This window comes from Nelumbo nucifera, chromosome 2 (assembly GCF_055504915.1).
Source record: "Nelumbo nucifera cultivar China Antique chromosome 2, China Antique-T2T, whole genome shotgun sequence".
NCBI lineage: Eukaryota > Viridiplantae > Streptophyta > Magnoliopsida > Proteales > Nelumbonaceae > Nelumbo > Nelumbo nucifera.
In genome coordinates, this window is record NC_142650.1 from 56,407,199 (window position 1) to 56,462,673 (window position 55,475).

Consider the following 55,475-nt stretch of genomic DNA (forward strand, 5'->3'; position numbering starts at 1 on the left):
TTCTTTGACAAAAAGTATCATTATAAATAAGAGCTTGCTTGGTACCGTTCCTGTTTTAGGTTGAAACACTTTCCCATAAGTAATTTATTTAGCTATAGGGGCATTCTCCACTGTGAATTGCTTTTCTTATTGTGATTTCTGAAAACAAATCAAAACCATTTGGTTTGAACACAAATTGGTTCTTCTTAAGGATTTGTCACAAAACCACGCTTTGTAAGGGTTTAAAAGTGTTTTAGCTTCACGTTGTTATATTTTTAAAAGTAACTGTTACCAAATGCTCAAAACATTTATTGGTTCATCTTTGTTTCTGATGATCTAAAGATCAAAAACTAAAAGGATTAAAGAGATATTTAAGAGAAAAGGAGGGATTTAATAGGGGAGTGGAGATGTAACATGTCAAAACAACTATCTTTGAAAATAAATAACGACATGTATTTAGACTATACAGTGTTTAGATTGTACTCCATGCTTCATGTCAAAACAGCTCGTTCTCTGTTTCCAATGTACTTAAAACACTGCAATTCAAGCTGAAACGATTCAGACTGAACCACCAAAGTATCAAATACCATCTAAGTGCACCTAGGTCTCAAGAATTAAATGAACATTTGTTTTACAGATCATATACCCTTCGGAGATGCCATATTCCCATGAACTACCCAACGGCAATGAAGGGATGCTAGTACGATGACAAATATGCAATTTTTGAAGTGTAGGTCCATTGGATTGGCATATTAGGCTGAGTTTGGAAGGAGTACAAATGCAAATATGTAGAGTGTAAAACCTTATATTTTGTATGTATTTATGTAGTAGATATTTGCATTTGTACTCTTTTCAAACTGAGCCTTATGAATTTATGATTGGTGGGGTCCATGTTTAATTATTTTTATATATAATTATTTAATGCATATTGTAGCAACCCTATAACACATGAGAGAGAGAGATTTTGGGGCATGCCTCGGGTCCCCCTAGCTCCGTCGCTGTAAATTCACCCCCCCCCCCCCCCACACACACATACACCAACAGGAAGAAATTTAATAGTCTATGTGGAGATTAGGGTTGTATTCGAGCTGAGCTGAACCAATTATTTGATTATTTAAATTCAATTTATCAAAAAAAAAAACATGAGGCTCAAGTTTGAACTCAAATTTAATTTCACTCAAAAGTTGATATATTCGAACTTGGTTTGGCTTGAGCTCAATTATGAGCCAAACTTTTTATAAAAATGTTTATTATTATATATATATAAATAAAATTGTTTATATATAATATAATATAGGTTCGATTAGATATGTGAACCTCATGAATGGAGCTTTATCAAGCTTGAGCTCGGTTCATAACTCAATTTGGATTAAACCAAATCAGCTTTTCATGAGTTCATCTTGAATAACTTGAGAAAAGTTCAATTCGCATCCATGATCCACCGCTGGAGACTTTGTAGTTCAAAGTTTAGGAGAATAATTAATAGTCATAAAGTGAGAAGGTGATTACCATATACGAGAAAGATAATTTAAAAAGAAAGAAAGAAAGACAAGTAATGAAGGTGCCAATTGGCTTAATTTGTATAATAAAATCTGTGGCCGGTAACCTACCCCAATTGTCCATTACCATTTACCAATGTGTCATGTGTGGTGTGGTAGGTGTGGGTAGTAGGTCCAAACACTTGTATAACACAACACTAGGGATCTATTGCTTGCACCGCTGTGTATCATGGGCTATACAATCAACCACAAGCCAACATGCCAATATTCTCTACACCGGAAAGGGTTTCAGCAAATGATCTAGGCTCACTGTATAGTCCCACCACCTAAGGAATAGTGAATGTTTATCTTGGATTCTATATAGATCATTAAAGTTGAATCCAAATACCATATTTTATATATAGTCAAGGTTCAAAATATCGATACACCCGATACACTGGTAGGGGCGTATCGGGCGAATTGATACAGCATTTTGTACTTGTTTTTTTTTATATTTTTTTGCAACCAGTTCAGGGGTGCCGGTTTAGGATTCCTCCACCCCTTGAACCGGTCAGACCCCCAATACATCCACTATAGGGGTTTATTAGAAGGGTCCCGGAATGATACGTATCGGTCAATACAGGCTGATACGTGTCGATATTTTGAACCTTGTATATAGTTAATATTTAATTGAAGTGTAATAATTAAAGAAATGAAAGACACAAGCAACGATTAGATCAGGGCTCTAAAAATTGTTAGTAAACTTTAAAATCTTTTAGGCCCTATTTGGGGAAAATCAGTCTATGAAATTCAGGTAAATGCTACTGGTAATAAAACCAACATCTAGTGCTTTTATGATACTATATGCCTATATGGTGTTAGAGGGGACGGATCTATGACTATTACCCGCAAACATTTCCAATAGGCCTCCCAACAGTACACAAAAGCTGTTCCCATGCAGTTATAGTGGCTTGTTGGGAGCAGATCCAATTTCCAATTGGAGTTAGTGGTGCTTCTTAACAAATTTTATGTCTCCTGTATTTGACAATCAGGCCTCAAGCTTGATGGGTTCAATAAATAGTTAGTGGTTGAAGGCTTTAAGGACGTTCAGATTTCCTCCTCACAGAATTGGTCCTCATGAAATCGGATTTGTTCCTTACAGAGCGTGCCTCACACCAACCATACAGCGCTTTCAGTCGTGTATTGAAAACATTTCCTGCAAGGAGCATTGAAGATGTTCTCAATGCACAGCTGCGATATCATGTTAGGTTGGTGTGAGGCACGCTCTGTGATAAGCAAATCCAGATTCGGTCCTCACACCCACCACACAGTCCTTGCGGCTGTACATTGGGAGCATCTCATAAATGACTCAAATGAAGCGCAAACAATTGAAACTGTATGAAAAAGAACAGCAATATCTCAAATATGGCACCAAATGACCAAAACAAGCTATACAATAACACATTAGATTCTTTTTGAAGCAGGAACCTTTGGCCTTTGGGGATTGAGATTACATGGTTGAATACTTGAATTGGCAAAAAGAAAGCAGCGTATCTTCTTCCCTGTCTCGTATACATTTTGGCGACTGGCAAAGCAAGATTCATGCAGCCGACCCCATATAGTTGGAACAAGGCTCAGATGATAGTGACAGTAATTCTCATTATCACCCACCCCCACCCCCTCTCAGCCTCTCTCAAGGTTGAACTCGGCTTCAATTCTGGAGATGGTCCCAGTACCTTTACATCAATCCTCTCCTTCTAACATTATTCCTGTCCAAGATAAACAAATCTCAGAAAAATGTAATAAGAAGTCAGATTATTTCTAAACAAAATATCAATCATAAACTACCATTTATCCATCCCTAAAAAAAAAAAAAAAAAAAAAAAAAAACCTAAAACAGTGTACAAAAGGCATCACATATATCCTCTCTATGCAATAGCAAACAAGGCATTGTTTCTAGCAGTCTAACCAGAGTTTATGTCATGGATCTTGAAGAAATTAATATCAATAAAGAGAAGTTTAAAATATTAAAAACTACCATGATGTGATTGATAATTGATGACTTTGGCTTAGTTTGGAAAGACATAAAAATATGTACAACACAAATAAAGGTTTTGCAATGTACATATTTGTATTTGTACTCTTTCCAAACTGAGCCTTCATCAAAAAAGAAAAAGAAAAAAAAACGATTGCAATTAAAAGCAACAATCAATTCAATCTTCACTGACAGACTGCACGAGAACAATGTACCAGGATCTCACAGAGAGAGAGAGAGAGACAGAGAGAGAGAGTTCTACTTAAACAAGAGTAGGCTACTTCATATTGAGAATTGAGAAACAAAGACAACAGGTTGCAAGACAGTGATATGCACTAGTCATTGCAAAGCAAGTTATCCGCAACTACAACACTAAAAACTAAACTGTAACGGCACATTCTCTTTCCAACATACAATGAATAAATAATTTCATAGTACAAAGTACAATCCAAAGACCCTGTCTCAGGAAGTCAGGAAGGAATGCTGCACTGGAGATGATTATCGCCGGGTTACCTTAGTATGACAGATCTCCAGATGGAGGTTATTGATTGGTCGGTCCCATGTGCCTTGGGCTGACAAGCAAGTCTGAGAGCTGCCACTTTGTGCAAAAAAAAAGCCAAAAGTTTAGGTCTGTATACAGTTAACTCCTCCCAAGACCTTGTAGAGCTGGGACCATCATTGATTATGGTCCTTGTGCAATCTGACAAGAAAGTCTGAGAACTTCCACTTTGTGCAAAAAGCTTTCAAGGATTAGATCTGTATCCAGTCCACCCCACCCAAGACTTTGGAGAGGTGGGACCATCATTGATGGTGGCCCTTATGCAACTCTAAGTCCAGATTAGCGACCTGTTCAGCAGGGTTCTGAGATCAGCCATCTCATTAGAAGATGAACTAGCAAGGCGAGGAAGGTTCCTTAATTGGGGAATGGAGTCAATGGACTTGCTGGGGTAATCACTCTATTCAGCAAATTGTTATTTTGGTCAGCCAGTCCATATGGGGCCCTCAAGTGAAGTCAATAAAACCTCAATTCCAACCCTTTGGTGTAAGCTACATGAATCTTTTTTTTTTTTTTTGAAAAAAGGTGAAGTATGATTGTATTAATAAAAGGTCCTGTGTACAATGAGAAGCTTTACAAAATGAAGGACCTCAAAAGAAGGCCATCGTCGAAAAATATAATCAGAAATACTATCTCTAAAAACAGTATGTATAGATATCCAACTTCTCAAAACCTCTACTGCCTAGTTAATAACCTCAGCTTCAGTAGCAGATTTTTTCTCAAAAATCCTATTGTTCCTTTCTGACCACACAGCCCATAGAATTGCCAGAGGAATGGAACCAACTATGATGGAATGTATAACTAGTCCTTATAACTGTAGGAAGCCTGCACAGCTTTTTGATTGATTCTTTTTTTTTTTTGATGCCTATCTTGTCCATCAACCATCATCCTTAAGTAATACTTTTACTATCTTTTTTTTTTGATAAATGAGTAAAATTTTATTAAACCAGAAAATAAGAGTTACATGCAACCCATAGAAAGGCACGAGATGCGACCTTTCCTTTAAAGTCAGTTACAGAGTTACAAGTACAAAAGAAATTACACAGAAGCCCAAAATAAAGTATCCCGGTTTTACTATCTTTTTTTTTTATCAATAACAGGAAGTATTCCATTAATATAAGAGGTTAAAATACAAAGGAGGGGAGATAAAAATATCTTAGCTCCCCGAGGGATCAGAATAAACATTCAAAGGAAAGAAAAAAAAAAACAGTTACAAAAGAACCTAGAAAATAGAATCCCTATGCACTCCTTGCCTAGCTAATCCATCGGTGAGGGAATTGGCACTTCATCAATGTCCTTAATCAACCACATAAACTTTCTCTTCTCATTGTTGTAGTTCCAGAACCCAATCTTGTCTTCCTTTAACCATCCCACTACTATCCCAGAATCTCCTACGACCAGCTTATTGATATTCAGGTCCCTAGCTCTTTTTACCCCTTCCATGGCTGCAATTACCTCAGCCCTAAGGGAGTCTCCCACTCCAATTGGACCAGAAAACATGGCCATCGTATTCCCTTGTTCATTCCTTAGAACTCCCCCAATGCCAGAAGGCTCTAGATTTCCCGAACTGCTACCATCGAAATTCAGCTTGATGAAGCCATGAGGAGGAGGATTCCATAAGAGACTTGAAGTCATATAGTTGGGACTGACTTCGCAATTTCCTTCCAGCTTCCTAGCAGATCATCTACTGAAAAGTCTACAAACACCTCCAATGATTTCAGCCAATGTATTGCCCTTACGTGGATCACTTCCATCACACTTTCTAAGCTTCTCTCCTTGTCAGAAAATATTCTTGAGTTTCTTTCCTTCCAAAGAGACCAGCACACAGCCGCCCTAACACATCTCCACATAATCCTTCCTCTTTTCGTTGACCAGCTGAAGGAAGAAGAAGCAGATAAGCTTTGCACATTCACAGGGAGATTCCAACTGTACCCAAACAAATAAGTAAACCATTCCCAAATACTTTTTTGCAAAATGGCAGGAAATTAATAAATGGTAACCAGACTCACCATCAACCTAACAGATAACACACCAATGAGGAAATAAACACCTATTGGGTTTCTTTCTTTGAAGCAAATCACTTGTGTTTAGTCTTTCCAAAAAAGCTTCCCAACAAAAACTCCCAACCTTTGGAGGGATAGGCTGACACCAGAATTCTTTAACAAGGAATGACAAGCCAGAAAGGTTAACTGGTTGAGTAAGGGCCTTAAGAAAGGAGGCACAAGTGAAGGAACTGGAGGGTGAAGGGGTCCAAATTCTACTATCTATCTGTGTGGGGTCCAGAAAGATCTCATCAAGGATATCCAAGAGAGTTAAGGTACTTTTATTATCAATCACATTAGTCATTACTTCCCTTCAATAAAATGTCGAGTAGTTCCAACAGACATTTCTCTTCCCCCCTTTTGGTTTGTGATACCAGTAAACCCCATCCTAAATGCGTAGACCTTTTACTCACCAACCAAATGGTCTTTCTGCTCCTTTATGATTTGGAGGTCAACTAGAAAGCAGTATTGAAAGGTGATCTATATTAAGAAGTAAATATCTTTTCTAATGCCTATCTTACAGCCAAAAATGTTTCATTTTGAGCATGTTATTGTTGTAAGAACAGAAAGAATGCAATCTGAACCTAAAATGTCAAGTAGTCCCCACAGACATTTTTCTTCCCTGTTTCGGTTTATGACACCTGTAAGACCCATAGTAGATAATGTAAACCTTTTACTAACAAATCGAATGGTCTTTCTGCTCCTTTATGATTTGGAAGTCAAGTAGAAAGCAGTGTTGAAAGGTGATTTATACAAGAAGCACATATCTTCTTTAACGCCTATCTTGCAGCCAAAAATGTTTCTTTTTGAACGTACCATTGTTCCAAGAACAAAAAGAGGACCATCTGGACCCAAAGTTCTAGTAACATGACCTAAAATAATATTACTTTCCAACCTCAAGACCCTAAACTAACTCTATATTGCTAACTCTCTGACCTTTTTTTAAAGAAGGTAAAGTATATTGTATTAACTGAAACAAAGATATACATGTATGGTCCCTTGTACAAAGATTTTCTGTACATTTACCCAACCTTTAAGGACTCCCCCCCCCCAAAAAAAAAAAAAAAACTATATTTAGAAAAGGGTATGATAGTTCAATTCCACTAATGTAACAGTAGAAAACCAATTTTTTATCATGTCCACTGCATAGTTGATAACCACCTCCTCCAGGCTGCACTTTTGTTCAAAAATTCTACTATTCCTTTCATTCCAGATTGCCCACAAAAATGCCAGGGACACCACTGCCTAGAATGCCTTGCCTCACTTGGACATCCGAGCTTGCCAGGTAGCAAACAAAGCCTTTACCAAAGAAGGAAAGCAACATACACAAGGACTGCTTTACTGAAATGATGCCACACTCTGTAAGAGAAGTTGCAAAATAGGAAGGTGGGTCAAAGACTCCATCTCCCCTTTACACAAAGGAAACTCAAAGTCTAGTGGGTTGACCCCCTTTCTAATCAGCAGATCCTTAATTAAACACCTTTCCCATGTCACCACCCATCAAAAAATTGACCTATGATGGCGCTGCTGTTCCCCAGATGGCCTTATGGGGGAAAGATTTGTCCTACTCTAATCATCCATAATAAAAGGACCTGACTGAGAACAAACCTGAATTGGACCACTTCCACTTCCTAGAGTCCTGCCCTTGCAATTCCCTGATCTTGTTAATTACATCTGAATAGTGAGCAAAGGACATAACATAGAAGAACCTGCAACTATGGTTAAGGTAATTTTTTGGTGATAAAAAAGAGAAATCCATTAAAATAGAAAAAGATTACATAAATTGGGTGATGAGGAATCGCTAGCCAAATGACATCAACAACAAAAGAAACACAAAAAAATAAATAGATAAATATAAGATCCCAAACATTCCAAACAATTTAAGTAATTTCATCCATGGAGTTTTAGACTTTGAGACAGACTCTTTTCGGTTGCCTCCTATTGAAAAGTAGATTAAAATCATTAAACAGTCTAGGGTTCCCATATCTTGTTATTTCAAAATAAGCCCAGCTTTTCTTTTATTTTATTCACTTTTCTTTTTCCTTTCACTTTGACATGCATCTGCCACTTGAATGTAGGAAGATGGATTCTCCAAGGAACGTATAACTAGAGAATGGAGTCTACAATTGTATCATTCAACTAAAAAAATCTTCAGTAAACAATTTCTCCACCATTTTCATGCAATTGCCTCTATGACAAGTACAAGAAGCAACCAGTTTATAAAGGAATACAAAATTGTATTTATACCCTTCATGTAGTGTTCTAAAGTCTAAACACCAACCAGCATTTCTCTTAGCTCTACTTAACTGATTTTTTTTTTTTCTTTTGGTAACGAAGCACAAAGAAGCAAAGTCGGAACAGCAAAATAATCTACTGACCCATATTTCAACCAAAAGGTGAGTTCAAATAATATTAAATCAGCAAGCACGAATTACACAAACCAATACGTGACAAACTGAAAGAAAATATGAAGTAAAGACTTGATACCTTGAAAGTTAATGAAAGCCGAAATCCAAATTAATCATCCTCATCACTTTCATCGCTAAAATAGCTTGTTTTCTTCTCCTTCTTCATCATCTTCTTCTCAGCGATCCTTTCATTTTCTTTGATCAACCTATCGCCAGCCCCTCTTGTGTCAACCACAGACGCCCAATTGTCATCCTCAAATCTCTCCCCACCATCTGATTCGTCATCACCATCGTCATGCCCCATACCCCCTCTCCCTGATCCACTCCCATCCTGCGCCCTCCGTAACCGCTTCGGCGCGGGCCTCTCCCTCGGCCCAAGTTGGTTCCTTGGGCACTCATAAGACAAATGACCTTCCTCCCCGCACTCGTAGCACCTGCTCTTATCCTTGTAAACCCTCCTCCGTATGAACTCGGCGGCTCGGCCGTTGTCCGCGGCAATCGAGACGGTGAGGGTCCTCTTGTTCAAGACCTTGCCTTGCATCTCACGGACAGCACGGAGGGCATCATCTTTGGAAACGAAGAGGACGAAAGCAACTCCACGACTGCGTCGGGAAACGCGGTCCTTGAGGACGGTGACTTTGACAACCTTGCCGAAGGTCGAGAATATGGTAAATATGTCGGAATTGGTGAGGTTGTAGTCAAGATTGCTCACGTATACAGTTGATTTTGATGGGACAAGACCTCCGCTTCCGACTGATTTCTTTGTAGTGGTAGAGGAAAGGGATGCGGCTGAGGCGGAAGAAGACGAGGGGGGAGCGTAAGCGTAGCGGTAGAAGAAGGTGTCATCCTCGTCACTGTCGCTGTTCTTCTCCGCTACCATCTCTCTGTCTCTGTTGTGAACAGTTTCGCTGCTTAGTCTGACTCCGGCGTCTTTGCAAAGGAGGAGGGAAATGGCGCTCGATAGATGGGACGGATGGAAAGGAGTCCGGATCACTAGACAACAAAACACGTTCCAACCCTGTTAGATGAAGTTGCTAGAGGATTGAAATGTATCGAATCCGATTCGATTCGAAATTCGATCCGTTAATAACCGGATTCAGATCCGTGTTTGATCTAACAAATGGGATTGAATCGAAAAAATAATTAACGGATCGAATTTAAATATATCCCCATCCTTAGCTATGAAATATTATATATTATATATAAATTCTATATTATTTATATAATTATTATATTATATCATCAAGTTTTATTTATTATAATCCAAATCCAATCAGATATATGATGAGACATTTGAATCATAACCTTGGGAATCCAATGGATTTTTATCATAATCAGATCCCTAAAATTTTTTATCAAATTGGAACAGATATACCCTTTACCAAAATTGATCCGATCCATTTGCAGCCCCTGTGAAAGAATTCATAAATGGTAGAGGGTTGCTGTTGTAACCCAATAAGAGGCGAAACTGTTAACAACACACACCGTGTGCCCCTCTTTCTCTGGCTCTCTCACTCAGCCATTCAAACCTAAAAATCATTAGTCTGTGCTGGTGTTGCCCTGAATCGGCCAAACCAGATGTCTCCGACTCCGACCACTTGTCTGCGCTGATGCCGTTACAACAGTGCTTCTATGGATTTATTTGGAGGGTTGTTGCAACCAGCTACCACCAACCATCAGGATTCAGGCACCACCACCGGTTCTCCACTCGGGGTTGCAAGCAACTATACTCTGTAATTCTATCTTTATAAGTCTTATACTCTTCAGTGGCCTGTTCATGGGCCGGTTTTGGGCTTGGCTTTTGTCAAAATTTAAATGGCCCCAACCTGAAGCCCATACCTGCAATAATGTAAAGTTGGACTAAAAGCCCGGCCCGTGAACAGGTATACTCTTCTTCAATATAGGGCAGAGTACAGCAAGCAACTCTACTTAGTGAAAATTTTGAGTTGGTTGAAAATTCTCAATGGGTCAAAAGGTCTGAATGAATTACAACTTGCAATTTTCTCTCATTTTGTTTTTTTTTTTTTGGTATTGAATCATTCACCTTTGTCCCATAGAGGTTGTATTTCAATTTTTCCTTTACATAGTACAATACTTTTTCTAGTAACATTAATAACTCTTCTCAAAGGTGATGAAAATCGAGAGTGAGGCTCGAAATCGCATCTCACCTGAGACTACCCAGATTATGTGCCAACCGAGCTATCACTCAATTGGCATTCTGAAGTTTGTTTGGTATCATGCTATTTTCTCAATAAACAATCATGTCTTAGAATAAGAAGAAAAAAAGTAAACAGCACAAAATGCCTACATGATACTTACATGGAGGAAACACATTAAAGAGACGGTAATGATACTGAACCCATACTACTTTATTAAAAAAAATATATATATGAAAACTGCATTTTTTTTTAGGTTGAATTCAGATATTACTTGATTTAATCCACTAGGATTTGATTCTTTTTTTTTTTTATAGGCAATAGAAATTTGTTTTGGTGCTGGACACCCGGAGTTTTGAAAGATCCTGTTATTTCTATTTTTCCATATACGCGGCAATATCATGCCTATATTTGGGAGTTTGAAGTTTCAAACTTTCTTACTCCAACAAACCTTCACCTTCATTTGACCTAGGAGTCATCTAATCTAAATTCTAAAGCAAGCCACACTTGCTTTGCAATCGAGCATTTAACATAGATGTGGTATCTGTCATCCTCCTCTTCATGGTAGGGGCGAGCATTATTCATTATTCGGTTTAAAATTTTGGATTTGGTTTGGTTAATTCAATTTCAGTTTCAGTTTTTAGAATTAAAAATTCAGTTAATCGAATTTTGTTACAAAATATGTAATATGTAATATAATATATGATATAATACATTATAATGAAATTTTGGTTTCAGTTACTTCAATTCATTCAGTTCGGTTTTTAAACGGATTAACTGAATGCTCACCCCTACTTCATTCTCATCCTTCTCAATCTATTTGCTTAGGATTCTACCCTTTAAGATCTAAGAACATTAAGATTTTAGGAAGGCATTTAAGGTGATGTTTGGCATCAATGATGATTCCTCCTTGCCGATTATCCTGGAATCACTGATTTTTGAAAAATCATCAAAATTTGTTGTTTGGTATCATTTATGCCATGTAAGCTTATTTTCGAGAAATTGGCTTTTAGTCTGTTTAGTACTGATTCTCAAGGGCTAATTATTTTTGTGTTATAGTTAATTCAATGCCATGTTCGATGCCATATCATCCTAAAAAATAGGAATAAGCAAGATATCAGGAAATCATCAAAAAAGGTAATCCCTGAAAATGGCTGATTTTAAGAATCAATTTTTTAGTGATTTCCTAAAAATCACCAAGATCGTCTAACCAAACAAAAAATTCAGTGCCAAGTCCTCTAATGCTGACATGACTCCGACATGACAGTGATTTTCAAGAAATCATCATCAAAACCAAACATCACCTAAGCTTCCATATTTTCCTTATGATGATTTTTTTATGAGTCCTCTCCATTTTCATAAGCCAAGAGAAATTAAGCCGATTTAATAGTATAATCTCCTTTTGACTCCAATTTCCATTACATTTTGTTAGTGGTGTTAGTGAAGGGGTATTTCAGTCTTTGTACTTGTTGAGAATGCTGATGTGTACTGTTATGTTAGTTCGAGTGCCTCTTACTTAAAGAAGGGCACTCAAGTCTTTTTCAATAAGTCAATAATATAATAATAGGTCTGGCCGAATCAAGGGATTAACTTTTTTTCCCTAATTCGAACCAGCCTTTCTCTCTTTTCTCTCTTCTCTCTTTTCTTCTTTCCTCTCCTACTTCTTGCTGTCTACTTTACTCTACAGTCAACGAACAAGACAAAATTCTATGGCAGGTCAAACTTCAACATGGTATCAGAGCTAGGTTCACCAAATCAGACTTGCTAGAATTCTGCCTTCTGCGCATTCGAATTAGGGTTTCACTTGGGGTTCTCAGTTGTGAGTTGGAGACTGGGAAAAGGGCTGAAAAGGAGTGATCGCCCTCTTCCCTAGGATGTCTCTATGCCTCCGATTGTGTCGTTGGTGATTGGTTGCTGTGGTTTCTAAGCCCTAGTTAGGGCTGGTACGTGTGGTGCAGTGGTGTCTCAGCCCTTCGTATGGTTGGCCTTCAGGCGATGAGGTAAAGTTTTTTTTATATATTTTTTTTTGTTATGGAATACATGAGAGGTGTAGTACAGTTCGCATGATGGGTTTTCAGATTGCAGTATGCTAGGGTTTATGCTAGGGTTTATTCTGGTTTGTGTGTGATTCGAATGGCAATAGTGTCTACTTAATGGTGAAGCTTCCTATAGTTGTGGATTAATGTTGGTGGTGTTACAAGTGTGGTTTTCAGCTTTTGATATCGCTGAAATCAGTGTGTAGACCTCGGTGAGTAGGGGTTGTGGTGTTGTAGTTTTCAACATTTAATACTGCTGAAATCAGTGTACAGACTTCGGTGAGTAGGGTTTGTGGTGTTGCAGTTCTCAGCTGTTGAAATCAGTGTGCAGATTTCGATGAAGTGTCTGTGTGTAGTGTGCAGTGTGTAGTGCTCCTAATTCAGTGCTTAGAATTAAGGGAGTTCGGCAATGGCAGATAACAGTGATAGTAAACCTAGTGTCATGATATCTACTGACTACCTGAATGTCCAAATGACCTCCATTAAACTGAATGGAGAGAATTATGTCCCTTGGGCCAAGTCTGTAGAGGTTTTTCTGAAGGCGAAGAAGAAAGTGAAGCATATAAGAGAGGAGAAACCCCCCGCTAATTCTCAGGAGTATGAAGACTGGGAACAGGAAGATGCACAGATCATTACATGGTTGTGGAACAGTATGGAACCCAAAATCAGTGTGAACTTCATGTTTCTTGACACAGCCAAAGAGGTGTGGGATCATGCCAAGAAACTGTATTCAGGTCAGGATAATACCACTAGGGTATATCAACTGTATCAGGAATACTTCAATCTGCAACAGGGAAATCAGAGCCTTGAGGAGTACTATGCCAATGTGAGGAATATCCGTAATGAGTTAAATGTCTATCATCCTCTCACTTCAGATGTCAAAGTTCAACAGCAACAGCGAGAGCAGCTTGATGTAACACGGTTTCTGGTGGGGCTGAAGTCTGAGTATGAACCAGTACGAGCCCAGATACTAGGGGGATCTGCTCTTCCATCTTTAGAGGAGGTGTTTGCTCATCTTCGGAGGGCTTCCATTGGATCTATGGACTCTAATGTCTCCGATAAATCAGCATTTGCAGTGTCAAGAGGCCGAGGTGGCAGAAGTGGGACTCGAGGAACCCAGCCTGGCAGGAGTGGTAGTGGTGGATCTACACATATCCGTGGTGGTGGTCGTACTGGAGGCAGAGATTCAGGGGGAGCTCGTGGTAGAGGACGTGGCTCGGGTCCACGGAAGTGTACTCACTGTGGTTTGGATGGACATACCATTAACTACTGCTATGACTTACATGGTCCTCCCTCGACGTGGGCCAACCATGCCATGACTAGTGACACCAGTTTCAGCCCTACACAGGAGAAACGGTCAGCTGACCCGATGCCTTCTACTCCCTCAGATGGTCCAGGCAAGGAGATGGTGAGTGTTCCTCGTGATGAGTATGAGAGGTTTGTTCAATCCAAGTCGCAGCAGAACACAGCTTCCTTTGCACACTCAGGTATGGCTTGTTTGGCATCCACACCCAACCCCTGGATTATTGACTCTGGAGCCTCCGATCACATGACGGGAACTCCAGGTGTGTTTTCATCTCTCACTCATTGCTCAACATCACAATCTGTTACCCTTGCTAATGGCTCCACGTCATCTATCTGTGGTGTTGGTAATGTTGACCTAGACCCTGTATCCCTATCCTCTGTTTTATATGTACCTAAGCTTCCATTTAATCTTATGTCTGTTAGTAAGCTAACCAAGTCACTTAAGTGCTCCATCACTTTTTACCCTTCTCTGTGTGTTTTTCAGGATCTCAAGACGGGGATGAAGATTGGTGGAGGGCATGAAGCCGGTGGACTGTATTATCTTGATGGTGGTGGACGAACGTCAACGGCTCTTCAGTCAACCATTTCTCCTCTCCAGTGGCACTGTAGATTTGGTCATCCTTCGCTGAAAGTGTTGCAGTCCTTAGTCCCTTCATTGAGTCAACTTTCTGTTTTAGATTGTGAGTCTTGTCAATTTGGGAAACACCATCGTGTTCCCTTTCGTTCTAGGGTCGATAACCGTGTGTCGAGTCTTTTTTCTTTAATTCATTCAGATGTTTGGGGTCCTTATAAAGTGATGTCATATAATGGATACCGATATTTTGTTATTTTTGTTGATGACTGTTCAAGAATGACGTGGCTCTATTTAATGAAAGAAAGAAGTGAATTATTTTCCATCTTCCAGAAATTTTATGCTGAGATCCGTAATCAATTTGGTGTTCACATCAAAATTTTCCGTTCTGATAATGGTCGTGAATACTTGTCTTCATCTTTTCGAGAATACTTGGACCAACATGGCATTATACACCAAACTTCATGTACCTATACTCCGCAACAAAATGGGGTTGCTGAGAGAAAGAACCGCCATCTTGTAGAAACGGCACGCTCCCTCATGCACCACATGAATGTTCCCAAAACTTTTTGGAGCGATGCAATGCTCACCTCTTGTTTCTTAATTAATCGGATGCCCACGTCTATCCTTGATGGTCGTTCTCCTTTTAGTGTCTTATTCCCCAACATGTCTCCGTTTCCGCTTTCTCCTCGGGTATTTGGGTGTGTCTGCTTCGTTCATAATCTGAGTCCCGGGACTGACAAGTTAGATGCACGTTCCATGAAGTGTATCTTCCTTGGTTATTCCCGAACTCAGAAAGGGTACAAGTGTTATCATCCTAGTTCTCGTCGTTCCTTGGTATGTGCTGATGTTACATTCTTTGAGTCTACTCCGTTCTTCGTGGGGTCCGGTGCTGCTGCTTCCCCCACATCACCACCTCCTCTTCCTCTTCCTGTGGCTGATCCACCTCCTTTGGTTCCAGTCATGCCTACGTCCTTGCCTCCGGTGCCACCATTGGTTGACCGTCCACCCATCCGTCACGTGTATACACATCGCCCACGTGTACCGGCTGCAGCTCCTCCAGCTTCATCACCGTCGACAGATCCAGCTCCAGCTTCGACACCAGCCTCCGACCTAGATCTTCCTATTGCCTTACGGAAAGGTAAGCGTACTTGCACCCTTCACCCTATTTCCAATTTTGTTTCACTTACCCACCTCTCCGCTTCCCATCGCCAGTTCATATCTTTGTTATCCTCCGTGGTTGTTCCTAAGGATGTCCAAGAAGCCCTTACCTCTCCAGAGTGGTGCCGTGCTATGGAAGAAGAGCTCTCTGCTTTGCATCATAATCACACTTGGGATCTCACCGCTCTTCCTCCTGGGAAGCAGGCTGTCGGTTGTAAGTGGGTGTATAGTGTTAAGTACTTGCCAGATGGTCGTGTTGAGCGCCTGAAGGCGCGGCTGGTTGCCAAAGGGTACTCCCAAACCTATGGCATTGACTACACGGAGACGTTCTCCCCGGTTGCTAAGATAGGGTCAGTTCGTGTCGTCATCTCTCTTGCAGCTATGTCTGGTTGGCCTCTCCATCAGCTCGATATCAAAAATGCCTTTTTGCATGGGGATTTGCTCGAGGAGGTCTACATGGAGCAACCACCTGGGTTTGTTGCTCAGGGGGAGGATGGTAAGGTATGTAGACTTAAGAAGGCTATTTATGGACTTAAACAGTCCCCTCGAGCATGGTTTGGTAGGTTCAGTGAGGTGGTCAAGAAGTTTGGTCTGAAACAGTGCCAAGTTGATCACTCTGTCTTCAGTCTTGACTCTTCGGCAGGTAAAATAATATTGGTGGTGTATGTGGATGATATCGTTGTGACTGGGAATGATAAAATGGGCATTGACAGATTGAAGGCATTCCTACAGGAACACTTTCAGACAAAGGACCTTGGCAAGTTGAAATACTTTTTGGGCATAGAGGTAGCAAGATCTAAGCATGGCATTAATTTGTGCCAGAGGAAATATGTGCTTGATTTACTGGAAGAAACAGGATTGTTGGGTACTAAACCGGCTGAGACACCTATGGAAACAAATACGAGGCTGAGCAGTGATATAGGTGAAGTGTTTGAAGAGCCTGGAAGATACCGACGACTTGTAGGCAAACTAAACTATCTAACCATTACTCGGCCAGATATTTCATTTGCAGTTAGTGTGGTGAGTCAGTTCATGCAGAAACCTTTGGTCCCACATTGGAATGCAGTGCTAAGGATTGTGAGGTATCTGAAAGGAGCTCCTGGTCGTGGTTTGCTGTACAGAAGTGGTGGAAAACTGGTAGTAGAAGGATACACCGATGCTGATTGGGCAGGTTCTATGTCTGATAGACGATCTACCACAGGCTATTGCACCTTTCTGGGGGGTAACCTGGTAACATGGAAAAGTAAGAAGCAAACAGTTGTGGCAAGAAGCAGTGCAGAAGCGGAATATAGGGCCATGGCATATACTGCTTGTGAACTAGTGTGGCTGAGGAACCTTCTACAGGAGATAGGATATGACATCAGTACTCCAATGAAGCTCTACTGTGACAATCAGGCAGCGGTTCATATCTCTTCCAATCCAGTGTTTCATGAAAGAACCAAGCACATCGAAGTTGACTGTCATTTTGTGAGAGAGAAGGTGCTGAATGGGGTGATAGAAACTGCATATGTTAGTACGGGAAACCAGTGGGCAGACTTGTTTACAAAAGGCTTGAGTCGGGGGAGAGTGGACTACATATGTAACAAGCTGGGATTATATGATATATACTCACCAGCTTGAGGGGGAGTGTTAGTGGTGTTAGTGAAGGGGTATTTCTGTCTTTGTACTTGTTGAGAATGCTGATGTGTACTGTTATGTTAGTTCGAGTGCCTCTTACTTAAAGAAGGGCACTCAAGTCTTTTTCAATAAGTCAATAATATAATAATAGGTCTGGCCGAATCAAGGGATTAACTTTTTTTCCCTAATTCGAACCAGCCTTTCTCTCTTTTCCCTCTTCTCTCTTTTCTTCTTTCCTCTCCTACTTCTTGCTGTCTACTTTACTCTACAGTCAACGAACAAGACAGAATTCTATGGCAGGTCAAACTTCAACACATTTTATCTTCTCTATTATCTGTTGTGATAGGCTTCTCCAAGTTCCGATTGGAACTAAACTTTGAACCATGGTCGTTCCTAGAAGTTGATTGGCTACCATTTATAATTTTATAGAATGTGGAAAGGGCCTATACAGCTGCAGCAGTATATGGTCGTGGTTTTGAAACTGTTTGTTCTAGGTACCATAGAAATTACACTCATAAATCTCTCTAATTGAAGCAAAGGGATCAAATGCGCAAAGGAGGAATTTATTTGATAATTTGATAGGGTGGGCTGTGACATGAACCCGAGACCTGAGCAACCCTGTGATTTCATTAGAGTAGGATTCAAAACATCGAGTGGAAGTTGGATTGGGTTATGACGTTATGGTATGGACGTATGCATGGTTGAGGTTCTTAACAGGATAGGGTTAGACCTGACAAAAAGTTGACCCAACCAGCGAACCCAACCTAACCCGAAAAACAGGGTTAGGGTCTCATATTTAGTTACCTGAATGTGAAATGACTCAACCCAAAAAAAACTGAGTTGGGTTGGGTCATGGGTCAATCCGCTGACCCAATTGTCAAGTCTAATTGGGATTATTTATGTATTGTTAGAAATTTCCACTCTTTAATTTTTTCTATTTAGTCTTTACTTTTTATTGTTTAGTCTTTAAATTGTTAAATGTCCAAATTTTTTAATTTATATTTAAAACTTTAAGGTTAATTCTTTTAATTTTGACATTTTTCATGTAATTTTTCTTTAATTTTTTAAATTTCAATTATTTTTGGGATGACCCGAACCCGAACCCAAACATTTAGGGTTAGGGTCTAGCATTTAACAACCCGACCCGAAATCAACACAAAGTACCTTGACCCAACCCAATTGCCAGGTCTAGACAGGGCGAATAATTATCAAATGCAAGTACCAGAAGTGTGAAATTAGCAAAGTTTGCCAGCCTTACTCATTCCAGTGTAACAGGATAGAAACTACAAGTATTGGACCATCACACTCTTTATACCCTATTGAATTATAATCCTTTAAAACCAGCTAACTTCCCCGGCAGACCGCAGCCACAGAAGAAGATCAGATACCCTAGTGTTTTGGGCAAAATATTCACAAGCCCTTTGAGGGGAGGAGCAAATATGACGCTTGCATCCAGACCAAGACCACAACACCATCTCTAAAGCCATACAGAAGACGCCAACATTAAAGAGGCACTAGTGGCAGCAACTATCATGGTTGAGGTCATGGGCATCACATGTCAGCAACCCCATTCTCTGGTGCCTCAGAAAGGTTGTCCTGCATCCACCTCTTCAGCATCACCAATGCAGCCTTGGGTTGATCCATAGGAACCATGTGACCGGCATCATGAACCTGTTTTCAGACAACCCCAATGCAGATCAGTATTGATACGTTCATACATGGTTAACTGACAGAAACTTGTAAAAACTATCTGATGAAGAGGTGTGGATTGGACCTTGAGGAAACTGAGAGGCCCGTAGCTCTTCAATTGGCCTGCTTCTGTACCATTGACCAAAAATGGAACAGTTGGGGATGCTACAAAAGCTTTCTGACCAGACCATTCCATGGCATGGACCCACCTAGAGTTCCCTGCCCAATAAAAATGAACACCCAATACAGGTAAGTAGCATTCTCAACGAATAAAAATGGAGACTTTTGAGTTGAAGCCTAGAAACTTACCAAGCCAGTTGCATATCAGATCATACTCTCCGGCATATACAAGTAACTTCACTCCATCCTCCAGAAGAGCAGGGATACCAACTTCTAGATTTCTCATCCAGTCCATCAACATTGCCTGGTATACGGTAGGGCTACATGAGACAAATTCAATGTCCCCAACTCCAAGGGAATCCCTTACAGACTTCTGGTTCAGGAATTTCTCCATGTTTGAGAAATCATAGCAGAGGCTCCCCTCACACTTTTTTCTGATATCATAATACTGCAGATTAAAGACATAACAGAGTCATTGCCATAGACATGGTCAATACTTCTTCAATGCCCGGTCTCTAATATAGACATGGAATGGATATATGGTCTTTCTTACATTTGTATCACCAGCGAGCCCCATGATCTTACTGAATATGGTATTGCAAACAAGATATGATGCCATGCACGAGATTTTACCATTGGTGCCTGAAACAATATTTCCACTATAAGAAAATTAGATGGATCTGTGCAGTATTGGCCAACCAAAAATATTTTAACAGTCCTTAATATTCATATACAAGTAAATCATTTCAAAAATGGCTTTTGACGAGCAATCTACATGGACACTTATGTTGAAATAGAGCAAGATAAGGGAGTTATGATGAATATAAAATAATTTGGTGAGGTCTCTGAAATTAAGAATAAGTACCGCAAAGTTTTATTGCCAGTTCACATGCTGGTAGCATCTTGTTAATATTCTTGTAGTCAGCTTCCTTAATAATTCCCATTTCCAAAGCATAATCTGTGTATGCTTGGTACTGGATTGCAGGATCAGTAAGTCCGTTTCCAATGGCAAATCCCTGTTTAACCATTTCCAATTTGCACAAGTCAAAGAAAGCAAGCTGAATAAAGCACATATAACTCCAATCCAGAAAAAGAAAAGGAGTTGTACCTTCAGATTAATATGGATCCCTTCTTTTGCTTTGTTTCCTTGGTGAACTCGAGAAGCAAAAGCAGGAATGTAGTGCCCAGCATATGATTCTCCAGTTATGTAAAAGTCATTCTTCACAAACTCAGGATGCTCAGAAAAGAATGCCTAACATCACGCATAAGAATCCTTTGTCAAGCCAGGTACTTTTTCGGAAGATAATCAAAAAGGTATCATTTCAATTCTTTATGCCACTTAAGGATAGTGCTCAAAACTGCTTGCACTAATTCTCCTTGTGTTTAAAGTTATGCTCACCAAGGCCTAAAGCTAGCGCAAACCCCATTTTGTATTAATTCAATATTTTATGAGTAAGAACAAAAAATAAAAATATTCCTTTATTATTCTTTCTCCCTATTATTACGTATAGAACTTAACCTTTTAGAATCATGTTGTCCAATATCCAAATAGATTAGTGATTAATTAAATAAAATAAAGATGAAAAATGAAAATAAAAGAAAGAAAATACATTTTGATTTTGAAAAAAAAAGAACAAAAATAAAGAAAAATTACGTCTTTGGTTAGGTTCTCCTAAACAATAATAACAATAAATAGAAAAGCTATTGGATGTCTAACTAAAAAGCCATTTCAGAAGTGGCTGGAAAGAGGTTGAATCTAAAAGAGGACCTAGTTGGCACAAGTTTTCATTGGAGGAAAATTTTCACAAAGATTTTATTCCATAATTGTTAATTGTAAGTCCTTATCAGTAATTTCTCATCAAATTTTGTAACCTAATGAACTTTTTCCATCTGAGAATACTATTTTTCCTTCTATATTTTGTTTTTCCTACATCTATTTTTTCTTTTTTCTTTTTTTTCGTTTTTTGGGAAGGGGGATTTTATTTTAGGTTAAACCAATTAAAAGTTGGACAATAAGGAGTTTTCTGTTCTTTGTTTCAGACATGGTACCTGTGGTTGGAAAGAAGACATAAACAACACATCAAATATATGTTTAAGAGAGAGTAACATATCAGGAGAAAAAAAAAACACACCTGCATGAAATCATATAGATCGTTGCTTACACCCTCTTCATTGTGGCGGAGGTCACGTCTATCAGAACTATAACTAAAACCAGTTCCAGTAGGCTGATCAACATATAGAAGGTTTGATGTCTGCAGAGTGACAATGAAAGGTATCTTAAAGCTGCCATAACAATCAATCAAAATGCATTTCATGTTTATGTATGAACAAGTAATACATAAAGCAAACTTTCACATACATATGGCTAATATAATTCTAAACTATAACTAAGAAATAGACTGACTAGCTTGCTACCCTCTACAAGCCGTGCAAGGCATACAATCTGTATACTTTCTTTCTCTCAATCAATAAAATGACCAATTTCTGATTAAAAAATAAAAACAAGCAATATAATTGCAAATTACAATGCCCTACAACATTCAACAGTATCATATTTCAAATGCATCCTTGATAAACCTAGCATTGCCTGCACCTCCATAAATTGCAGTAAAGCAAACTGCTGCTTCATTGCTCCTGCACTTGTATTTAATGTTCCAGAAGAAGCTTGTACATTCAGAAAAAGGAGCAGATTAGCTTGCTTTTCCTAGAAGTCAAATGCAATGAGACACTAGGTGCATGCAAACCCAGAGAAGTCAAATGGTTTAGAGAAAAGAGGGTTCATGAGGAATTGCCCAGGATCTGTGGAATAAGGTTCTGCCAGGCAAGCCCCTATGAGATGGTACATGTGCAACTCAACTAAGCCTCATCCCAACCAAATGGGATCAGTTTCATGACTCCTGTTGCACCATTCAACTCTGTTAAGTGCCATGTCCATTGTTGAATCATGGGCCCTCAAATCATTTCCCACTACTTCAACCAATGTCCTTTTTGGCTCGTCCCTAGCTCTTCTAGATCCTTCAACTTGCAACAATGCCATATCCATTGTTAATTTCTGCACGTAACTTTTTTTTTTGAGGAAAGTGACTATATATTATGAACAAAAAAAGTACACGAGGGGATGTACATATGTAACTAAACCATCTTAGTCTATTTTCAATCATATTTTCACCTATTGGGGATACTCCTAGGTTCCCATAAATATGTTCATTTTTTATTCTGTCATTTCTGAATTTCCCACTCATCCATCTTGACATTTGCATTTCTGCTAAACTCATTTTTTGGACATGATGTTTCTTGATTGCCCAACACTCTGTTCTATAAAATACTGTTGTTCTTTTAACTGATGACGAATGTACAACTACATATATGAAAAAGGTAGCTGAAGTTATTTAAAAGAAATGAAGCATCTCCGAGCTGCATTGAAGCTCACTAGATTACATTTTGCTTCCATAATATGGCAAATGACCAATTTCGAGGAGTCAAGAAAGAAATTAGAAAGCACAGGTGGTTATTGTTATCAATTTTCATATCAGCATTATGCCATGACTCATCTTCATGTTGGCCATAGTTTGCAACTCTCTACAAATATAGGTAGTAATAGCTAATGGGCTCAAATAAAATCCAAAATTAAGATGATAATGCCATATGCAATGTTTTGAAAATCGTAATTGTATCGTAAATCGTAGAGAAATTTGAATTGAATCGTAAATTGTAAGATTATTTCTATTTTATACAAACTTGTCAAAAAAATTAAATATAGATATATTAAAAGGCTAAATATTATATAGGAAAGTGATTTTACCCTATTTTTTATCTATATCTACCATATATGTACTTAAAACAATAGAATTTATCACTTATACAATAGAAGCCTAAGATTATATAATCATGTTTGACTTGAAAATCAAACAAATCTAAATACAATGGCCCTTTAACTTACATATGATAGAAAATAAACTCAATTTCTAGTCTTGAATAATGTAAATACGTAATTTTCTAAAAAAAAGTCTCCCATGGCAAAATTAAACATAAACAAAAAAAGAAACAAAGTAGAGAACTAATTCTTAATTGAATTTATTTGAATCATAGTGAATCATAAAAATCATAAGATTTATGAATCAAACCGTAGGATTCAAACAAAAATCGTAAGATTTTTGTAGAAAAGGATTTAGACATAAGATTCAAATCGAAACCCTTGGGATTCATGATTCAAATCATGAATCGTATTGTAAATTGTAAGATTTTGACAACATTGGCCATGTGTTTATTTCATAAAATCATGACAGCAACACTGGTCAATGGCATTGACTTGGTTGTGTGATTGTGTCAAGAGTTTGGTTCTACAAGATATCTTGGACTCATGTGCAAGTATTTTCTCCTGAAAATAAATTTGACTCTTAGGCTTAGTATTCACTCTAATTGACAAGTGGATTATCAAGGTATAGTGAACTGGGTGGTTGCATCCATGGGATATGACAACTGTCCTCATTCTGTTGCAATCAAATTCTTCAAAAGGAAAATGAAAGATAGACAATAGAAAGGAATATTGGAAATGCTGAGCTAACTAATTAACTCAGGAGGAAGCACAACAGAAGTTATTCTTGGACTAGTATCAGTACCATCAGACAAGTTCCACTTCCTTCAAACTTTGAAACTACTATACATAGACAAGCATAAACATAAGCATCTCTTCCTTTTTTGGACCAATATGTACCTCACATCAATAGTTGTCAAGGAGCAAGGCAAGGCTAAGCAACAAGGGAGGGCCTCGTCACCTAGGACTAGACACCCGCCCAAGCATTACTCGTGATTTTTTATACTAGCTTCTTTTGCTAGTTTGTTTCCCTAGTTGAAGTAGCAACTATGGACTAGTAAACAACTAAACATTAGAGGCTATTTAGCATAAACACTAAAAGTAGAACAAAAGCTATATTAAGTAATTGATGATAAAACTAATGTGTGGAGTGCTATTTTGTTAATGGAAGGAGATACTAAGAGAATAATTATATGCAAGTGATATAATTCAAAGAATGGAGAAGAAAAAGCTAAGAAATTGAGCCCCTATTATGATAAATACCATAAAGAATAAAAAGGTGATAGGCACATATATGTTAATTGTAGAGAAAAGATAAGAAATAAATGAAGAAGTAAAGGCTGCAAACGGATCGAATTGAATCAGATATAGGTAGGTCCAAATTTGATTCATTTATATTTAAATTAGAATCACATTTATCTAGCGGATTCAAATCAAATTCGGATTATAATTGGATATTAAATAGTATAAATAAATTAGATTAAAAATGACCAAACTATTATGTGTTATTAATAAAATGAACTAAAAATGACTTCAATGTTATATTTTATGAACAAAATGAATTGAAAATTACTTGTATGTAACTTGAACTTATGACAATTTAGTGAAAATGCAACATCCAAACCAACTTTACTGATAGATATAATATAAATTTTTAAGTATATATGAACATCTATATTTAAATTGAACCGAATTGGATATGAGTGGAGCCATATTTTGATCCAATTATAACAAATCGAATTCAGATCACCCTTTATAGGATCGGATTTGAATTCGAATTTGGACAATCGGATACCTTTGCAGCCCTAGAAACAATGCAGCTGTTATTCTAGTACTAGAAAGATTGAGAGGGGAGTTACTATTGAGAAGAAAAGGAACAAATGAAGGGGAGCAGCCCTTGATCTGCCATAAAGAGAGATTATTCCCAATTCTGCTCATAAAAATTAAAAGAAATGGAAGTAGAACAGGTATCTTGAAGCATCTTGCAAGGAAGACTATTATGAAGACTACCAGTTGAAGCCCTATTGCAACACATCATTATCATGGCTCTCAAAATTGAAGATTAGTTTACCAAGATGACCTTTCAACTCTTTTACAAGGTTTACTTAAACAACACCTAAATTGGTTGGTAGGCCTTCCTTAAAAAATAAATAAACATCACAGCAAGGAGCAAGGTAACCCAAAAAGAAAGGCTTTATCACCTAAATAACACTACTACCCCCCCCCCCCCCCCCCGGGTGAAAAAAAAGTATGAGTTTTTTAAAAGCATCGTGTTAGAATGAAAAGCCCTATTCAGCTCAGCATAAAGAGGAAACCAGACAGAAAAAACAATACATACCTTGTCCCAGCCATACTCATTCCAGACAAGTGACAAGTTCTTTGCAATGGTGAAAGGCCCATTTTCATAGAAAACAGCCAATTCACTGCTACAACCTGGCCCTCCAGTCAACCATATGACAACAGGATCTTTCTTGCTGTTCCTCGACTCGAACAAAAGGTAGAACATCCTAAAAAAGTGGATGAAAGAATTCAGAAGAACTACGTAGAAACAGAATGATAATTTGTATCTGGGAAGCAATGAACTAAGCAAAAATATCAATGCAAGCATCTGTTAGCAAATACAAACAAAGAAAAAGGATATTTACATGGCGTTTACAAATATTCTCCCTTAAGCTACTTGATCATGAGAATCAACCTTAGCATGTGCACGCATTTATTTACCAAACAGGCATCCATGTCTAACACAACCCGTACTAAATTGGACAATTATGCATATACGAGTTAATTAGCTATTTAGGTTGACATCATATCATCGGTACAACTGCATGCAAGCAAATTCAGTTGAAGGCTTAAACTTTCAAGTAATTGGCATCAAATTCCAATGCAAAGTACCAATTTTCTTTGTTCAATTCCCATTTGAGCCCCGAATTTTCATATTAATAACCAAAATTCCATAGAGAACTGACCCCTCCCCATCGTGATTCATTTTTGGATTAACAATTCTAGGGTTTAACTAATACCTGGCGGCGTGAGAGTGCTGAAGCCGATAGTATCCAGCATGGTGACCGAGATCGTCCAAGGAAACGCTAGGGTCAGCAAGATTTGGGAAGCTAAACCTTCTCTCGACGAGCTTCGGAGCAACCGAAGAGTCACCAACCACGTCAACGGCATCCTTAGGGAAGAGGTTAAGATCCCGGATTAACTTTTCTGCTTGTATTGTTGGGAACTTTGCAGTGGAAGGAAGGCGAAGATCATTAGGAACCGATGCAGAAGAGAGGGAAGAATGAAGAAGGAGAAGAGAGAGAAACATAAAAGAGAGATTTCTCCCCATTTCTTTTGGTTTTTTGTTTTCTTGTTGGGATTTGGACAGAGAGATAAAATGAGAGAAGGTTCAGTGGGAGCTCTTATAAGCGATGAAAACCGACCTGTCTGATAAAGCGGAAGGAATAATAGACTAGTAAATACGATTAAAGTATATTTAAAGAAAAAGTGCTTAGAGATTAAAGAAACTTCACCGGAAACGACTAACGAAACGTGCAAGCGAGAGAGAGAGAGAGAGAGAGAGAGAGAGAGCTTACTTGGCTTTTCCAACTAACATTCTCTGGTCCAGGCAGGAAGTAGTAAGGTAGTTACTGGTTAGACTGTTAGAGGAGAACGGGGAGGACAAAGCAGAGAGGGAGTTTTTTAGCGTTGCTTTGCGTGTCAGTCGTCCGTTGAAAACGTATACGCTATCAGAGAGGTTGTCCAACGCAGCGATGGAATTTCTGTGGGATCCACCATGGTAGATGGGGTCCACATGAATGTTAAATCTGGTGGTCAGGATCTGATCCTCTTGGTAACGATCATCCTGATTGATGAATTGCGTGATATTTGTGTAGTTTCTTTCTTTCTTGTTTTTTTTTTTTTTTGGGTAGGCAGTAGGGACCTGGAACCTGGAAGGGCACATGAGTTGCATGGTGGTCGACTGGTCGTCTGGAGTTAAGCTTTGTGTAGATGTTTTTTGGGGTTCCCTCCCGCGAAAGTAAGGTATCTAGTAGTTAATCCCTAGTTTTCTGCTGGATTAAGGGGAGAGAGAGGGTGGGAAAAAGAAAATAAATGGATTAAGGATCTGTTTGGTTTGTAATTAGAATCCAAATTGAAATCTTTTGAAATGGTATATTTTTGATTCATACAGGAATGGAAATGGGAATTAAAATCAGCAGGAATGAAATTCTATTCCCAAGAGAAAAACAGGGAATGGCTGTTTCCTTAAATGGGAAATATGATATTCCAATTCCAACCAGCCAAACAATTGGATAACCTACTCTGAATTCTGATTACAATTCCAGCCCCTATTCTTATTAACCAAACGGGGCCTAAAATTTTGGGATGATAGTTATCTTTGACGTGAAGTCGAGGGAAATATCAAATATGATTGTACTTCACACGTTAAATTAGACATGTATACCATGGGAGCAAATTGAGCGGGCCCAACCAAGTACGGGCGGTCCCAGTCTACCAATTTATATGGACTGGGATTGGGATTGGATTTTTAGGCCTTGGACTGAGTTTTTTTTTTTTTTTTTTTAATTTTATGTTAAATCCGGGCTTAGTAATGATGGTAATTTCTACCCTACCCCATGGGTACCCACCCCTACCCTCCATGGTTTTGTGATTTTACAACCTGTATGGGTATGAGTACGGTATGGTATTAAGCTAAATCTGACCCTCCCCGACCTGCATATTGTTAGAAAGCATATAAAATTTATGTATTAAGTTTTGAGTTTAATGATATTTTGAATTTTATGTGATGGATAATTGATAGATTATATGCTTTTTATATGTTTTAATCAAAAAATTGGAAATTTTATTGTTTGTTTGTGTTATTTTACTTATTTATTGCTTATATATAATAAGAAATAATAGGAAATTATATGCAAATTCTATACCCAACCTACCCTAACCTTAAACGTGGGGAGGGTTTTATATTTTCATGTATGGGGAGGGTTTGGATTCTCAAAATCCAACCCACTATGGGTTTTAGGGCAGGTATGAGTTGGGAGATTTAGGGAGGTGGGTAGGGTTTAGAATTTACAAAACCCTCCCCTGAACCCACCCTTGTTGCCATCCCTATTCCCTAACACAGTCATATAGACACATTATGTTAAATTTTAATTGATTAACCTGAGCCCAGCCCGGGCTTAAGCCCAATCCAAATGCATCAAATTTTAGTACAGGCAATGGCAGATCAGGCTTGACTTCAAGCCTTGATCCCAATTCTTGGGGATGAACTAAAACCTTCTCAACTTGCACCCCTACAATCACCATTTATCTCTCTCCCAACTACTTGAAACCTTCAAGCCTCTTCTTATATTTTCTTTCACCTTGAATCCATATTGTATTTTTATCTTTTTCTAAAAGAAAATCTTTGATACTGGAAATACATGGTACCACAAGAATTTTGACCAATCAGAACCCCTATGAATTTTGATGAATGCTGCCTGATTGACCACCTCATTTATAATACCAATTAATTGGTTGTAGACCTGTTCATGGGCTGGGCTGGGCTTTGCCTCTAATATTGATAGAATATTCAACCCAATCCCAACCAAGAAAGTTGGGCAAGAAAATTTTTTTTACTCGAAATAAAACTAATTTATTTATATTAAACAACCTCAAGACTAAAAAATACTGAAAGATCTCACTATGGCTTAAGAAAAGAGATTAAGAGGAGGGATAAACAAAAAAAATATATATGTATTATATATATTTTTATTATATAAAACATTATCGAGTTGGGCTCATCCCTCGGGCTTGGACTAGGCTTTAAAAAAGCCTAAGCTTGGCCCATAAAAAAGTCGGGCCTAGTGTTTTAGGACAAAGTCTGAGCTCAAGCCCACGGACCTAACATCTTGTCTAAGCCTGACCAAGAATGAGTCAGGGTGGACAGGCCCATCAAGCTATCCGGCCCATAAATAGGTCTAATTGACTATAAGTTTTTCCAGTATTATGCCTTTCCAATGTCATAGTTGAACCCTTTTTCTAATCAAACTTAGACCACGAGGCTTTCCCAATTCTTACTGGTATATGCACAAGCAAAGCATTCGGCTACTTCAAACACAAGGCTTGGCGTCTCGCTTGGAAAAGCAGGGGCTAAATAAATTTGAATTCAAAATAAAAAAAAAATCCTTATAATTTAGCATTTTAGCATTTCTAACTCAAATAGGAAATCCGTGCTCATCATTTAACAATGAATGTGGTATAAAAGATAGTGGAATGGCGAAATAGAATTCATGTAACTAGACCTCGCAATCAGGTTGGGTGGATCGGGTTTGGGTTGGGTCAAGGTATTTCGGGTTGGGTTGCCAAATGGTAGACCCTAACCCTAAATGTTCAGGTTAGGGTTGACCCATGGGTCAATTCGGGTCATCCCAAAAAAATAATTGAAATTTAAAAAAAAAAATCTCAATTAGACTTGACAATCGGGTCAGCGGGTTGGCCCATGACCCGACCCAACCCAACCAACCCAGTTTTTCAGGTCGTTTCACATTCGGGTTGCTACATATGAGACTCTGGCCCTATTATTTTGGGTTGGGTTGGGTCGGGTTCGCGGGTTGGGTCAACTCTTTGATAGGTCTACATGTAACCCACCTCATATAGTTTTCCAGTTTATAAATCACCAACGCCAGTTGAAACAAGGCTTAGATGATGATGGACTCAAATAAATAAAAGGGAAACCTTTGAGTTAAGTCCATCCATGGACTTTTGTTAGTTTTTTGGGTTTTATTTACCAACACCTCCACATATGATTCATTACCCTTTTTGAATTTTGTTACATTCCCCACCTATCACTGTTCCAACTGTAAGGTGGAATGAACAATAAAAAACCCAGCTAAGTCTTTCAGGAATTACGCCAATAGAGATCCCAATATTTTAGACAAAGTGGTGGTGCGGAAGAGGAGACCAAGAAAAATGTCTTCAAGGAAATTTGGTGCATGAAAAGCCCACCCAAAATAAAAGCCTTTTTTTGGCTTGCTAAACGATAGGATTCTAGCAAAGGACCAATTAGTTAAAAGAAAAATTTTCCATTGACTCAGGTGTGGTTAGCTTTGAGCTGTATCCACTACTCTTGGGATCTTGATGAAACTAATGCCAGGGTCTGGAATCGGAATTAACTGTTTGGTTGAGCGGAATTGGAATCTTATTCTCATTCTTGGTGGAATGGCATTCTCCATTTGAAGGAATGTCCATTCCCTCCCCCTCCCTTAGGAATGAAATCCCATTCCAGCTGATTCAAATTCTAATTCCGATTTCTGTCTGAACTAAAACAGATTATGGGAATAGAACATTCTGATTTCAATTCTGAAAGATTTTGATTCTGGTTCCAACTGTAAATCAAACTGACCCTAAATCTCAGAAAAGAGAATAAGATTGAACACCTGTGGGAGGTGTTCTATATTAATATTTGGTGGTTCATATGAAAATGTAGAAATGAAAAAAAAAAATAGAAACAACGGCCCTAGTTAGATTTTAGAAAAGGCTGGAGAGCAATTTGCTGAGTTTGTAGAATCAAATTCCTGTTTAGTGGTGGAAAGTCATACAAAACAATGGAGCTGGATTAGATGGGAGATGCAAATTGAGGCCAAAATAAACTTTGATGCCTAAAAAAATAGAGGCGAATGTGCTATAGGATGCATCGTGAGGAACCACAAGGGCAACATCATAAGAGCAATAGCCAAAAAAAGGAGTTATCATTGATTCAATATAGCTGAAATGTGGGCAGCGAAAGAAGCCCACATCATGGCTACACAGAGAGTTTTCAAAAGGATAACCATTGAAGGTGATAAGGGTCGTTATCTACAGCCTCAAAAAGAAAAAATGAAAGCCCATGGAGACTCATTGACATGGTCAAGGACTTGGTTCACGAAGCTCAAGGATTTTCTAGAGAGAGTAATCTTCATTCCAATTGATCCCCTGATCTGTTGAATTTAAATTTAGCTGCCCCCAGGCTGATGTGGTTTTATCTTCTTCCTTTCTATAAAAAAGAGTGGGTTGTTCAGTTACAAATCAAGATTAATTCAGTAACCTGAATCAAGTACAAAAAAGAAAAAAAAAATCCAATCTAAATGCTTCAAACCTTACCATGCCCAAACAAAATATTTAAGCATTGTGGGTTTGGAGACAGGATATGTAGGCAGGTTTGGAGTTTATTAAATTGCAAGCTGTCTGTTGCATCAAGGATTGAATCCCACCATCAAATGGGTTCAAACAGCATTAAGTATTGCCAAAAATCAACATCAATCATATGATACTTAAATTTTATCAATATTTGGAGGGTTTCGCTTCAACATTGGGAGAAACTTTTTCTCCAAAATCCAATTAAATGGAATAAAATAAGATAGTTATAACTTTTTATGCATGCTGCTTTTTAATCCAAACAATCTATTAGGAATGACCAAAGTGCCAAAATAGCTGGAATAAAAAAAAAATCAGTATTTGGAGGGTTTATCTTCTATTGGTTGTAGCAAATACTTGGAATTGAATCCTATGATTCCTACCTTCATCAAGGTTGGTTGGGGGAGGGGATTGGGCTAGTCTTTGTTGAAAGTTGGATCAGATCAATGTTTGGTTATTAATCAAATCAAATTCAGATAAGGTTTCTAAAGATTATTATGGAATCACATTAGAGCATACCTCTACAAAATATATAGCCTTTTTTTTTTTCTTTGTGCTTGTAGTGATGCACCATGATTCAGATGTAGGCATTTTCATTTCTTATAAGCAATTTATGTTAAAATTTTTCAAGCAGAAGAAAGAGATAGAACTAGGGAACAGGCACAAAGGAACTAAAACAAGTAGGGCGAAAACCAAATTGCATCAGTTCCTCCCGAGCCAAGATGTAATGATGTATTAAAAGTGCCTTGCTGTGTGGTATCCTTATCTTAGATGAAGACTTTGTAGCTGGGATACATGGTCCTGTCTCCTGTGGAGATGGTCACACTAACGAACCATGTAAATCTTTTATTTCTCTAAGGATTCATGTAGCCAACCAGTGTAAAGACAAGATTCAAAGTAGCCGACCCCAACAGCTTGGGGTTAAGATTGAGTTGTATTAACTAGAATATATGTAGCTTAAGCACATCTGAACATGAACTATTATACATCTAATTCTTTTCCCTGATAATTTCAGAAGCTAGGATCAACTGCCTGTTAACAGTTTGGAAAGACATCATCCACCAACTAGGAAATAGCTTGACCCCAAGTTAATAAAGTACAAACCCAACATGCATGTAGCCAGCTATGACCTCACTCTAGCCAGCCTTTCCCTTATTTCTTCCAGCTCTTCCTCATCGTCAGCCCCCTCAGCTATAGCTTCCTGCAAATAAGCATAAACCAGTTGTTCCTTAAATGTCTTATAAAGGTTGCAGAAGGGAAAAAATGGGAATTGGAGTGCATTCGTGATAATAATACCTCTTGGGCAGCTCTCACTGTCTGTGCAGGTTGCTTTATCCTCTCTCTCCTGACTGCTTCTGGGAGTTGTGCAGCAGTCTCACCAGCTATTTCTGTCAAAACTTTGTCAACTTCTTCTTCAGTCTCCTCTTCTATATCTTCTGAATCAAGTGCCGTGTCAACAGCATCATTCACAATCTCTTCAATGACTCCTGCCTACAGCCCATGTACACAAGAAGTCAGCAGTGAATAATTTCAGAAAGAAAAACTCATTCTTTTTTTACCGGTTGAAGTTACTAATTTTTAATTAAAAAAAATATTGCATTTAAAAAAGAATGAGAGGTAAAAAGTTATTGATTAACAAGAGTTCAAATACAAGTCCACAGATTCAGGAAAAAGAAAATTCATGGTAGCGAATCCATAGTCCAAAACTAAAAGACCAAGCTCCATCCTCTAACAAGAAACATCAAAAAGTGAAAAACAGAACCTAGTTCAGCAGATACCAGTAAAAGTCACTTCTATAGATATAACTTCTAACAAGGCTATCAGTAGCCTGATAAGATCCAAGATCAAAAGGAAAGGCTCGATGTGGATGACTAAGACTAGGGCTGTCAATGGGTCGGGTCTATGTAGAACCAGTCCTGAACCAATTATTAATCGGGACAAGTCACAGACCCAGAACCATCCCAGTTAATAGTTGGGTCTATTGGGACCTGATAGACCCAATTATACTGAAAACTGTATTTGTTTATTTAAATAATAACTTAACATTTAAATTTTGATAACATAACCTTAATAAAAATGATAGAAAAATACTAAATTATTTATATGTTAATAAATTAAACAATTTTAATTAATATTATATTACTTATTATCTATCAAATTTACCATTTCAAACATAAAATATGATAAAAAATTATAAGAAAATAAAAAAATCATATATTTAATAAAATAATCGGTTCCAGGTCTGAATTGGTTTGGGACAGGCAAGAACTGGAACCGATCCAATTATTAATTGGGACAAAAGCATGGAACCAGAATAGTTATAATCGGTTTGGTCAGTTCAGGTCTGTTGGGTAGACCCAACCCATTGACAGCCCTACCTAAGACATCACATTGGAAACCTTTCTCTAGGTATAATATTTTAAAAAGTCTGAGGCATACACCTTGGAAACCTTTCTCTAGGCAAGGCTCAAGGAAAATGCCTTGAGGTACTTGGAAGTGCAAGACATGTCTCACACCTTGAGATGATTTATATTAACACGTGCTTCATAGTTTATATATTAACTAAGGGTCCGTTTGGTTCACGTTCGGGATTGGAATTGGAATAGGAATACCCTAGAATTGGAATGGGAATCCCATTCCAAGGGGAGAGACTGGAATGGCCATTCCCCCTTATGGGGGAATCCTGTTCCGCCAGGAATGGTGATTGGAATCCCATTCCAACAAAACAAACAATTGGCATTGTAATGGCCATTCTGATTTCGATTCCAGGTACCTATTCCAGGGAACCAAATGGACCCTAAGTTTTCACATCAGAATAACAAGTTAAAGACCAGTTCTAGGTTTTCAATGTGTGTGGTTCTGTGTGTAATTTGCTTAGAGTTTAGACTGACAATTTATTTATTACTCTTAACATGTTATGGGTTTTTAAGACCCCATGAGGTGTTGGTCTACATTAAGAGTTCTCTAATGAGCACATTCAGAGTTTGTAAGAATGTCTATCATTCATTTTAGTTTTTAAGCTTTTAATGTTCTTATAGACCATCATCGTGTGCATAATTCAATATATCATTTTAATTCATGCTTTAATTTAAAAAATGAGATCTCACTAGGCTTAAGCCTCAGGCAAGGCAGGATAGAATTATATTCTTAAGCATTGTTTCCTAGACTTGAGTTTTAGAATTATATTCTTTAAGCTCTAATTTTGGTCCTGCACATCAATCAAAAGCTTGTCCTATATCATCTGTCAACATACTCATACTCATCCAGCACATCTGAAAATGAAGAAGTCCAAATTTAACGAATCATGAAATGGAAACACTGCAGGAAGCAATCAAATTCATTGAACAGTTGGTAACTTCTCAGCAATATGCTGCAGTACCATATAAATTTTATCCAGTGATAAGTCCACCAACAGTCAGATAAATACTTACTTTACCTTCTCAAATAAAAGCAAGAAATATTGATAAAAAAAATAAAAGCAAGAAATAAAAAAAGAAATAATTCTGCTGATGGCCACATTACAGGTAAATTAAGCACACGGAAGGCATGGAAGCAGGGTCGATGATATGGTATTACTTTTTCCAGTGAACATCAGAAATATTAGCACACCTCTCCAAATTTGAATAAAATATGAAACATGAGACTTTCAAGTTTTCTTTTTAGTGAAAGCATGGAAGCTTCCTAGATGAGAAAGAAAAGAAAATGAAGACAGAAACAGAGATACCTTGGTCATTTCTTTACTAAATTCTTGCATCGTAGCAGCCATTTCAGGAGCTTTCATGAGGTTATTAACAAGCTTCATGACTTCTGCACTTTTTGATAAATGACCCACTGTTCGAGCAATTGCTGCAAATACAGCCAGAAAAATGAAAAAGAAGGACTAATTATCTGAAAACAAAGATACATGTGAACAACATCTTGGGGCCAAAGATCAAACAGATATTGGCAGCAAGAGAACCCTAGCTTATTTTCATAAATTAATTCAGATGGTCCAAACCGAATTCTTGAAAAATGGGAATCAAAGTTAAAAATAAAAGTACAAGATCAAAATTGATAAAGTGCAAGTAATCAATACAATTTTGTTTCATATTTATCAGTGCTACTCAATAGAGCCTTACCCAACTATATGGGGTCCACATAATTCAACTGTCTGACCGTTCTATTCTACAAGTGCTACTACAGTACAGTTGTGTCTACAGAAAAATAAGTGAGAGCGAGTGCAACATATAAACAAGGATGCCATGCAAATGGATAGAAGTATAGTCCTTAATGTGATTAGATTTACCCCATCTGCATGATCAATTATTTGCTTTATTACTTTTGCAAATTGAGTATATATAACTGATTGGCTCCAATATTTGTACTGGTTCTAGTTCAAGAAAGGTTAGGCCCAATGTTCTTTCAAGAATAATATCTGAGTGAAGATTAAAAAATTATTAACCAACATTGATTTCCACAAAATTATCATCCTAAAGATCCATATTTAATCTGGAGCTTCTTTCATCAATAAGTGATCAGAATTTTATAAAACAGATAACACAAAGATACAGAGATAATAATACAAAACGTGATAGCTAAACTGGTGCTTACCCATGTAAACAGTTAAAGCTAAATATCAGATAGAACATAAGACACTAATGTGGGGGGTATACACCCCAATATAAAGATCACCTTCTCATTCCTTCCCTAGATAGAACATTGGCAAGGGTGCTTACTGATCTAGGAACCCAGAAGAATCTGCCATCTAAACTAGAGTCCAAGATTCTAGCAACCATGACTTGGTGACAAAGATGCCAAGGACCAGAGCTCCACCTCTCATAACCCAAGGATCTACCCAATTTTATCTGAAACATACCTAATCAAAATCTACCCAGAGAATCCTGAAGAGGTTAATCAAGGATAGGAAGATGGGCCTGGATAAGGAAACCCTGAAAGTTAAAGGGGCTTCAACTAGTTCAGTATATGATCAAGAATTCAGCTAATTCTCATGATCAGCATCACTACTGTTGTTACTACGAGGAATTCTATTTATAGTGTACATAAGAAAATGGCCTTGACTATGTAGTGTATGAATAGATAAAACTCAAAATCATTATATTATAGCACAAAGAAAAGGGGGTGGGATCCCTAACAAATAATTGAGAAGTTTAAGATTATTTGTGAATGTTAGAAATTCAAGCAATTAGCAAGAATTCAGAAAGAAGAAATCAAGAACTTAAAGACTAAATGAGATTCAATCAAGAGTACTCCAAGATTCAGGAAAAAAATGTGTGAAATTAGAGACATAGTAAGAAGAAAGATATTAACAAGAGAGAAGAAAACTCCAAAATACCCGTCCTTGGATCTCACAAGCTTCAATTTATTTCATTACATTCATCTTTTCCAAAAAAAAAATTAATTACACAGATTCAATACAAACTCACTAGAAATTCCTGGTTCTCCCTTTAAAAGTTTCTGATTCAGACTCATTGACTGACCAGAACCAGCTCCTAACTGCTTTAAAACTAAACCTATATAACTTATAAAAGACACTCAAATATGGACTCTGATGCAGTCTATACTGTTAACAGAAAGAATAAAAAGACTATAATAGACATGGAACAGTGAGGTATCCATTACTCCATTTCAGCTGAAGATTGATTCATACATTGTACATCATGATTAAGGACATTCAGCATCCAACTGATATAATTTCTTAGTGTTTCATTGCATTCAGGAGTCAAACAATTCAAATTGGGTATTGCCTTCAATGTAGCACTAGTCCAGCATTTGTCTTAATTATGACCATGGTACATCTATGAATAACCGGTTGCCCCATTCAACAAATCAACTAGCTGACCTAACTTAGAGGCGATGTGCTTCTAACATAACAAGTTTGTCAATGGCCAATATAATAAGTTTGGCAATGTGCTTCTAACCCAAACTTCTGTTATAGAAAAATGTAAACTACTTCTACAAATAGGCAATGCATATATACTAATAGCAAAATACTAGAGAATACATGAGAGGATGTACCAGAGTTTCACCTAAATTTGTCAATGGATACTAACATCCAAGAGATGAAGAAAGATACTACGTGATATCTCAAAGCTTCTGACCCAGAAAAGATAGAAAAAAGAAAAAATTCAGAACCTTCCCTAGGGTTCTTTTGAGGAATGAGGAATACTTACCCACCCCCATCAAAACTAGGGGCAACATGACCATGAAAAAGAAAAATTCAGAACCTTGACATAAATCCTGCAAAAAAAAATAACAAAAAAGAGTAAAATCATCCAAAGAAAAGGAAAAAAGTTCAAAACAAAATTCAAGGAAAAGTCAAATTCACAGACAGTCCATCAAAAATGGTCCAGAACATGTCCCCAACTATCCAGTCACTCAAGTGAGATTATAAATTCCACTCATAACCCCTCAATTGGCACTAGGTGACACTTTGTTTAAGCCTTTTTATACTCTTTTATTTTTCTAACCCAAGTCCTAAGCCATGTTTTGTCCTATGGAAAAGTAACCCCCCCCCCCAAAGACCCCCTAGACAACGAAAGCCTTAAGTCGAAGGAGCCAAGGAACCCCTCACTCAAAAGGGAAAAAAAAAAAAAGAAAGAAAAGGGCCATTAGCCTTACAACTCTCAGCGAAGAAGGTGCCCTAGAACCCTCACCTAAACCTTACTATCCTTCATCACAAACCCACAATCCTTCAAAGCAACCCAATATATATCCGTTTTGAGCCTTTTTTATCCTTTTCTTTCATCACCCGAGTCCCAAACCATATTTTGTCCCCTTTCTAAATCTCATTAAGCTACATAGCACTTGTCATTAATCAATCTCTTATTGAACTATGATGGCTTGATCCCACCTTGAGCATGTAGGCAATCTAGGTCCCTGTTCTATATGCAACCACTCCAAAGAAAGGACATTCTTCTAGTCCATTGAGTTGAAAACCCAAAAGGACAACCTGAGAAAAAATTAGCGCATAAAAAAAGAAAAAAAAATTCCTAGAAGCACTTGGCAGTTCTCAACATCAGCACTTGAAGGATAGTTAGGCTTGAACTAGCCCCTATCATCAGATGGTCCCCCATGATGGCTTTAACACTAGATCTCTTGGTTAAAACTCCCTTGTTTGGATTTTCTTTGCAAAACATCTAGCAATTCTCTCTGGGTAGGCTTTTATGTCGCGAAGTGCTTGTAATCTTTTTTCATCAATGTTTAGTAAATCTTCCACTCTGATCTACAACTATTCTTCTTTAAAAGGGCATATTACATCAAAATCCTTCAAGTCAGAATTTGAACCTCAATGAGGAGTACTGGTTCCATCCTGTACACCAACAGTAAGGTGTAGTGCTGATGGGAGTGTGGGTGGAGACATGATAAGCCCATAGAGCATAGGGGAGCTTTTCGTCACAATCTCTATACGTCTTTGTGGTCTTCTAAGGGTTTCAAATTGGCTTCACCTTCTGACCCTGAGAATAGTCCAAGTGATGAACACAAGGATACAACTGAAGGGCTAACAAAATCATTCAAGTGGCACGAAGAAATGTCCCAAAGGACGAGGGGATGGGATAAGACCATCAACATCGGCACTGAAGACAACCCAAAAATAGTCAGGGTAGACAATATCCTTAGCCCCGAGGAAAGAGAAGCTATGGTTGCACTATTGAAAGAATTCAAAAAAATATTTGCTTGGTCATATTAAGACACGTCTGACCTAAGCACAAACATTGTGGTGCACAAATTGCCTACCACAGGGGCAAAACCAATGAAGCAGAAGCTTAGGGGACTCGAGCCAAAATGGGCCCTCAAGATCAAAGAAGAAATAAAAAGCAATGTAATGTAGGTTCTCTCCTAGTTTCACACTACCCTAAGTGGCAAATATGGTACCAATGCTCAAGGACAGAAGAGTCAAAATGCAAAATGGGCATAGACTACAAGTACTTGAACAAAGCCAGCCCTAAGGATGACTTTCCTCTCTTTCACATTGGCATCCTAGCAAGCAGCATTGCTTGGAGTTCCTTCTCTCCTTCACAGATGGCTTCTCAGAGTATAACCATATTCTCATGGAAAAGGAAGACAGGGAGAAAATATCCTTTAACATACCTCGGGGCACTAATTATTAGAAAGTCATGCCATTCAGTTTTAAGAACTCTATTGCTACTTATCAACAAGCCATGACAACCTTGTTCCATTACATGATGCACAAAGAGATAAAGTATATGCCAATGACATGATAGCCAAATCTTAGAAAAGGGAATAAGACATTGCCAACCTCAAAAAGGTGTTTAGTAGGCTAAAAGAGTTCAATCTAAGGTTGAATCCTCATAAGTTTGCATTTGATACAACTTCTGTCAAACTCTTGGAGTTCATGACCAATCATTGGGGAATAGAAGTTGATCTTATCAAAGTCAAGGCAATTCTATAGATACCACCTCCCATGAAAGAGAAAGTGATAAAAGGAATTTTGGGAAGGATACATTACATTAGTTGGTTCATCACCCAATTGACTCCCATCTATGAACCAATATTCAAGTTGCTCAAAAAGAATTCTTTCGAGGAATGTCAAGCAACAATTGACAAGATCAAGGAGTATCTAGTCAACCCTGCAATCCTCATACAATTAGTTCTAGGCCAGCCACCCATCCTATATCACTCGGTGATAGACACATCAATGAAGCATAACTTGGACAACATGATGAGAAAGGAAGAAAAGAAAGAGCTATCTACTACATCAACAAGCACTTATCAATATCAGAAGCAAGATAATAAAGACAGGCCTTGCCTTGGTCTAGGCCACCTGAGATAAATGAGAGAACTGCAGCTGCTCCTACCAGAGACTTCCAAAAGGCTTCCAACTCCAATCAATCTCTTATAGGGATCAAAAGAAACCTCCCAAGCCCTGAGCGCCATTCTTACATAATCTCCTTGATCTGTAACTTGAAAAGTCTCTAGTTGGCTAGGGTTTTTGGGCAAAAAACGGCAGCGTCAATTTCTTGGCATTCCACTCCCAACTTCTAGATCTCCAACCCTCTACCAACTAGGTACAAACAGCTTAAAGATAATCAGCAACTTATCTCCATACACTTCCAATCGAAGGGTGTATGGGTTAAAGAAAAAAGAAAAAATGGTAGGAAGATGCTCTGATATCAGAAAGAATTGAAATTAGAGATATCGGAAAGAAGCAGCAGCAGAAATCAGCAGTAAAAGAAGAAGAGGATGGAAGAAGGGAGAAGGAGAAGAGTTCGATCTAATCTCTCCCCTTACTCCTAATCACATCTATTAACTTAATCTTTGTGATACAATTACAATGATGCCCTTAATGGGGCGGCCAGCTCATAAACAAAACATAAAAGGAGCAAAAAATAGTTGATAAGCCTATATGGGAAGACCCATTAACATAGACACATCTAATAAGAAAATAAAAGAACACTAAGGCTCATTCGACCTAGTCTCTCTACAAGGACAGTCAGGTGGCAATTTCTATTATCAGAATTTGACATCATCTATGCGATACAAAACTCTATCAAAGGTTGAGCCATAAAAGACAATCTCACAGAACCCCCTTCCAGAATACAAGCCTCCAAGAGCAGAATTCCCAAATGATGACATCCTCACCCATGAAGAAGAATCAGAACAAGCAATTAGTTGTTGGAACATGTATTTTGACGAAACCAAGAATGACGCAAGTAGAGGTATAGGATTCATCCTTGTCTCTCCAGAAAAACTACAGGTCCCACTCATTTTCATATCAAAGTTCCCTTCAGTAACAACATGGAAGAATATGAGGCATGTATCACCAATCATGCTTTGGAAGCAGCGTTGATGCTAGATGTCAAAACAATCAAAGCCTATGGTGATTCCCTACTCATCATTAGTCGGGCAAATCAACATTGGAAGATCAAGAATGAAAGACTCAAGACATATCATGATCACCTATAAAATCTGACCAGACATCTCTTTTCACCATATAGCTAGAGAACAGAAGCACTTAGCCAATGCACTAGCAACCTTGGGTTCACTATTCCAGATGCCTAAAGGGAGTCGCATCCATCCAATTGTGATTGAACAAAAAGAGGAACTAATTTACTATTACACCCGTTGTTTAAAATGTCGTGACATTTCGCTAATGTCGCCCGACATATGCCGGTGTCGAGACATACCGACATGAACTCTCACTTGAATTAAAAAATTACAAAATGTCGGTCGATATTTCGACCATTCAGTAAATATCGCCTATGTCATTTAAAAAAACAAAAAAAATATATAATATTTCGAAACATTTCATCCAAATGTCGACAAATCAGCATATATTCAAAGTGAAGACAATCGAATTTCATCATAAACAAAAAGAGAAAAAGAGAGCACTGCATCTTTGCGTGCTTGTAGAGTCTTTGAAATTTCAGGTTGAGGGTTCGAATGACTAATGGACCCTTAAGCCTAAATGTTTAAACTTATTTTACAACAGACATGCCACAGTACATGATGGTCTACTTAAGTCTATAGACCACCACAAAAGCAAGCCTTTAAATGGAATCTTTAAAACATAATAACAAGTATGTTATAGAGCAATAGGGTCTATTGTAATACTATAGACCTCCTAATAGTAATATTCTTATAGTCTTATCACAAGTATATGAAGGTCTATAGTAATATTGTAGACCCTCATTATAAAAGCTAACAAAAATTAATAAATAATAAGAAACTTAATATTTAAGATAAAATATAAAATATTCATAAAAATAAATGATTGAACTAACTACTTATTAAAATAAAATAAAGTGCATGAATAATATGTTTTTATAATAATAAAATATTAAATGGTTTGTCTAATTTATATGATTTAATAAATAGTTTATATAGTGATATTGTATACCCTCATTATAAAAGTAAAAAAAATGAAATAAATAATAAGAAAGTTTATATTTGAGATAAAATATTCATAAAAACCAAAAATAGTGAGATATTTTATATAATAATAAAAATATTACTTAAACTAATTATTTATTAGAACAAAAAGATATGCATCATGGAAGATAATAGTCTAGAAAGGTGCATTAATGTTTATTTAATCATTTTATAGAATATCGTTACATATTTCCACATATTTCATAATATTTCCACAATGTCTATAATTTTTACAATATTTCTGACATTACCGACATATGTCCTATATTTGGGTAAGCAACATCGACATCGACATTTTAAACTTTGATTACACCATTGGCAACACAACTATAGTGTTAGATGGCAAGCCCTGGTTTTATGACATTCAACAATACTTAGAAGACAAGTCTTTTCCAGAAGATGTTTCATATAAAGATAGGACAACTTAGCAATTAGCCTATTGGTATTACTATAGGGCAAAAAATTGCACGAGAGGGCCCAAGATAAAACTCACCTACTCTGCTTGACTAAGCAAGAACAATTGAGAATTTGAGATAAGACAAGTCCACATGGGTGGTTGTGGACCCCACATGAATGGGCACATACTAGCAAAGAAAATACAATGAATGGGGTATTGCTAGAGCACTATGGTGGGAAGACTACAAGTTTACCAAGAGATGCCACCAATGTGAAATATACGGAGATGTCCTCCATGGTCCATGCACCACCTATCGGTCTTCACAACCTAGTTTGGTTATTCTTATTCTTAGAGTAGGGAATAAGCATCATTAGTAGGATAACTCCTAAAGCATCTAACAATCACAAGTACAACCTCATGGTGATATAGTACTTTACAAGGAGAATCGGAGCAACATCCTACAAGAATGTCACCAAAAGCATGTAGCCAAGTTCATCACGAACAACATTATTTACAAATTTGGAGTTCCACGCGAAATCATCTTTGACAATGTGCTGAACTTTGACAACCAATACCTTGATACTCTTTGCAAGAAGTACAGAATCAAAAGGCACAAGTCTTCCCCATATAGACCTCAGGCTAAGGGTGTCAATGGACTGGTTTTAGATTGGACCCCATCCAGTCCAAAATCAATTTGGATGGATTGGACGGCCCAACAAGACATATTGGATTGGACCAATCCAGTCCAAAATATTTATTAGATTGGACTGGACCTGGTCTGTCCGTAATAAATTTATAATGGACTGGGCTGGATTAAGCCAATATCTGGTCCATTGATATAAGATAAGAATAGGTGTCAATGAACTAGGTTTGGGTTGAAACCTATCTAAATCCAAACGAATTTGAACAGATTGGATGGTCTAGACATTGAATTAGATCGGTCCAAAATGGTCCAAAATATTCATTGGATTGGATTGGACCTGATCCATTTATAATGGACTCACATTGGACTGGAATGGATTGTACCAAATCCAGTCCAATTGACACCCCTAACTCAGACCAATGGAGCTATCGAAGCTGCCAACAAGACTATCAATATTGTAGAAGACCATAGGGACATACAAAGGCTGGCATGAAAATATCCCATATGTCCTATGGCCTTATTGAACCTTCATCCACACTTTGATTAGTGCTACACCTTACTCTTTGGTGTATGGGGTGGAACCAATACTCCCCATTGAAGTCCTGATTTTGACTAGAAGGATTTTGATGGAAGATGCCCTTTCTAAAGAAGAATGACTACAAATTAGAGTGTAAGAGTTATTGAACATTAACGAAAAAAGTTACACGCTTGATGCAACATAAAAGCCTATCAAGAGTCAATTGACAAAGGTTTTGCCAAGACAATTTGACCAAGGGAGTTTCAACCAAGAGATCTAGTGTTGAAAGCCATCATAGGGGGTCATCTTGATGCTAGGGAAAAGTTCAACTCTAATTGGGTTCCTTATGTCATCATGAAAGTATTACCTAGTCATGAAGTTCAACTTGTCGACCTTGATGGAAATGAACTCCCAAGGCTTACCAATGCTAACAGGATTAAAAAAATACCATGCATAGCCCATTGGACTAAAAACCTAAAATGGTGGTCTAGGCAAAAGTTAAGGAAAAAAATAACTTGATAGGTTGAAAACCTGAAAGGGCAGTCCAGAAAAAAAGCTAGGGCACCATCATAAAAGAAAAAGAGAAATTCCCTTTCTACTCTCATCAAATCCGAGACTAAGGGCAAAGCAACTGATTATGGTTCACTAAAAGAGAGGCCATCTCTAGTTGATTGCTATTCCACTAAGCCACCTATGTTTCCACATTCACCCCTTGCTACCCATGATTGAGCCTTGGCCTTTCCTTTTGAAAAGTCCCAAAACACAACTAAATCCTTTCCTAGAATGAAATCTCACCTTGAGCATCTCTTTGGGCAACATGGAAAAAAAGAGAAAGAAAAGTAAAAAAATCCAGGAAAAAAAACTGAGCAAAGGTCTCCTAGAGTCTACCACTTGTATGATGTATCTTAGACAAGGGGTAACGAAAACCTCGAGAGATCCACAAAAGGGGAGGCCATCTTTGTCTGAATATTTATCTCAAGCCACTCATGATCACATCTTAATCCCTTGCAAGCCACTTTGGAGTTGTCCTTTTCTTTCTTAAACCTAAAGAATTAAAAAAAAAAAGAGCACAAAAGCACAAAAATATTTTCACTTTTACCCCAATTAACCTTCCCTAGGGTTCTTTTGAGGAATACTTACCCATCTCCATCCAAATTAGGGGCAACATGATCATGAAGAAGAAAAGTTAAAAATCTTAACATAAATCCTCCAAAACATGAAAAAAAAGAGAAGGAAAAAAAGCAAACTCATCAAAATAAAAGGAAAATTCCAAAATAGAAGTCAAGGAAAAGGCAGTCACAATCAATGTTTTAAAACGCGGAGGCGTGGCACAAGGCGTTCCACTACCTAGAGGCGTGAGGCGTAGTTCAGAACACAAGAGGTGTAAGCCTCCCGAACACAAGGAGGAGTAAGCCGCCTTAATAGGAGGGGGGTTAGGAGGAGGATGAAGAGGAAGGGTGGATCTCATTTTTTCTTTATTTTTAATAAAAATCTTTTATACTAAGAACAATAAAGATGCATAACACTAGTTGAAAGGGGGGTTTTGTCGAAGCACAGGCAAGCCTAACTCAAAAAAACAAATTGGGCTGCATCAAAAGGGGGGCGGGGGGTCTGAGGGGGCAAAGCCCCCCAACTGAAGGGGCAAGGAGCAAACCACTTTCTTTCCCCTTATTTTTTCTTCCCTTCCCTTTCCTTTTCTTTTCTTTCCTTTTCTCTTTTTTTCTTCTCTTTCTTTTTCTTTCCCTTCCCTTTCTTTTTCTTTTCCTTTCCTTTCCTTTCCTTTTTTTTTTCTTTTTTTCTTTTTTTTTTTCTGTATTTTTATATCAGATGTGCATGAGGCGCACGAGGCATGCACCTCTAGCATGCCTCATGAAAAAAGTGCCAGAGGCATACGCCTCAGAGGTGTTAGTGCCTTTGGCATACACCTTAGGGAATTTTGGGAGCACCTTGCCTAGAGCTCCCACACCTTTTAAAACATTGGTCACAATCCATCAAAGAAGATCAAAATCATGTCCCCCAACTATCTAGTCACTCAAGCAAGGTGATAAATTCCACTCATAACCCCTCGATTGGCTCCTAGGTGCCACTTTGTTGAGCCATTTTATCCCCTTCTTTTCTAACCAAAGTCTTAAGCCACCTTTTGTCCTATGGAAAAGTCCTCCCTAGACCCCTAGGCAATAAAAGCCTCAAGTCAAAGGAGATAGGTGGTACCACTCTAAAGAGCTCTCACTCACCCAAAATACAATGAAAAGAAAAGCATAGAAGAGATCAAAAGAATGAGAAGGAAAAGGGAGAACTGAATGTTCTTGCTGCCCCAACGATTTGTATTTATAAGAGATTTTATAATGTACAATGACCATGATACCCTACTGCCCTAAAATAAAGACAGAGAAGAGTAAGAACAAATAAACAAGCCCATAAAGTATGCCTCTACCTGGAGTAGACCTCCTATCACCAATGCACCTGGCCTAGTCTACATCATTGTACACTTCAATCTTCATTTGGTAACTATTCTGATAAAGTATGCCTCTACCTGGACACCTCTTCAAGTAAGCAAGAATCCTTTTAACAGCTAGAAGATGTATACTCTTAGAATGTGCATATACTGACTAACCAAATTGATAGCAAAAGAAATGTCGTCTAATCATACAAAGATAGAGAAATTTCCCAACAAACCATTGATACATAGCCTTATCTTCTATAGGTTCACCACCCTTTGCATTGATCTTGTGATTTAACTCAATAGATGTATCTACCAGTTTAACACCCAATTTTCCTGTTTCTTGGGGAAGATCATGAACATACTTTCTCTGAGACACAAATATACCGTGTTTAGACCTGACTACTTCAATGCCCAAGAAATATTAGTATTTCAGTTCACACTAGTATTTTGCCTCATACTCCTTATTTAGTAGCTTCTTAGGAGAGACAATTTCTCCCACATTATTGCCTGTGATCATTATATCATCAACATAAACCACAAGGATAGTCACCAAAGATCTATTTCTTTAAATAGAGTACGACCAGTCTAAGCTTGCATATAACCAAATCTCTCCATTCTCCAAGGAATATATAATTCTGTCAAACCATGCTTTGGGAGACTGTTTCAGCCCACAAGAGAGTATGCCTGAGACAAAGTGTTACTATCTCGAGTAAAAATCTGCTACCAAACTATGTCATAATCTAAGTTCAACCCAGCAAAAAACTTAAAAACTCTATTCCTCTCAACCAATTTCCTCTAAGTAGCGAAATTGTTTCTATTCTTCCGATCAATTGTTTCCCTCATGCTACAATGATTTTAGGGTAGAAAAGTAAATTGACATCAGCTTCTCCCCTTGCTTAAGATTGGTAACTTCACTCCTTAAGTCAGAAGCTCTAGCAACATCAAGGGGCTCAGAATGTGTCTCTACACATAATCCGAAATTTCTTTAGCCATTTTCTTCCATAGGTAATTTGGCTAATATGGGACTGCATAAAGTTGCAGAGCCATGTCATCACCATATATTTTTCTTGAACCCATTTACTATGAGAAGCATCTGTAGTGTCCGGTATATTAGTATCACCAGCCAAATAACCCATCTTTCCTCTTCCTCCGATTGCCATTTTAGCAAACTGAGCCCACTCTAAATAATTGCATCCCATCAAGTTTCACTGTTGCAATCTGAAAACTAATACTTCCTGTCAGACTTTCAGACCCTAACTTACCTTCTCAACTAAGTTTAGGTTCACTTATAGCAGCCTCCATATTGCACACGATTCCAACACTTCAAAATCTGGCCAAAAGAGGAGAAAAAACACCCTGCTGTTAACTTGATTTCACACCTACCTGATAAAAAAAATCTCCCAAATGAAACAATCAATTCAAACAACCTGTTAATAGGTTGAAAACACTCTTTCAGCAACCCAACATATAAAAACAATCTGAAGTAACCCCTTCTGGTTATGATTCAGACTATCTCCTGTAGTAAAACCCTAGGACCAACCCTAGAGAAAGATAAAACAGGTCAGCCACTCCCTCCAGAAGTCCCAAAACCTACTGCTTCAAATCAATCTTAGGGGATAAAGAAAATCTACCCAGAAAACACTGGGTGCCACCTTCAATCAAAGATTTAATGTTTAAACCGTAAAAAGATCTGATCTCTCTGATTCTTCCTGGTTCCTGGGCAGTCTCCAGATCTCCAATCTTGGGCAGGAACTGAATCTCCAAGAAGCCTTCAAGAATCAGGCCAAAACAAACTGAACATCCAGCCCTAAACTTATCTCATGTAACCGGATGGGTCAAGGCAACATGAGATCAAAAAACGAGGGCTTAGACCTGCTCAGATACCAACTTGTTGAGCTGTCAACTAGCAGAACACTATTTTAGTGTTAAGAGAAGGAAAAAAAAAGGACAGAAAGCTGACAAGGAGAAAGAAGAGAAGAGAAACAGAGAAGAAAATAAAAAGAAAAAAGGGAGCAGAATTGAATATTCCTACCACCCCAATGATTTGTATTTATAAGAGCAATTTTATAGTGTACAATGACAATAATACCCTTCTGCCCTAAAATAAAGACAAATAAGAATAGAACAAATATACATGCCCATAAACAATCTACTGCAGTTCTACACAAAGAAGTCCTTAATATTTTCAGTATGGAATCTATAGATTTTCTCTTTTCTTCCCAAACGCTACATGCAATTGCATGGGAATACCTATGGGTTTACCCTTCCTCCCAGGTCAATGCCTTCTCTAGCAGCAAAATATATGTGACTGTAAAGACATACATATTATCTACATTACCCATATTGATGGGGACACCACTGGACAAGGTCTTAGAGACAAAATTTATACCAAAAACTGAAATATCTAACATAATAAGGCATCCGTGTACAGGCATCCAGGTATCATAAAATATGATAGCCATGCAAAGTAAGATGCTATACAGTTATTTATCAAACAAAAAAAATGTAAGATGCTATGCAGTTGGACCTATTATTAGGTGCGGAAAAAAACAAACACACAGTTTGCCCTCTATTTATGTGCTTTTATAACAGAGTTATCTTACGAATCAAAGCAAATCAATTTGGACCTAACTTACCTTATAATTCTAATTCTTTCTTGCAAGGTCAAAAAAAAAAGGAGGTTAGGGAACAAAAGCAATAATATAAATTAGAAAATTCACTTAAGAACTTATTCAAATATACAGTTTAGTTTCTCAAAAAGAAGGATATATGCAAAAGTAAATCTATAATTTTGGGGAAATTGTCTAAAACTCGCCATGAGTTTTCAACATTTCTCTTAAACTCATCACAACTTTTCAAAATGTCTAAAACTCACCATGTCAGTAAGTTTTTATTTTCTAAAACTCACCTTCCGTTAGTGCACTGTTAATGCTTCTTAACAGAGGTGTCCATGTCAGCATAAATAACAATTTTCATGACCAAATTACCCTTGAATGGTGAGTTAGAGAAAAAAATGGTCTTTTCAGTTTTCAATTTTCTTGTTTTTTTTTGCATTTTTAGTGTTTTGTTATAATTTCTGTTTTTTTTTTCATTTTTCTATTTTCTACAATCTATAAATTTTCCTGTATTTTTGTTATTTATTTACAATTTATGTGTTTTTCTATAATTTTTGGTGTTTTTCTACAATTTTTATTTTCTGATTTTTTTCAATTTATATAGTTTCTATAATTTGAAAATATTTTTTTGAACATTTTCCTTTTTCATGTCTAAATATTAAAATGGTAATATAATTTATTTAGTATATATTTTATATTTTTCTATGAAGGTTAAAATGGTAATATATTAACACCCGTTAGTCTCTTTAACGTCAAGTTAGTGACATGGTGAGTTTTAGACATTTTGAAAAGTTGTGATGAGTTTAAGAGAAATGCTGAAAACTCGTGGTGAGTTTTAGACAATTTCCCATAATTTTATATAGAGATCTACCATACCAACATTTTCCCCGAGGTGCATTGCAATTGAATTCATCTGTGCCTTATTCTCATGAAGACGGTTCACAGCCTTTCTTGATCTCACAATTTCCTTAGCAAGTGCCTAAAAGCATATTACATGTCATAGTGTAAAATATGGGGAAAAAACTTTTGAATGTCAGAAGCATGTAGTAAAACAGAGATTTTGACCATGAAGATTAGTAACAGAAAGGATCGAAAAGGATAAGATAATTAAAAGGTGTCACTAGTTAAAATCCTAAGGTTCTTCATCTTCACTTGAAACATAATAGTACCTGCAGAAAAAAGATCTCCATTTAAATCTACGGATGATGAACTTCAACATGAAATAGTAAACCGCATTAAGGTCAGGGAGAAAGGATATGATGCAAGCTCCACTTACCTAAGGCAAGTGGAAGGGGCAAACAAACCTCCATGAGGCCAGTATCTGACTAGGCTATCTGCTTCAAGTTAGCAGACCTCAGAATCCATCAAAATGGTATATGCAATCTAGAAACTGAGACTTAACCTCCCTCATCAAATGCCTTAGACCTCCATTAGCCATAGGAGCCTCTAGAATCCATTAATGGCAACCTAGAAGTCACTCTCTGTCTTATCGATAGGTTCAATTCACTCTTTTCTTGGGAATATTGGATTACATTAAATCTTCTCCTAAGACCTACTGTCCTTCACACAAACACTTCATCATCATCTAAGCCTTATCCCAACTGTATGGGGTCGGCTACATGAATCCTGTTTCACCATTCCATTCTGTGTAATGCCATCCTTTCCACAAACACCTTATGTTGTAAAATTCTCCCAAAATACTGCCCCTTTATAATTCAGTTTCACTAATATCGTGTGCAGTCCTATCATTTCCTCAATGCATTGTCAGAAATCCATGTATCCAAAATCAAGTCTCCTCAGTAATACAATGAATCACTGTAACAATACTGATAAAATGGACCACTCTAGCAGTGACCAGGCCAATAATCTCTTTGTCCTAGACCCCATCAGAAAAGATCTTAGAATTCCCCTCTTCCTAGATAATCCATCAATTGTTTGCTCAAAGAGTCCACATTTTTCTCCTAAACTGATGAGTTTCCATACGCTCTATGGTGGTACATTCCATTTGGGCTTATATCCTTTAGCTGTTTGGGATTCGTTAAGAGCTCAAGATTTCCATGTCCCCTAAAACAATAAATCATTATAATGACTCAAGGAAAGCTATAGACTCCATTTCTAGAAAAGTGCAATCTCTCAAGGAAATTATCTATTTATTTTAAAGAGATCCTTGAGATGACTTCCAAAGTTGAATTTCTCATTCTCTTGGGTGCTTTTTTGTTGATAAATGTTCTTGGGTACTTCAAGTAGGCAATACACTGGTTCTCTCTCCAGTGAGATTATGAAAAATTAATTCTAGGTGAGTTGACTTATAGATATTAATTTCCTTTCCTGTTTGCCTTTTAACTCCAAGGTTTAGTTTTTCCCATCTTGCTTTCTTGTTTAATAGTGAAGTTCTTTCATATATATAATTTATCTTAACCAAAAATATTAGCAACTTCACATCCAATTGTTTTGTGTTTTGGTGTAGGAGACTTAAAAGGTAAGGCCAAACAAATGATGTATGCTGTCACCCCAAACATCTACTAAATGTTCCTGTATAAAGATAAAGAATGTCCTAAGATCTACTTGAAGATGAGGAATCTATATTGGCACAAAAAGAAGCAAGTGAAAAAAGGGCATAGTATAGCTTGAAATCAAAGAAAAACAATTCTAGTCATGGAATCAAGAAAAACAAAGGGAAGAAACAAAGGAATTATGACAACTTTCATGCTAGGGAAAATAATTCTAGTTATTCTTTCAGTATGGCTTGAAATCCTAACCAAAACTAAGAACCCTGAGGAGATGTGAACTGGTACTTAATCATGAAAAGCCTGTATACGTCCAACAAGTTAGGGTAACTGATATGAGCATTGATAACCAGGCTGATCAAATGGATTTAACACAGTGTATCAATATGGGCACTGATGGGATAACCGGGAAACATCAGTAAACGATTTAAAGAGCATTTGCACATATAATACTGTATCTTGTTGGCACATATCTTTTTTTTTTGGTGGGAAGCTGGCACTATCATTTGAACCTATATTGTAAGTTAAGGGAGGAGAAACCATCAAATTTCATGAATTTATGATCAAGATAGTGTCGAGACCATTTACTTCCGTGCTCCATGATTCTTTATGGTCTTCATAATTTTTTCTTTTTTATTTGGTAATCAAAATTCTTTCCTTCTAAATCAACTAACAAGCATATAATGCATAAAACATGATACGAGGTGAAAAAAAAAAGTTGGAATAAATATAATAAAATTCAGCAGAATTTTATTTTAGCGAAGAAAACTCAAAAAGGCTATACCTTTGCTGAGACCATGTCGTTTCTCTTGGCAGCTTCTCTAATCGCTTTCTGTACACTCTTCTCCTCTCTCTGCACATCTGGAATAAACAAAAAAGCAACCCATGAAAAATCGTTATTCAAAATCACTAAAACAAGCATCGTATCAGACGATCCCATTGATCAAAATCCCGATCCGTGGAAGGAAACAAGGCTCAAACTGCATCCGTTTTGGAATGAATGATACATATCGGAAACAGAGGCAAAAGAACTTGATAAAAAAAAAAAAAGAACGACATATTGGGCTGTTGACTGTAAACCGAGAACTGACCTCGGATTTGGCGCTCGATATTGCGGCACTCTTGCTTGAGTCGCCTCTGCCAATCTCTCAATTGCTGCTGTGGATTTGGCTTGGGTTTCAACAGACTTTTCACTTTATCCATCTCTACCTTGTAATACCCAAATAATAGGGGAAAGAAAAGATATAGACGAAGACGAAGAAGTCAAAGAAGAAAATGCACTAAGATCGCTTAGGATCTTCCTTTCTGTATTTGTTCTTCCATGGAAAAATACGAATGCTTTCTAAGATGCGCGCGGTGATCAGACATACCAATTCTCGGAGTTGGACGCTGGCGTTGTGCCGCGGTGGCGCCAGCCAACCTCTCCCATTGTCCATACTCTCGGTTAGATGTGGATATGGACTTTCTTGGGATGTCCATTCTAAACTGGGTTTAGAAATGGGCCACCCACGGCCGTAACCCAACCACAACCTGGCCCATTATGGCATTATCTTCCTTGCATGGCCCCAATCAACAGGCAGAAAGCTCTGCTGGCTCAAACACGGATATTTTTCGTGGCCGCTTGGGAGGGCTTTCACACAGCGGCTTATAGCTTTGCAAGGTGGGCCCCACATAAGGATGACAGAAAGCCTAAAAGCTATGTTTGGTGAAAAAACCAAGAAAGTCCAAATACGCTTTGGTTATGGTTGAGCCCAAGAAAGTAACTTTCTGGCAAAGCTATTTTTAGTAGCTTCTTCAGTGAAGGCAGCTTAATTAAAGCTGAAGCCCTCACAAATGAGATGGGATTAATTGAACGTGTTAGCTGCTCAGCAGGCTGTGGAACCAATAATAACATTCCACACCAATCATAAAATACATGAAGCCCACAACCATTCAACCTCAGCTTTCTCCACATGACACACTATCCAACTTAGTTCCTTATTTGTCTTTTTGGTTAAAAGAATATTGATTGCAGATACTCTTTTACCTGAAGCCCAAGATAATATGTCATGCACATGAAGCTCCCAAACACAGCCCAGGCTGTTTTTTTCCTAACAGCCAAAGTTCCCCATTCATATCTACCACCCACAATACGCTACAGCGGCACGTTCAACATGTTTCGTACTTGTATGTTGTCATTGATAGAGGTGTGCAGCTGTAGCATCTTGTGGCTCTGTAGGTAGCATGTGAATAGTGTCTTGTGGGTAGAAGAACCTATCTCCGAGGTGCCAACTAGCTTGCTGGTAAGGGGGATAAGAGATTGAAGCACATCAAAGATTAGAAGGTTTTTGGGGTTCTGTCAAAGTGCCCCTCATTATAAGTACTTATTTATCAAATAAGCACTCCCAAAATGGGCTTAGAATCAAATCATGTTGTCATAAGATTTTTTTTTTTAGGGAGGGGTTATGGGCCATGAGGGATGGGCTAAGTCCCATTGTGTGAGAAAAATAGGGTCAAATAGAGTGACAAACTTGAGGTGCAAATGGAAGAAAATGGAGCAAAATTTTAAAAAGAAAAAAAAAAAGAAAAACAATACCAAACAGTGATTCAAAATGGAGCAAAAGTTTAAAAAGAAAAAAAGAAAAACAATACCAAACAGTGATTCAACATGTTTCAACAGTGGCTCTTTTCAAAGCTATCTATACTAAACCTAAATTAAAAGGCCAAATCACAAGGTTTACATGCTGATTTGTTGGTTTTTAAGATTATTGGCACATGGCATGACATGAGTGGAATGGCCAAAACTTCATTTTTCATTTCACAGTATCCACAGCATTGACACATTGATCAATGTAGACTAATATAGTGAGCACATCAGCCAGATTTTTTTAATGCATTCTTGTTAATTTCTATAATTACTTTCTAACTAATTCCTATATTTAAGGAAACTTTCCAAATTCAAATTTTTTTGCACTCCTAATCTCTTTTCAATAATCTCTTTCAAATTCAGATTTTTTGCAGTGCTAATCTCTTTTGGGTATATAGCATGTTTGTTATGTTTGAAACTGTATTGCATTGTATTTCTTCCTATATTTATGTGTGTGTGTGTGTTATACATATTTGATGTGGGTTAGCTTGGCCCAGCCCATCGCGGGCTAGGAAGCCCAGCCCACTAACGTCTGACAGAGTCAGCCACAGCAGGAGGGAGCTCTATTGCCTTCGTACGGAGCCAACCGCATGACGGTCAGATGTACCTACCAGGACCTGCTACCTAACCTCGTACGGCTCTCATCCGGGGCATTCATCTTCACCTACCTCCAACATGCTCAAGTATAAATAAGAGGTAACTCCCCCTTAAAGGGGATCCAGAACAAAAAATCCCAACACAAATTTACTCATTTACTCCCTACACCTACCTTGCCTCCTTAGTATTTACTCTGGGAGATTTGGTGCATTCGAGGACTATCGCCAAGACCTCACCTGCACCCTCTCCTACTTTACACATCGTACTAACTTGAGCGTCAAAGCCTCTGCCTCACATACCCACCCGAGACCTTTGACATTTCCTGTCTTGCAATATCTCTGGTCACCAAGGACCTCGCCTCGACCCACAGTCCTCGGCTACCACGATCCTCGGAGGGAATACCTTGCCTCGACTTGCGGTCCTCGATTTTGGCTCACCACTTCCAAGGCCTCGAAGTCCTCAACCAACATTCGAAACCTAGAAAGTGATTTTACATCGTTTCCCCCGACCAATCCGTGCGGCAACAATATTATAGAGGAGTATATATATATATATCTATATATGGCGCTTCTCAAATTTGGAACTCTTAACACTTTGGTAAGCCCAACCCTATGGTCCCAATCTTCAACGCAAAGGCTTTCAGCACTATAATCCAACCTGATCATGTAGGGGGTGTTTCAGTTTACCATTGCCAATATATATAAACAATTGCCACATCAGTAAAATCATATTCTTGTTGATGTGGCAATTTGTTCTGTTTCTTAAAACAAAATCATGCATATTAGCGAACCCCTTGAAACTCAAAGACAACCCAAATATTGCAAAAAGAACAATTAATAAGCAGGCATCATATTCTCTCCTAGAGATTTTGTACTTATAATTTCAATGCTATATAGCCCCACAGAAGAAGACTACACTTTTTTCCACCAGTTCCCTTTTTAATTGATATATTCCAGAGAGGACTAGTCATTCCATTGCTAATCACTTGTTTGAATGGTCAATGTTTTGAGCACAGGGGCAAGCTAGAGAGTATAGAGGGAGCCAGCACCCAGCATTGGACAAGATGACATTCAGTATTTAGCCGGTCAATGTCTTCAATTGGAATCTCTTGCCAACAAA

At 37.8% G+C, this 55,475-nt stretch overlaps 3 protein-coding genes across 7 annotated transcripts; all 3 read right to left on the reverse strand.

Annotated features, from left to right (window-relative positions):
- Positions 1-2,856: 2,856 nt before the first annotated feature.
- Positions 2,857-10,218, reverse strand: U11/U12-31K (RNA recognition motif and CCHC-type zinc finger domains containing protein). Of its 4 annotated transcripts, none has more exons than XM_010244955.3 (3): positions 9,881-10,218; positions 8,578-9,491; positions 2,857-3,226 (listed from the first exon to the last, which is right to left on the reverse strand). In XM_010244955.3, exons 1-2 carry the CDS (start codon positions 9,897-9,899, stop codon positions 8,608-8,610), a joined length of 903 nt encoding a protein of 300 aa, XP_010243257.1. In that variant the 5' UTR covers positions 9,900-10,218; the 3' UTR covers positions 2,857-3,226; positions 8,578-8,607. The 4 variants fall into 4 exon arrangements, with proteins under 4 accessions (XP_010243257.1, XP_088753370.1, XP_010243258.1 ...); XM_088897244.1 differs by having other exon boundaries at positions 2,857-3,245; XM_010244956.3 differs by having other exon boundaries at positions 9,874-10,190.
- Positions 10,219-18,572: 8,354 nt separating this feature from the next.
- Positions 18,573-26,809, reverse strand: LOC104587369 (serine carboxypeptidase-like). The gene is made up of 10 exons (XM_010244954.3): positions 26,546-26,809; positions 25,988-26,396; positions 25,306-25,474; positions 21,286-21,405; positions 20,262-20,405; positions 20,019-20,169; positions 19,707-19,795; positions 19,343-19,601; positions 19,119-19,252; positions 18,573-19,015 (listed from the first exon to the last, which is right to left on the reverse strand). The coding sequence occupies exons 2-10, from the start codon at positions 26,296-26,298 to the stop codon at positions 18,896-18,898; spliced, it is 1,497 nt and encodes a 498-aa protein (XP_010243256.1). The 5' UTR covers positions 26,299-26,396; positions 26,546-26,809; the 3' UTR covers positions 18,573-18,895.
- Positions 26,810-32,019: 5,210 nt separating this feature from the next.
- On the reverse strand, positions 32,020-52,570 carry LOC104587368 (vacuolar protein sorting-associated protein 24 homolog 1-like). Of its 2 annotated transcripts, XM_088897246.1 has the most exons (7): positions 52,417-52,570; positions 52,225-52,379; positions 51,918-51,994; positions 49,503-49,605; positions 34,846-34,967; positions 32,418-32,612; positions 32,020-32,322 (listed from the first exon to the last, which is right to left on the reverse strand). In XM_088897246.1, the coding sequence occupies exons 2-7, from the start codon at positions 52,334-52,336 to the stop codon at positions 32,245-32,247; spliced, it is 687 nt and encodes a 228-aa protein (XP_088753372.1). In that variant the 5' UTR covers positions 52,337-52,379; positions 52,417-52,570; the 3' UTR covers positions 32,020-32,244. The 2 variants fall into 2 exon arrangements, with proteins under 2 accessions (XP_088753372.1, XP_010243255.1); XM_010244953.3 differs by having other exon boundaries at positions 52,225-52,560.
- Positions 52,571-55,475: the final 2,905 nt, after the last annotated feature.

What these genes read in the sequence shown, in the direction of transcription:
- LOC104587368 (XM_088897246.1), bottom strand. Translation starts at nt 52,336, where the DNA reads ATGGATAAAGTGAAAAGTCTGTTGAAACCCAAGCCAAATCCACAGCAG. An exon ending in TATCGAGCGCCAAATCCGAG is followed by an intron (nt 51,995 to 52,224) that starts GTCAGTTCTCGG and finishes TGTTTATTCCAG; the next exon opens with ATGTGCAGAGAGAGGAGAAG. An exon ending in GCACCTCGGGGAAAATGTTG is followed by an intron (nt 34,968 to 49,502) that starts GTATGGTAGATC and finishes CTGTATTTGCAG; the next exon opens with CAATTGCTCGAACAGTGGGT.
- LOC104587369 (XM_010244954.3), bottom strand. Translation starts at nt 26,298, where the DNA reads ATGGGGAGAAATCTCTCTTTTATGTTTCTCTCTCTTCTCCTTCTTCAT. An exon ending in GGATCCATATTAATCTGAAG is followed by an intron (nt 20,170 to 20,261) that starts GTACAACTCCTT and finishes ATGGTTAAACAG; the next exon opens with GGATTTGCCATTGGAAACGG. An exon ending in GGCCTCTCAGTTTCCTCAAG is followed by an intron (nt 19,016 to 19,118) that starts GTCCAATCCACA and finishes GTCTGAAAACAG; the next exon opens with GTTCATGATGCCGGTCACAT.